The 61,437-nt window shown below is 41.7% G+C and overlaps 1 protein-coding gene across 1 annotated transcript; it reads left to right on the forward strand.

Moving 5' to 3' along the window:
* Positions 1 to 35,422: 35,422 nt before the first annotated feature.
* LOC311053569 (uncharacterized protein) lies at positions 35,423 to 56,977 on the forward strand. Its single transcript, XM_084069179.1, has 2 exons — positions 35,423 to 35,705; positions 55,350 to 56,977. The coding sequence occupies exons 1-2, from the start codon at positions 35,441 to 35,443 to the stop codon at positions 56,426 to 56,428; spliced, it is 1,344 nt and encodes a 447-aa protein (XP_083925305.1). The 5' UTR covers positions 35,423 to 35,440; the 3' UTR covers positions 56,429 to 56,977.
* Positions 56,978 to 61,437: the final 4,460 nt, after the last annotated feature.

Below are 61,437 nucleotides of genomic sequence, written 5' to 3' on the forward strand. Positions count from 1 at the left end.
ATCTTAAAAGTAAATTCTGTGCCTCAAAAACGAAGTTTGAGAGCGTTTTAAAACGGAAAGTAAAAAGTTCACACGGACACGCACGGACGCGCACGGATGCACACATGCGTGTGTTAATTTACTCCCCGGACAAACATAAATAGTAAGGAAAATACGGATTTCAGAAAGAGGACTGTGTTTCAATACAGGAAAACACCCCAGCATCATTATATAGTGGCTGATAGAGGGGGAAAAAATGCAATATATATATATATATATTTTAAATGTAGGCTTAATGTTGCCTAGAATCCCTTTAATAAATACCCTTTGTTTTGCAGTTTTCAAAAAAGTGTTTTCACAGAATCAAACATTTTATGGTCATGATTCACCAGGACCCTGGATGGCTTGATTCTAGGCTTAAAATAATTGATATAAATATTTTTGGAAATGTCAATGGGAAAAATGCATTGACTATTTTGGAGTGGAACAAGAAAATGGCTGCCACTGCTATGCCCTATAGAGCAGGATATACCTCTAGATATATTATAACTCTATGGTTTACATACGTTCAACACAAGCTTTGCTACTAGCTAAACTTAGCAACAAGTAGCTAAGCCACGATAGCTGAACTACACCTTGAGTTGTGGTGCTGATGCTACCTCTTCTGTCCTCCTGTCTGTGTGTAAAGAGGTTTCATCTGAACATGAGGAGAAGAGGAGCCGCAGTCTGGTTCAGGAGGAACCACAACCTCCACAACCTGAGGAGAGGAGCCCCAGTCTGGTCCAGGAGGAACCACAACCTCCACAGATTAAAGAGGAACAGGAAGAGGAGGCTGATGTGTCAACATGGACATTACTACACAGGAACAACAGCTGCAACACTCTCTCAGGTAAAATAATAAATTCAAAATAATATCTTCATAAATACTAATCTAACAAGGGTAAAATCCCTACAGTCAGCCCATAGAACTCTTCCGTACAGTGTATCAGGTAAATAAACTACTTGTTGACACTTGAGTTGTGCTCACATTTTGCTGAGCCAAGTTCAACCATCTACTGACCTGGTGGCGCTCTGTTCATTCTGTCACCTCAGACTGGTGCCTGGTCTCATGTATGATCAGAGATCTCTGCCTACTAGGGATGGAATATTAACCGAAAATATATCAAAACCAAAATGTATGCTGTGTTCACACTGGAAGATACAAAGCTACAGTCCACCATTCATTTTAAATAGAAGTCAGTGACATGACGCTACAAAGCTACACCTGACGTTTGTAGGTGCTGCAAAATCTACAAAGCTACTATCCAAGTTGAGCTGGCTTCTACTGCAGATACAAAGCTACACAACGGCAAAAGTGTTGTTTAACCTCCACTCACCTTTGCTCACCACATACTATAATTCCTGCATTTAATTGGGGAAAACATTTTTTTTCTGTCCGCTAGTTCCATGTTCTTTAACCCCAGGCTTTATTTTCTTTTATATTTTTCTTGTGTGACACACTTGATGATGTGAACGAGCTCGTTGTACAACAATTAAACAGTGACTCTAAGACAGATTTGCTGCTTTGCTTTGTATTTTGTAGTTTCCAGTGTGAACGCTGCATTAGAAACAATAACCACATTGATCTTGCTCATGTAGGTTAATTGAATAATCACGTTTTTATTTGTATTTATCAACAAATCGACTCAAAATAATTCTAATAGATTTGATATAATTGATATACAGGCCCCCGTTAAAATGAACCACTTATTTACCCCCTCTACCATAGATTCGTCATTTAATAGGTGGTATGATGTTGGAATTAGGTGCTTTAAGGACTTGTACAAGGACAATATATTTCATAGCTTTACGTCTCTATGTTCTGAATTCAATCTTTCTTGTGATAACTTCTTTAGATTTTTGCAGATCCGTCCGTTTGTGAAAGATACATTTGGTTCCTTTCCACACCTTCCGAATAATCTGAAGTGGGAAAAACTGCTCCTGATTCCACCAACGGAGAGTGGATTCATTTCAGAGAGCTATACATTTATTTCATCTTTAACTGAAGTTAATACACAACGAATGAAAAATAAATGGGAGAGAGAATTGAGGATGGAGTTGACAAATAAGTGGTGGGCAGATGCTTTATACAGAGTGAACTCAACGACCTCTTGTGCACGGCTCAGCCTAATCCAACTGAAAGTAGTACATAGATCTCATCTTAGTAAAGCCAGGGTGCCTGAAATGTACCCTGATGCCGACTCAAAGTGTGACCGTTGTGCCCAGACACAAGCACACCTTACACATATGTACTGGTCCTGCCCACACCTACAACGGTTTTGGTCACTTGTGTTTGACACCCTTTCCGAGGTCTTAGAAACCGCACTGCAACCCTGTCCACTGCTAGCTATATTTGGCACACCATCAAACTCTTTACAACTCCCGAATCGATAGATATTATTGCTTTTGCAACTCTCTTGGCAAGAAGAAGAATATTACTAGCTTGGAAATCTCCAAAACCGCCATCTCACTCAATCTGGCTAAATGATGTGATGTACTTCTTAAGCCTAGAAAAAAATAAATTCTCTCTTAGAGGAAACACTGAAGGCTTCTATGAATCATGGAGACCTTTCATTGAATACTTTAATAAGCAGACCACCCCAGACTAGAACGCTCTGTGAGCAGCAATTGTAGTGGACAGTGGACTTCAGTGTCTCTCCCCTGGGTGTACAGTATATGACACAATGACAATGACTGTGACCCATGATGTGACCCTGCTTGTATTTTTTACGGGGCCAGAGATCAGCTCTGGACCTGTTTTATTATTGGCAGTATTCTGTCACTTCTTCTTCTTCTGCCACTTTTCGCAGTTCTGGCTGAACCGTGCTGTCACTTTTTACGAAACTCGGCCATATGGTAGATGGTCATGAAAAACGATAAAAAAATAATTCTCACAATCTTTCGTCCAAAGGTGGCGCTATAGCACTTTTGAAAATGCCAACTTTGAACAGGTACAACTCATGCCCTGTTTGACCTACAGCCATGAAACTTCAATACACACATGCGTCTCTTCATGCCCTACAACTTTCGTGGTTTGACTTTTGACCTCTGACCTTTAGATCTCCCACCATTTTGAATTATATGAAAAACAGTCATTGGCTCCTAACTTCTGCATTTTTTCACTTAGAAAAAATCCGCTTGCATCATTATGTCGGCAGAGGTCCAAAGTTCATGTGTAAAGAATTTGGTGCAAAGTACTCAAAAATCCCAGGAGGAGATAGATTTTAACTATTGCAGTTTTATGAAAATTATTCATCTGCCCCTAACACATACATGCAGACTCACATTTCTTTGAAACTTTGCAGAAAGGTTGAGGGTCATTCCAAATATCACTGAAACCAATCTTACTCCAATTGGCCAAAGGGGGGCGCTATAGCAATTTTTTGAAAATGCAAACTTTAAACAGGCATAAGTCATGCCTCGTTTGGCCGAAAGTCGTGAAACTTGCTTACACTTGTGCCTTGACTCATGAGGAACACATGTATCGCTTTGACCAGTAAGCTCCGCCCTTAGATTGTCCGTAATTTTGAGCAGTTTGAAAAATACTTGTTTTTGGCAGTTCTGGCTTAACCGTGCATACGCTTTTTACGAAACTCGGCAATATGGTAGATGCTCATGAAAAACTATCAAGAAATAATTCTCACACTCATTCGTCAAAGGGTGGCGCTATAGCACTCAATTGAAAGTGCCAACTTTGAACAGGTACAACTCATGCCCTGTTTGACCTACAACCATGAAACTTCGATACACACATGCGTCTCTTCATGCCCGACAACTTTTGTGGTCTGACTTTTGACCTCTGACCTTTAGATCGCCCACCATTTTGAATTATATGAAAAACAGCCATTGGCTCATAACTTCTGCATTTTTTCACTTATGGAAAATCCGCCGCTTTTGTTTTGTCGGCAAAGGTCCTAAGTTCATGTGTAAAATGTTTCGTGCAGATTACTCAAAAATCCCTGGAGGAAATAGATTTTAACTATTGCAGTTTTATGAAAATTATTCATCTGCCCCTAACACATACATGCAAGACTCACATTTCTTTGAAACGTTGCAGTAATGTAGTGAGTCATTCCAAATATCACTGAAACCAATATCACTCCAATTGGCCAAAGGGGGCGCTATAGCAAATTTTTTGAAAATGCAAACTTTAAACAGGCAAAAGTCATGCCTCGTTTGGCCGAAAGTCGTGAAACTTGCTTACACTTGTGCCTTGACTCATGAGGAACACATCTATCGCTTTGACCAGTAAGCTCCGCCCTTAGATTGTCCGCAATTTTGAGCAGTTTGAAAAACACTTAAACCCAGGATTTTGGTATTTGCGTGAAACTGTATCATCTGTGTGATCTCCTTTTTCACAGTTACTTACTTGTCTGTTGGTCCAATGGCGTCTCCCTTAAATGAATGCCTCACAATCTCAAGGTCGCCAGTTAGGGTTGCCAACATCCAGAACTGGAGAAACGGGACACATGCACGCGCGCGATTTTTTTCGGGTTTCCCGCGGGTAAAGTTACTTTTTTTGTTACTTTATTTCGGTTTTAGAGTTAGGGTTAGGGTTGGGAACAGGCTGACATGCCACACAAACAATGATGCCGTTCCCACCGGAGAAAATCTCTCACACACACACACACACACACAAGCACTCGTGCGAGCACTGTGCCTGCCCTGTCAACTGAGCGGTCCTAGCGCCCTTCGTATACAGCACACAAACACGCAGCCAGACACACTGCAGTGTGCGCAAACAGAAATATATTTTTTATTTTTCCCTTTGCACCGGAGTCCGGGACAAACAAAGTCCCGTACGGGACACGCCCCTTTTGGCTCAAATACGGGGCGTCCCGGCTAATACGGGACTGTTGGCAACCCTATCGCCAGTTCAAGCCTCACTTGATGCAGACTTAATTTAAGTTGAATTGCCAACAACATGACTGTATCAATGAATACATGTGCAAATGTTAAAGATAACCTGAAATGCATATTTGAGAGTACGTTTTTTCAATGTATGACATACTTCATTCTGAAAATAGCTGATCTACAATCTCACAACTTTTCATGGTTTGTGAGCTTGTAGATCGGCTACTTTCACTAGTTTTGGTTCTGAGGAGATGTACAATTTCTTCATTGGTAAATGGTTTGTGAACGAGTGATCTTAGTGTTAGTGAAACAGGGGCTTGGTTCATGAAAGAAGGCAAGAGTTTATGATCTTCAACAGACAGTATCAGCCTGGACAAAGCTATAGCACTATAGGTAGTGTTGCAGCCTATTAGTCTGAAGGTTGAGAGTTCGAATCCTGTTAATGGCAATAGGTTGAGATGTCCAATCAAACCATTCTGTTTCCATCTCTCTCTCTCATCAATCTATTGTTTCCATGTAACTCTCTCTCTCTCTCTCTCTCTCTCTCTCTCTCCAGTTTCCATCTCTCTCTCTCTCTCTCTCTCTCTCTCTCTCTCTCTCTCTCCAGTTTCCATGTGTCTCTCTCTCTCTCTCTCTCTCTCTCTCTCTCTCTCTCTCTCTCTCTCCAGTTTCCATGTCTCTCTCTCTCTCTCTCTCTCTCTCTCTCTCTCTCTCTCTCTCTCTCTCTCTCTCTCTCTCTCTCTCTCTCCAGTTTCCATGTCTCTCTCTCTCTCTCTCTCTCTCTCTCTCTCTCTCTCTCTCTCTCTCTCTCTCTCTCTCTCTCTCTCTCTCTCTCTCTCTCTCCAGTTTCCATGTCTGTCTCTCTCTCTCTCTCTCTCTCTCCCTCTCTCTCTCTCTCTCTCTCTCTCTCTCTCTCTCTCCAGTTTCCATGTGTCTCTCTCTCTCTCTCTCTCTCTCTCTCTCTCTCTGCCTCTCTCTCTCTGCCTCTCTCTCACTGCCCCTCTCTCTCTCTCTCTCTCTCTCTCTCTCTCTCTCTCTCTCTCTCTCTCTCTCTCTCTCTCTCTCTCGTTTCCATGTCTCTCTCTCTCTCTCTCTCGCTCTCTCTCTCCAGTTTCCATGTCTCTCTCTCTCTCTCTCTCTCTCTCTCTCTCTCCCCCTCTCTCTCTCTCTCTCTCTCTCTCCAGTTTCCATGTGTCTCTCTCTCTCTCTCTCTCTCTCTCTGCCTCTCTCTCTCTGCCCCCCTCTCTCTCTCACTGTCTCTCTCTCTCTCTCTCGCTGCTTGCAGCTATATTTCTTTTTTTTTGTGTGTATTTAATTTCAGTTACGTTGCTGTTTTGAGTTTTTCTGTCTATTTGCCGTTTTCTGTTTGGGGGGGTGACTTTATATGCAACAACTTGATATGTACTTCTGATATACTACTGAATTATCCCCAATAAAAAAGTGTTTTAAAAAAAAAGATTTGATATAATTGACTAAATCGATTAGTCTGAGTAACCAATTAACTTAAGTAATTAAATAGTGTATGGGTAAAGTAGAAGCCGATAACAAATACATAAGATACCGTAAATGAGGATAGATCTGTGGTTTGGAAAGGGAGCATTTATTTACAGCCTAAGTTACTCCCAACTACTACACCCATAAAAATAGAATATGTCATGGTTGCTTTCATTTGATCTTTTCCCCAGACATCCTGCACCTTCCTGTGTGTAAAGAGGAGGTTTCCTCTGAAGAGGAGAGGAGCTCCAGTCTGGTCCAGGAGGAACCAGAGCCTCCACACATTAAAGAGGAGCAGGAAGAGCTACTTCAAAGACCAGAAGAGGTTGATAGGCCAATGCTGACGTTACTAGCAGTGAAAAGTGAAGGTGATAATGGTGAAAACAGAGACACAGAGCCTGTAGCCAGCACCTCAACTGAACACATGAAAACGCAAGCTATTATAGAGTACTGTGGAACATCACATCCAACTAGTGATGACCAGCTCCTCTCTTCACACTGCTCTGAATCAGACATCACTGAAGACAGTGATGAGTGGGAGCCCAGTGTAGATCAGAGATTGTCTTTGAGCAAGGACCCGAAGTCATCGAAAGAAACTCACTCCATGCAGAGTCACACAGGGAAGAAAATTTTGAATTGTACAGTGTGTTGCAAAATGTATAATCGTAAGGGAAATCTGAAGAAACATATGAGGACTCATACAGGGGAAATGCCCTTGACTTGTGAAGTTTGTAGCAGAGAATTTCGAAAATTATTTTGCCTAAAGAGACACATGAGGACTCATACAGGAGAAAGGCCATTTACTTGTACAGTTTGTGGCTACGGCTGTATTCAAAAGTGTGATCTAAAAAGACACATGACGACACATACAGGGGAAAAGCCATTTACTTGTAAAGTGTGTAGCAAAGGCTTTAGTCAATTGGCTAGTGTAAAAACACACATGAGGACTCATACAGGGGGAAAGTCCTTTACTTGTAAAGTGTGTAGCAGAGGCTTTAGTATATTGGGTAATCTAAAAACACACATGAGGACTCATACAGGGGAAAAGTCCTTTACTTGTAAAGTGTGTAGCAGAGACTTTAGTATATTGGGTAATCTAAAAACACACATGAAGACCCATACAGGGGAAAAGTCCTTTATTTGTACTGTTTGTGGCCACGGCTTTATTCAAAAGGGTGATCTAAAAAGACACATGAGGACTCATACAGGGGAAAAGCCATGTACTTGTAAAGTGTGTAGCAAAGGCTTTAGTCAATTGGTTAGTGTAAAAACACACATGAGGACTCATACAGGGGGAAAGTCCTTTACTTGTAAAGTGTGTAGCAGAGGCTTTAGTATATTGGGTAATCTAAAAACACACATGAAAAGCCATACAGGGGAAAAGTCCTTTACTTGTACAGTTTGTGGTTATGGCTTTAGTCAATTGGTTAGTCTAAAAACACACGTGAAGACTCATACAGGGGGGGAAACCTTTAGCTGCAGTTTGTGACAAACGCTTTGTTCCAAATGCACATAGATTCATACGCAGAGAAGCTGTTAGTTTAACGGAAACAAATAGTTTTTTCAAAGGAGCCATCAATCTGTGTTGATAAATGATATCAGACAAACAATGTCACCATTATGAATAGTGGTTGCCCTAATTACAATTAATGAACGATTAATTCTAGTAGCATATCTATAAGCTCACAATTGTACAACAAAGTATAATACAGAGTTAAAGCGTTCATTTAATTTGTCCTCACTAATATTCGTGACACCATTTATGTCTATTCACTCTGCCTCAGAGGAGGGCTGTGGACAGTTCAGAAACCTGCATAACAGTGACATCAGTAGACATGTTTGGTCATTTCTAGATTGCAAACGTTATTTTATATTAATGTAATAAACTGCTTTTTACCTGATGTATGTTTTGTAGTACTGTTGTCCCAAAGATAAATAATTAAATAATAGGCCTTCTGGTCTAGGTCCATTTTGTTCAGTTTCGTTCCCATCAGGTGGACTTACATAATCTCTGCTTCTTAAATAATATCTATTGGTAGTAAGTAAGAAACCAAAATATCTTGGTCTGCTTTCGTTCCAGAATTTTATAATCAGTGTTTAAAGTCAGGACTATTTTCTTACTAGGCGGAGTAATACTACTACAAGCGTAGTAATACTTTCAAAGGGGTGGTGCGGTTTTTGGTCACATGCATGTTGTCGACCAATAGGATCGGGCGTATGAAACCAAGATGGCGACGCTCTGTCCCTTTAACTCCTACCAAAACAAAGCAAAATCATAGAAAATATACTTCCAAAATGCGCAAAAAATTATCGAAACGATGCTATATGCATCATATATCTGTCCAGAAAGAAGAGGTTCAGGAATTTACACGGACAAGATGGGATACATCTGCAACCAGCCATGGATACGCGACGGCCGTCTGTCCCGACCGAACTTCAACCTGGTGTTTGCACTGTCTCCATTTACACCCTTACATCTACATAAACGTTCATATTTCAAATATGAAGTGCTTACCGCATGGCCACTGATGTTACAATTGTGTATGGGACCGCAGAAATACCAGTATCTTCCGTATTGTTCAATAAAGAGCATTTTTATACGACCGGTGTTCATTTTCCCATAGATTTATAATGTATGCAATACACTTCGCAACCGATAGGGGTGCGTAGTTGAAAGGATATGGTGAAAATGGCCACTGATCAAATTAAAATGCTTTTTATTGAACAATACGGAAGATACGGGTACTTCTGTGGGCCCGTACATAATTGTAACATCCATGGCCATGGGGTAAGCACTTTATATTTGAAATATGAACGTTTATGTAGATGTACGGACCGTTAATGGAGAAAGTGCAAAAAACAGGTTGAATGTTCCAGGGCTACTACAGAACGTGCGTCAAACTTCATCTGCACGTTGCTTATAAACGTCAACATTTTGTGGATATTGGTTTTCAACATTCTACCTGCATTTTATTGACAAAAAGACATTAATGTGAGAGGAAAACGGCAGAAGGATCAACTCTCTCAAACAGAAGCAGGTAACACACACACGCACGCACGCACGCACGCACGCACGCACACACACACACACACACACACACACATTTTAACATGAGAGACTGAAATAAGAGACTGAAATAATTAATGATGCTATCAGATAAAAAACATATTGAAAATAGCAGATCTACAAGCTCCCAACGCATCGCGATGCAAGCTTGTAGATCTGCTATTTTCAATAGATTTATTTGGGGGGTGACAGACTCATTCTGATGTTATCACATAAAAACAAATCTATTGAAAATAGTAGATCTACATGCTTACAACACGTCGTGTTGTGAAAGTAAAACTACCTCAAAATTCTACTTGAGTACAGTAGCTTACGTAAATGTACTTACAGTAGTTACTTTACACCACTGAAAGTACAGGTTTTTAAAAAAACGTACAGTACTCAAGTAATTTTTTTCTGTCCACCACTGCATCTCACCAGTGCTGATAAAGCCCATAAGCTAATTGGCAATATGGCCAAGTAAGCAATTGTAAACAAAACATCCATGTCAATATTGGACGGTCAAATATTGACTGTCATTTTATGATTGTATGGGTGCTATTACTGTGTATACATACATACATATACATTGGACACTGGATAGTAACCATAGACTGTAACCCATGACAAGATCTATTCTGCCCTGCCAAGCTAAAGAGCAGTAACTACGAAAACAAAAAACACTGAAAAATGGGTTTAAAAGTGATCCAACTGGTCAGCCAAATGAGATATCGGCATATAAGTGATATTACAGTAATTGTACATCTGTTCTTGAGGTTATTGTTTATCCCCCAAAATCACGAAGGCTAATTTGACCTTTGGGATACACAAATAAGTCGGTGTGACCAAAAACGTAGTTACTGCACTTTGGCTTGCCAGTTTAATTCTCCCCCTATCGGTTCACAACTCGGACGGCGCTGATTCGACTAGCAGACCTTCGGCCAGTCGGCGCGGGCACTCGCGCGCCTCCTCGGCCTCAAGCTCTGCTGAGTCGGCGTGCCTCCGTCATGGACAATAACCATTATCACGTGTGCGTGTTCCCCTAGCGTAGCTGCCTGGTTGCTATGTGGGGGGAACAACAAAAGCCAAGTCAGCCTCGCATCAAAGCCCCGCCTCGCGCCTCCTCCTCCTCGCGCCACCTCGTATCAAAGCCCCGCTTTGCGCCTCCTCCTCCTCGCGCCACCTCGTATCAAATCCCCGCCTCGCGTAAAAAAAAACGCGCCTAAAAGCGAGCGCTCCTCTTTCGATTTCCCTGGAATGGCAATTTCCCTGTGACATATACATACATATATATATATATATATACATATGCATACATACATATTTCCCTGTGACATATATATATATATATGTGTAGAAAAGAGTCAACTAGTCAGCAACCCTCCCCTCCCCCTAGTCCCATGGATTGGATCCACCCCTCTCACCTGCTCTCACTCATTACCAATCACACCTGTCTTCACTTCCAACTCATTAGAGGCCTGCTATAAATACTGCTTGAGTGCCTGTCCCTCCTTTATTGTTTGTCAGCAGCAGCAGCAGCAGCAACAACTCCTCTGTCGTGGGGTCAGCAGGCCTCGGTTATGCGTCATTGAAGTGAGTTCTGTAGACAACCTTTGAATCTTATGTTGCATTATGTTACTTTGTGATAAATGGAATTAATGTTAGTTCACCTGCTTGCCTTGAAAGCTTAAGAGGGGATTGTGTGTAATGTGCAGTGGACATAATGTAATTTGCAGTAATCAAGGAAATGCAGTAAATTAACTTAGAGAATATTGTGAATATGTGTTTGGTGTTTAGTGCTCTGGTGTATTAGTGGTAGGCCTACCCACTCCTGAGTTGCCTGAGTGATACTCATCATTGTCCTAATTGTTGTTTGTTGTTTGTGTTTTTGAGTTGTATAATAATTATGTCTTTCTTTCTCTCATAGTAAAAAACCATAACCATGAAGCCGCAGCACCTCCTTGCTCAATAACTCATGTGTGTGCAACGGAAATAAATGGCTTAAATGGAAATAAGTTGTCCAACATTCTTGCCGATGTGCCGTGGCGATGTTAAATGACCTTTGAACCAGAACTCTACCTTAAAATATATATATATATATATATATATATATATATATATATATATATATATATATATATATATATATATATATATATATATATATATGTCTATATATATATATATGTCTATATATATATATATGTCTATATATATATGTCTATATATATATGTCTATATATATATATATATATATATATATATATATATATATATATATATATATATATATATATATATATATATATATATATATATAGACATAGACATAGACATAGACTATGTCACAGGGAAATTGAAAACGGGGGGATTTTTAGACGCGGGGCTTTTCGAGACAGGGTTTATTACGCGAGGCTCGGGAGGAGGAGGAGAAGGAGGAGGAGATGGAGGAGGAGACGGCGTCGCGAAGCGGGGCTTTGATGCGACGCAGACCTGGCTTTTGTTGGGTGCAATACGTTAGTCCGACAGCGCATTCCTCCGACAGCGCAGTGCCAGGGGCGGACTGGCCATTTGGCGTACCGGGCAAATGCCCGGTGGGCCGCTGGGCCAGTGGGCCACTGGGCCAAAAAAAAAAAAAAAAAAAACATTTTTTTTTTTTTGAAAAAATATTTTCGCTCCCGTTTTAGGATTATTACGGTAATTTATACGGTATATATTATTACGGCCCAATTATTAGTTACGTTAATGTTTGGGCTGGGATGCTTTCCAGTAGGGGCCTCAGTGCGGCTGCAGAGTTCATGTGCAGGGCTGGGCTGAAGCAGTGCAACCCCCCCCAAAACGGCCCGGGGGGTGGTGGACCGCTTCGGACCAAAATGCCAGGGCTGAATTTTGGTCCCAGTCCGGCCCTGCGCAGTGCTCCGACATTAAACAGTAAACCCGAACCAAACCCGCACCCTAACCCTAACCGCACGCGGATGCCACATAGTCGGAGAAAAGGTCTGTCGGATTAACGCATGCCTCCCGCTTTTGTTGCCCCCCCCCCACATAGCAACCAGGAAGCTACGCTAGGGGAACGCTGAACACGCGTTCACACTCACACGTGATAATGGTTATTGTCCATGACGGAGGCGCGCCGACTCAGCAGAGCTTGAGGCCGAGGAGGCCCGCCCTCGCGCCTCCGGGCGCGAGTGCCCGCGCCGACCGGCCTCTGCTTTGCTAGTCGAATCAGTGAGGCAAAAAGGTTATTGTATTGTGCTGTCTTTGCTATAATACTGAGTGACCTCCCGCTGGGAGGCTCCGAGGCCCGGGTTTGGATCCCGGGATCGCCAGTACCTCACGAGAGGGGGTGCAAGGGCTGGCGGTTTCCGCACAACGAGAGGAGTTGGATGTAGGTGTAACTACAACTTCATTGCCACTATCACAACTAAAGTCCCCGCAGTGGAGCCGTGTTGTGAAGGAAGGACGCAAGAAGCCGGTGTCGCTGAAAGCAGCAGCAGCAGTGAGACACAAACCTCACAACAAGCAAGCTCACGGGAGACGTGAGCAGAAGAATGAGGGAATAATAGGAACTGGCACTGAGAGCAACATCGCAGTGGTCACAACCAAACTGGTGAGTGTGTTTGCTACTCGGTTTTCCCCTAATCTGGATGCGAATACACTGCGGGATTATCTATCAGTGAAACTGGGTAATACATCTGTGACGTGTCGTAAAATCGAGTCGCCCCACAGCCGATTCGGCTAATTTCACGTTACTACTGAATGTAAAAATGTTGAGGACATGTTTGACCCCAAACTGTGGCCCGCGGGGACTTATGTACGCCGCTATTATGAGGCTCGTGGGCCCAAGGCTACTGGCAGCGGGGGGGGGGGAGTGAGCTGAAGTGTCTAGCTACACCTGTAGCTTTGCTTGTGAGCCAGTCTGAGACTGCATAGTATCTGTGAGGAACATGAACTTAACTCTCTATGAACACAAACATCTCAGTTGTATCTTACAATGCGCGAGGGCTGCGTGTTGGCCACAGTGAATCTGATAAATCACGCCGTATTGTTGTGGACAGACTGTTAGATGGATGTGACATTTTGTGTGTTCAGGAGACCTTCCTGGCTAAACAAGACCTGGAAGGCCTTAACTCCATCCATAAGGACTTTCACGGGGCGGGGGAATCCACCACCGACCTGTGTACTAAAGTGGTACGAGGGAGGATACCAGGGGGAGTTGCCACGCTGTGGAATAAAAATCACACCTGTGTGAAGGTAGCGGCGCCTTTGATACATTTTGTCATAGATATGTGTTTCAATATTAATATCTAATATATAATATCAATATTAGTTTATACCCCAGTTAATAAGAATACAGAGGACGAACATAAGGATGGACATACACCTGGACATAGACACGGACATACGTACACACAGAGAAATACTAGAGAAACAATATTAAATCTCTGTAAATTTATTTCAAGGCTTCCAGTGGCACTAAATAGTGCCATTGGAAGCGAATCACCAAATGCATTCCAAGGTAAGTGGCAAAAACTGATCTGTCATAGCTGATAGAGTGGGTACCTAAAAAATAAACTTTGTGTGTCCGTGTGTATACATGTGGTACCAGAAAGATATGTATGTGTTATGAAATAATCTATACAATTTATAAGCCGTACCCAGAGTGTTTATGTTCCGGACTTTTACAGTTTATATAAACCATCTAATTTTGTATTCATGATATAATATTGATGTCATGAATAGTTCCCTTGCCTGACCAATCAGAACGTTGACGGGCCTGACCAATCAGAACGTTGAGGGAAAAGCCAGGTATAGAGCAGGACCACCGCCGTTAAAAATATATACAAAAAAAGAAGGGGGAAAAGCATGAGAAATATATATATATTCATGACATCATAGTGATGTCATGAATAGTCCCCTTGCCTGACAAATCAGAACCTTGACGGGCCTGACCAATCAGAACCTTGACGGGCCCGACCAATCAGAACCTTGACGGGCCCGACCAATCAGAACCTTGACGGGCCCGACCAATCAGAACGTTGACGGACCTGACCAATCAGAACCTCGACGGGCCTGACCAATCAGAACGTTGACGGACCTGACCAATCAGAACCTTGACGGGCCTGACCAATCAGAACGTTGACGGACCTGACCAATCAGAACCTTGGCGGGCCTGACCAATCAGAACGTTGACGCAAAAGCCAGGTATAGAGGGCTAATATCCGCTCTATACCTAAAGGTATAGAGCGGCTAGCGCCGCTAAAAATATGACCAGTTGGTTAATGTGATTAGATTAGGCGTTGACTGGGCAATTGGAATTGAACTGTGTTGTAGTGACAAAAAGCTAATTATTTTGAATGTGTATACACCATATGAATGTTATCAGAATGAAGATGATTATCTTAGCAGAATGGCATTTATTATGTCTTTCATACAGGATAATCCTTCCACCTGCATATATGTTGTTGGTGACATGAATTCTGATGTGTCTGATGCTAACTCCTTATTTGGTAAGCATTTAATGCAATTGTGTGTAGACAGTGGTTTGATTTTGTCTAGCAAAGTACTTTTGCCTCAGAAGAGCTATACTTATATTAGCGAGGCTTGGCACACTACTTCCTGGCTTGATCATTGTCTCTGTACAATAGATGCACATGACTGTATTGATAAAATGGAGATTATCTATGATATGGCTACCTCTGACCACATACCATTTTGTGTGGTGGTAAATACAGGCAATTTACCGGTGCTGTTGCCTGTGGAGAACAGCTTAAGTGCAGGTAAAATTGACTGGGCTAAACTGACCAAGAGAGATCTTGATAAATATGTGAAAAGTTCTGATGCCTTGCTAGGTAATATTAAGGTGCCAAAAGATGCTCTATTGTGTCGCGACATGAACTGCAGGAATGTCCAACACTGTAATGAGTTATCTACCCTGTATGAGTCTATTGTGGAGTCACTCTGTATTTCTAGCAGGCCTTTCCTCAAACATAGGCCAAAAGCATGTAATGCCAAGCCAGGGTGGAATGTTCACGTCCAAGAGCTTCATGCAGAGGCTAGAATGGCTTTTAAAAGATGGGCTGAGGCTGGCAAAAGCAGACATGGCCCTCTGTTTGAGCATAAAAAAGACACTAATGCTAATTTTAAATATGCCCTTAGGTTTATTAAAAGAAATGAGAACATAATGAGGTCAGATTCACTGGCAAAGAAGCTACAAAAGCATAATGTGAATGATTTCTGGAAGGAAATTAAAATGATAAATAATTGTAAAACATCTCTTCCATCAAATATAGATGGAGTGAGTGGTTCTGATGACATTTCACAGCTATGGCAGAAACAATATTCTGAGCTGTTCAACTGTGTAAAAAGTAATCTTGTTGTAGTGGAAAATGTAGATTTTAATGATGAGGTGATTGTTACTCCTGCCGAAATTCATGAAGCAGTTTTGAAGCTAGGAGATAATAAGGCCTGTGGTCTGGATGAGATAACAGCTGAACATCTAAAACTAGCCAGTAAGAAACTGTGCCCTTTGGTTGCTATGTGTTTTACAGGTTTTTTTGTTCATGGGTTTTTACCTGTTTCCATGCTCTCTGTCGTATTAGTGCCGGTCATTAAAGACAAAGTGGGTAAACTAAACAGCTCTGATAACTATAGGCCAATAGCATTGGCCAGCGTCTTATCCAAAGTGCTAGAGACAATTCTACTGAGTAGACTTGAGAGGTTGATCCTGTCAGCGGACAATTTGGATTCAAACGAAAACACGGCACTGATTTGTGTATTTTTGCACTTAAAGAGCTTTTAGATAAATATAGTAGGCAGAATTCTACTATGTTTGTTTCTTTTATTGATGCCTCTAGGGCCTTCGACCGCATTAATCATGAAAAGTTATTCTTAAAACTGACACAGAGAGGGGTCCCTAGTTTCCTAGTCAGAATCTTGGTGTTCTGGTATGCTCACCAGACAATGAGGGTAAAATGGGGGAAGTCAATATCTGCTCCTTTTCATGTGACCAATGGTGTCCGTCAAGGAGGAATAATTTCTCCATTCCCTTTTAATGTTTATATGAATGATTTATCATTGATGTTAAATGCATGTGGGACAGGGTGTAGAGTTGGTGACTCGTTAATTAATCACCTGATGTATGCAGATGATTTGGTCATCTTTAGTCCATATAGTGCTGGGCTACAACAGCTACTGAGGATATGCTCACAGTATGGCTTTGATTTTAATATAAAATACAACGCTAAAAAGAGTAAGGTCATGATTGTCCGAAGTAGGGAAGACAGACTATCTACCTTTCCTGACTTCTACCTGGCTGGCACTGCTCTTAGTGTGTGCAGTGAGATTACTTATTTGGGACATATTATCTCCAATGACCTAACAGATGACAAAGACATTTATAGGCAGCGGTGTAAGCTGTATGCCCAAGCAAACATGCTGTGCCGCAAATTTAGCATGTGCTCAGTACCTGTGAAGATCTCACTGTTTAGATCCTTCTGTACACCACTGTATACTGCCCACCTTTGGAGTCGCTTCAGGCAAGGCAGCTTCAGGCACCTTACAGTGGCCTATAATGACTGCATGAGGCTGCTGCTGAGAGCTCCAAGAAGCTCCAGTGCAAGCCAGATGTTTGTTAGTGTTGGGGTACCCACCTGTGCTGCTGTGCTACGCAACCTTATGTATAGGTTTATGTGTAGAGCATCGGAGTCAGTAAATGACATAATCGCTGTCATAACAGACCCCACACGAAGCTCTGTCAGGTTCACCTCTAGACTGTGGAACCATTGGCGCACATGTCTGTATGTCAGAAACTGAACAATGTGAGCTATTTGCATTATTTTTATTTATTTTATTTTATTTTCTGTTTTTATTGTGTGGTGTTGTTTTCTTGTGATATGGATCCTCCTGGGTCTGAAATAAAGATTGAATTGAAAAATTGAAAATTGTATCATAAAGACATGTGCCAGGATTTTGTGAATGTAACCTTACTGAACCTATAATATGTGTGTCCCTGTATGTTTCTCCTTTATGTGGACATAAATAAATGGTTAAAATGGTGTGTGTGTGTGTGTGTGTGTGTGTGTGTGTGTGTGTGTGTGTGTGTGTGTGTGTGTGTGTGTGTGTGTGTGTGTGTGTGTGTGTGTGTGTGTGTGTGTGTGTGTGTGTGTGTTATCCGTCAAAGGCTTATAGTTGACCAATAGGTGCTGAAAATGAACCAGCGACGAAGGATGTTCATAAACACAGTGAAGAAGCATGAGGATCTTGATGCTTCAAACTACAGGTAACTCAAATACCATGTGTGTCTTTGACAGTTCTGGGAAACAAAACAAAAACCTTTATGCTGAAAAGTTTCATTTTTATAGATGTATTCTCTCACAAAAAAGGCTATGAGAGTATATTTAAACTAAATTGTGAATACATCTGTATTTATACACTTGTGCTCATCTTTCCCAAAATATATACAAATGACACATGCTGTGACACACTGTGGTATTTTAATAAATATTTTATACCATATTTTGTAATAATTTGGAGCTTTAGGGTCGGTTGCACCAAGAGGGATTAAGCTTTAACCTGGTTTAAATCAAGGTTTATCTATTAATCCAGTTGCACCAAACTTTAAACCTAGTTTCCACTAACCAGGTTTAGTTTTAAACCATCCTTTAATCTTGGTTTTTATTTTCACAGTAAACCTGGATTAATGTTAATCCTGTTGCACCACTACTTTAAACTCCAATTTAAATGTCAGTAAGGGATTAATTCTAAACTTGCAGTACAGGTGGTTTAAATGTAAACATGGCAGCATATATCAGATGGCTTCATGAAAACGAAAGAGTAGCTCAAAGAAAAATAAGGGACCGTCTAAACCCAGTCGAATGCAATTCCAAGATGGCGGACACACAACAAAGTTTAATCCATGAAATAATCACTGTTTAACGTTTTAATCACTGTTTAAAGTTTTAATCACAGGTTAAGGATTTAAATCACAGATTTGTTAAGCAATGCTTAAAATTAAGTGGTGCAACACAACTCGAATTAAAATAAATCCTAGATCAACAAATCTTTGATTAACCCTAAACTAAGCTTTATTTAATCCTGCTTGGTGCAACCGACCCCTTGTGTATTTATTTTAGTCCAGTCCATTTTTGGCATTATTACAATCTAGGGGGGTGTGGTAGCATTTTGATTGATTTTCAGCCATTTTGGGCCAAGGTGTGCTACTTTTTTCTACCTGTCATTACACAGTAGGTTGTGACATTTTTTATGTATGAAACTTAAGCTTTTAGCTAAATGTACTATATGTGTATGTTTCATTGTGCTGGGTGCCAATCACTTCAATAGAAGCGTTTTCTTTAAAGGGTCTACACCATGAGTTTTTACTTTTTCTTAATTTTTGTGTGTTTTTGGTCTCCCCCCTCTTCTGTTCCAACAAATACCCGACTTCGAGCATGCAGGCTTTCATAGGCTATCTGTGTTTTTTATGTAAATTGGTCTGAAAACAGTCCGTCAGATTTCTTCCCCCTGACTACGTCACGTCTGGGAACAATTCGTCCCGTTTTTCAGTTCTAACCAAAAAAAAAAATCCCCCCAAAAAAAAACAAGTTTTGTTTTTTTTTTATTAAAAAAAAAATGTTTTCTTATATTTTTTTTTACTTTTCCCACACAGAACCAGGACATAGCATGCATACAAACTGGCTCAATAGCGCCCCGTGCCAAACAGGACAATGTGGTATTGCAGGTGAAAGTGCTTTATAAGCCAGAGAGAAGTTAGTTGGAATGAGTATATCTGAGGCTTGATTTAGGCTCAAACCTTTTGAAAAACGTTTGAGGGACATAAACAATATGATATTAAATATTATTATTATTTTTTAAATTCATGGTGTAGCTCCTTTAACAAATGTGCTACATTTCATGATATAAAGTCAAATATGAGTATACTAAGGCACCAATACTTGTTTCTGATGTTAGGTATATGTATTTATGACACTTGAGAATTATATTATTATTATATCAAAATAACCCATTTTACAAGCAAAAACAGCAGCACACAATTTTCGTTTTTTTGGTTATTCACTTTTATATACATTTTTGGCTTGTAAAAAAAATCCAGCAGGATTTTGTGCAAAGATATTTTAACCCAAAGTCCACAAGGGTATTGTCTATGCCATGGGTTCCCAAACTTTTCAGCCCGCGACCCCAAAATAATGCGGCCCCACCGAACCCTGGAGGTAATTTATGCACATAAACTTGCTCGTTCGGTGCGCATTTGTAATGCATTAAAATGGTAAAATGCACTATTTGTATTCATTTTTAGATTGTATTTCATCCATTCTGTTGAATTAAAAAAAGTTTTTTTTTTAATGACCCAAAATAATTTTGCGACCCCTCCGTTAGTGTCCCGCGACCCCAACTTTGGGGACCCCTGGTCTATGCAAAAATGCATTGAAAAGGTAATTCCAAGACGTGGGAACGAAATTCATTATCTTTTTGGTGGGTCACCACACGGCCTAATTCCAGCCCACAGCAATGTGTCGAAGTGTCCCTGAAAGACTCTTAACCCCTAACTGCTCCCCCCTCAGTGCTCCTCTGTGGGCAGCACTCGGCTGGGTGAATATATGATAGGTATAAGAATATATATATAATATGTTTACTAAAGAGCTTGATAGACAGGGAGACGGTGACCCCTGTTGCTGAACAGACTCTTTTGTAAAACGATATTGTCATACAATTCAAATCGAAGGTTAAACCCAATTGGGTTTAACCTGTCTCATATTTTCCTGTGAGAAACTCTTTCCTCTATTCCCATCCAGTGAAGATATGAAGCCATGTTGTCAATCAAACCTTTAGCATAAACCTCCAGGTGTTGAATATAACTGCTAATCAAGTGTTAAAATGGGTTTAAAATGACTGGTGCAACTGGTGAGACATGACCTTTGACACAATCTAAACGTCTGAATAGAAGAGCAGGGAGACAAAATACAGCCACCCCAATTAAATAAGTTCTATATTAACAAACACAGATTGTATTTAATAAAAGGTTACAAGAGCTGCTTTAATTAAACCATTTAAACATTCTAACAATTCCTGTGTAACAAAACACTGGTATAAGGATGGATAAATGATAAAAGTGTTGATCCTTCTGATTGCCTTCAGAACTGTGACCTCAAACACAGTTCAAACTCATCCAAATGAGAACATAGCCTTCTTTGGTTATAAACAAATCTCTACTAGACTGGATGTGTCTTCAGGAGTGGATTTGAACCACATGACTCGATTTGATTTGATTAGCTGGTTGCCATAGCAACCAGTCTTGCTGGAGTCCACATACAACAAAACATACATGCAAATACTGTCAAAAAACATGACTTGCAAATTACTAAAAGTCAGAACTCAACATTAAGTAATAAACCAACTTACACCAGTGGTGTAAAGTAACTAAGTACATTTACTCAAGTACAATTTAGAGGTATTTTTTACTGTAGTGGAGTATTTCCAATTTTCAGTACTTTTACTTCTACTTCACTACATCTCAGAGGCAAATATTGTACTTTTACTCCACTGCAATTATTTGAAATTATTTGAGCCCTATATACATTTCGGCCATTTGAAAATAGCCGATCTACAAGCTCACAACGCGTCGCAAAGCGACGCATTGTGAACTTGTAGATCTGCTATTTTCAAAGGATTTTTTATACATTTGAAAACTTGTGAAATGGGACATTCTGCATAATGAGTATTTTCTACTTTGGTACTACATTTTGATACTGATACTTTTGTACTTTTACTCAAGTAAATTCCGGACTTTTACTTGTAACAGAGTATATACCCACATGTGAGCCTCACACCCCATTTTTCATCCATTTCCCCCCAAACTCAATAACATGTCACAATGCTTGCAGATCTGCTATATTCACAGAATGCCAGAGAAGGGTTAAAGTGATTAATGAAAATCCCTTTGCAGTCAGTCGTGACTTGCAGGCCTGCAGCACTTTGAATGTTTTGTATGAAAGATATAGGGGATTATAGGCTATTGAACAAATAATTAAGTAGGAAAATACCCAAATGAATACATGACACCAATGGTCTATACAACTTAAAGCTTAGTGCCGAGCCTGTCTACAGTCACATGAGAGGAGTACTGTAGAATGAAGACACAAGCTCTGTTGGGTGTTGTGACCATAACAGGTAAGTGCTGCTAATCTCCTATATGACTGTTAATATGAATGACTGTTGATATATCTGTTAATATGAATGTTGATCTGCTAATATTTCTGCTGTTCTATCATGAACCAAACCATATCTGCTGTGCTGGTGTTAATATATATATATATATATATATATATATATATATATATATATTACCCTTGAATTGAACTGAATTCAAAGGGACATTTTGTGCAGACAATAGGGGTGAAACAGTTAATTGTCAATTCACTGATAAATCAAAATGTTTTGGTGAATTGATAAAGTAATCGATAGAATAATTGCAAATCAAACAATGGATCATTATGGTGGTATAGCAGACAATAACATGTGTATTGTATTGTGTTCTATCCTACAGGGCTGTGGACCCTGTCCGTATGTGTCACTCATCAGTACCATGTTGTATATGACAAAATGACCTGGACAGATGCTCAGCAGTACTGCAGGGACAAGTTCACAGACCTGGCTACTGTACACACCCTGGAGGACGTCAACACACTGAACGGCATGGTGGACAAAATTGATCATGGAGCAAAGGTAGAAATACAACATTTTACATTGAGTGAAAGTCTAAAAGTATTGGCATCAAAGCAAAAGTACTCAAAATAGCAGATCTACAAGCTCACACAGCTTGTACTGTAGGTCAGCATTTTTTTGAATAGACAAGTGTAAAACACGGCTTAGTTGGTTAATGTTGAAGTATAAATGTCCAAAAATGGAAAGACTCAAGTAAAGTAAAAGTACCTCACAATTGTACATAAGTACAGTACTTGAGTAAATGTGCTTCATGGGCACTTTTTTCCTGATTACTTTTTAAGAAATTCAACTGAGTCTGACTGTATGGAATGAATCATTCAATTGTGTTTTGGGTATTGATTAGAAAATAAATACATTTCTGTTTACCTTTTAGGCTTTGTGTCCACAGGCAGATATGACAAATAACTTAATATACAAGGCCTATTATTGAAATATACAAAGCAATGACTTACAATGACAGGTACTAATGAATAATGCACTATGGCCAAAAGAGGCCCTATCCTTAAAGATGGTACAGGTCATATTATTTTGGTTAAAATGAAAAGTCTTTTTTATAAAAAACGTAAAGCTCATTCATTGCTATAGAGTGTTTGGTTCAGTAACACCGGTCTCCCCGCGTCCTCGAGCCCAGCTCTTTAGTAAATCGAAAATACATTTTGGTTTGGCAGGAGAGAAAACCCATTTATCACCAGCTTCAATTTTACAATGTTCCAGTTCTAATATTGGGTGCTAATTTTCATTATTAAGTAATATCTTATTAATTACTAAGTTTAATTTCTAATTTCAATTGTTTGTCCTGTATCCTGTATGAGTTCTCTTCTACTTGGATGAAATTGATGGGGAGAGATGGGGAGACCCCTGTTACTGAACAAACACTCTATAGTAATGTAGAGCTACTTAACAAAAACAAATCATCTTTCATATTTTTTTTACTTTCAAATTCTTAAAAAGATTGCCAATCTACAAGCCTTCACTACGCATCACAATGCTCCAAGAACGGCAGTTTTGCTCATAGCGCGGCACTCAGTGCTGCGCTATGAGCTTTTATATCTGCTATTTTTGAATAGCCAAAGAAATCTTAAAATGACAGAGATGCGATCCCCAGTCTTAATGGGTTAAAGAAGAAAATAGCCCATCACAAGGCAGGGCAAATGTATTTGTATATCAGCACATTTCAACAACAAGGCAAGTCAAAGTGCTTTACATAAAACAAGCATTAAGACATCAAGCCTCTGAGCATGATAAACAAAACAGGATATTTGAATACAAAATTAAACATTCAAAACAGTAGAAATAAATAATAAATAAATTGAAGCTGCAAGAAGCGATGACCGGGCCCTCGCACCTCTGTCCACGTGAGGGGCAAGAGCCCCTGCCTCCCTGCCTCCCTGCCAGAGTAGGCTCCCTGCCTACTCTGATGAAGGACAAGGATTTTCAACCGAGTCCAGCGAGGCGACTCACGACTCTGTACGACAAACTGTTCAAAAGTTATGGCAAAACATAGAAACTATCAAATATCGACTAATCAGAAGTAACAAGCAATTTAAAATGAGGGGTCCCCAGATGACAGTAAAGTGACAATTTAAGGTCTTTTAATACCTAAAAAAAAGACCATCACTGCATCAAAAGTAATCAACAAACTGTACAATAAAAACTGGTCAAACAACTGGTTGTAAATAGCCAATTAATAGCTCACAACGCCTCAATTGTAGATCTGCTATTTTCAAACTAAATGCCTCAACTCCTACAATTCCAAGTGCTTATCAGGGTGGGGGTCCCTAGTTCAAACATGATTATTTTGGGGTGTCGCGACCTGAAAAGGTTGAGAACCACTGCTGTAAATCGGCTATTTTCACTTCCTGTTTGGCGGTGAAACATGGAAGTTTGACGCTTCGCTACGGTGACGTCATTTTACAAAAACTCACGCTTTTTATGATGTCATACCATGACATCATAGACTGGCCTCCATGGTTACTGCACTAGTGTAGTAAGAAGGTCACCGTGACCGTGACCTTTGACCACCAAATTCTAAGTCTAAAGGTCGTGACAGACGGTAAACGGTCCACGCGCGCTTTACCGCTCGGATCAGCGGTGATCGCGCCGCGATCATTGTTGTTTTGTCCTCCTGCGCGGTGCGGGGAAACAAAAGTTCACCACAATCCAGCTCTTGCCGCCGGCACGCGTCTGCACAAATGAGCATGCGCGCGAAAGTTTCATGGGACCGCACCCGCTTGCCTCTCCGCCCCCTCTCCGCACGTCCCAAATAATCGCCCGCCTCTCACTGAAAATGAATTACATAGGCGCGTTGGGCGCTTGCCGTCTGAAAGGACCCTAAATGGACGTCTGTTCCAGATGTAAAGAAATCCCCTTAAAGGGATAGTTCACCCCCAAAATGACTTTTTTTCCTATTGATTAGTCACCCCATGGACACTTGAATTCATGGATATTTTTTAGTTTTTGTCGCATTCCTAAGTCAATAATTTGATGTTCCGTAGGAGACACATAGAGTACATTATTGGCTTAGGGATTCAACAAAAAACAAAAAATATCCATGAATTCAAGTCTCCATGGGGTGACTAATCGATAGAAAAAAATATTTGTTTTGGGGGTGAACTATACTGTTATCATACATACATACAGATTATGACCAAATGAGGTCCCACTATATAATTTACACATCAGAACATCCTGTATCATACTGTATTTACTCCTAATACTGTAGATACAATAGTGTGGTTTGAAATCTGTGAATAATTTTGAACTCACAAGTTTAATCTTAAACCCTTGAGACTTAATAAACTGGATCTGAGTTGTCTATTTACTTGGGCCGCTTTTTTCAGTCTACACACCAAATCTCTTCACCAGAAATAGCAGATCTACAATCTAACGGTCCTTCTGGTCGATCAACACGGTCACGACTTTTTTCTGTTCTGGCCCCACAGTGGTGGAATGAACTTCCCACTGATGTCAGGACAGCAGAGTCACTGCCCATCTTTCGCCGCAGGCTGAAAACCCACCTCTTCAGGAAACACTACCCTTCCTCTTTGCCTGGCCTACTTGTTGTTAACTAGTTGTACGAATGCTTGTTTTATTGTTGAATTGTTTATTGGATCTTGTTTAGTCAATACAATTATTTGTTTTTAGCTCCTGCTCATTTGACTACTTTGTCTCATCTGTTTAAGGAAATAGGTAGCTGATATATTGCACTTTTACCTTAGCGCTAGGTATGCTCTTGGTTGCTTGTTATTGCAGAAAATGCACTTATAACCTCTGGTGATTAGTAGCTTTCGTTCCCTACCTTTGTTGATTGCACTTATTGTAAGTCGCTTTGGATAAAAGCGTCTGCTAAATGACTGTAATGTAATGTAATGTAATGTACAAGCTCACGACGCGTTGCAACGTGACGGCTATTTCCGCTGAATGTTTGCCTGAGAATAGGGATGCCAGGGTTAATGATCCTTGGTGTCATTTGTTTAAATAGTAGAGGACCTGGCTAAGATATGTATGCATTTAATTTAGGAGAGATTATCTCAACTGTTCTTGGCTAATATGACCCCAGGGAACAACTTAGGAACTATGAGAAATTCTCTATCCGGGGCGAAATACTCGGAAATGACCACGCCCCTTTTAAATTGACCGCTACTTCAAACATGGCTCTATCTTCTAAACTGTTGGAGCTACAGATTTTCTGGGGTGCTCAAAATGTTCAGAATACTCATGTTTGTGGAACCCATGCCCGAGCCAGCAATCCTCCAGGTCATCATAGTGGCCAAATCCAATATGGCCGCCACCTGAAAAAGGTTTTGTCTATAACTTTTGAACCAGATGAGCTATGAATGCAAACTTGGTGTCTAAATATTTGACAATTAGAAACATGTTGGAATGCTTATCTTTATGACTGGGTGTGTTGAAATGCTTATCTTTATGACTGGGTGTGGCTGGACCTCTATTTTGCATATTTTAAAGATGGCGACTATCTGACAATTTGTTTTACTTTCCTTAATCTTTGTCATTTTTGGCAAACTTGGTGTCTATTTTATGCTTTTTGAGCATTAGAAACACACTGGAATGCTCATATTTATGATTGAATCCATCTAGAGCCCTCTTATTTGCTTATTACAAATATGGCATATATCAAAAATGTTATATAACATAAAGTTACATCCAGAGTTGTTGGAATGAGTTAAGATCCAACTGAAGAAAAGAAACAACCTGTGTATAGATGTTGAAACAATAGAATAATATGAGTAGAACACAAATTATACAGCAACAGCCAGTACATGCTCAGCATGAATTGAATACTATCATACTGGTCAAGGGTGTATAGATAGACACACACACACACACACACACACACACACACACACACACACACACACACACACACACACACACACACACACACACACACACACACACACTATATACACAATATTGTAGGCACACTATATACACAATATTGTAGGCACCACTTTTTGTTTTTTATGATGTGTGTGTGTGTGTGTGTGTGTGTGTGTGTGTGTGTGTGTGTGTGTGTGTGTGTGTGTGTGTGTGTGTGTGTGTGTGTGTGTGTGTGTGTGTGTGTGTGTGTGTGTGTGTGTGTGTGTGTGTGTGTGTAGTACTTTATGTATCAGTGCTGTTGTTAGTTCCACCAAGATAATTATGTACAATGTACAATAATACATATTGTTCAAATTCTATACACCTAGTATGATAATAATTACATTTTATGCTGAGCATTGTTGCACATACTGTACTGGCTGTAGCTGTATACTTAGGAATGAGTTCTACTCTTAAATCATTCTATTGTTTCAATAAAATTACATCTGTAAGATACATTGGTTGTTAACATAGTGGCCAAATTTGTGATATGCAAAATAGAGTCATCTAAATAGATTCAATTATAAAGATAAGCATTACAACATGCTTATAATTGTCAAAAAACATGATTTAGACACCAAGTTTGCATTTGTAGCTCATCTGGTTCAAACATAGCCAAAACCTTTTTCAGGTGGCGGCCATATTGGATTTGGCCACTATGATGATCCCGAAGGCTGCTGGCTCGGGCACCCTTGCTACATCATTAGAGCATGCCCTGGGTTACATCTGGGACAAATGTGGTGCTTTTAGATTGATTCACGCAAAAATATTCTTATGGCCCTGGACTGTAAATAAGTTGACCGTTTTAGCCGTTTGTTTAAGCTGTTTTGTAATAAAATATAAAATTTGACATTTTACACTTTTCTATTTTTCCCTAAACATGAATATTGTGTACATTTTGAGCACCTCAGAAAATCTGTAGCTCCAACGGTTTAAAAGATAGAGCCATGTTTGAAGTAGCGGTCGTTTAAAAGGGGGCGTGGTCATTTCAGAGTATTTCGCCCCGGATAGAGAATTTCTCATAGTTCCTAAATTATTCCTTGGGGTCATATTAGTCAAGAACAGTTGAGATAATCTCTCCTAAATTAAGTGCATACATATTTTAGCCAGGTCCTAGACTAAAAGGGAGTCTGGTGGTTGATTGGCCTGTACAACGATGTCAATGGGAGTCTGTACCCAGACTCCTGGAAGTGGTCCGATGGGAGCAGCTCCTCATTCAGGTACTGGAAGGAAGGGGAACCAAATGGTGGTCTGAGGGAGAAATGTGCTGCCATGAACTTTGCCCTAGGGTCCAAATGGGCAGACTTGAGATGTAACAGAAAAGCGTCCTTCATCTGCTACCGTGGTAAGTGATAACTGATAACTCGTGGTTACTTTGGCTATAATCTAAGGTTCAGAGCCCAAGGTTTGTGGGGGCCGGAATGAATATTCTACTGGACTGTATATGGGGCTGTCTGGTTCAGGCAAAAACTACTCCTAATCCCCAGCCAGCAAGATTTAGCACCAATATAAATATTTTTTATATATATCTAAATCTAAAGGTAGGTTGGTAATATTGTGTCATCTTTATTCAATTGTAATGTTCAGAATCAGTATCAGTTCTTAACATGTTGTATTGGTCAGTCTATAAAGGTCATCTATAGAATAACTCCACTACAACAACAAAGGATGAGATGAGGGCAAATGTCAACATGTGATTGTTAACTGTGGATTTGACTTTTTTTAATCCTTCAGTTCTGGCCAAGAGAAATACAAATAAAAACATTCATTTCACTTCATTATACTGTGAAGAATATTGATTTGTATGTGAAATCTAATCAATGAAAGGGACTTCTTATGTTTCTTTTCAACATAGTAGTGAATCCAGCGTTGAGAGTGAAACTGACCATAAACTCCTCCCTGGATATGAACGACCCTGCAGTAGCGGACGCCATTTTGGAGCAGGTATGATCAAACTGTATTATTAATTAAAGGAGCACTTCACCCATTTTCAATCTCATGTTCATAAAATTAGTCCTCACTAATGCTCATTATAAGATGATGGAACCATTTCTGTCTACTCACTCTGTGTGTCTCAGAGGAGTGCTCTGGACAGTTCAGAAACCTGCCTACCAGTGACATCATAATTTCTTTTTTAAATGCAAGATCGATGGCTTCTGCATGCTAACTTTCCAGGAATAGAAAGGCTGTAGTTTCTATTAGCTTGGAATCCCCATCGATGATGTCACTGGTAGGCAGGTTTCTGAACTGTCCACAGCCCACCTCTGAGACAGAGTGAGTAGACTAAAATGGTTTCATCTTTTAATGAGTATATTAAAGTGAGGACCATTTATATGAAGATAAAGTAGCACATAGGTGAAGGGCTCATTTAATTGATAATGTTTTCATGTACTCTATACCTTTGCAACTCATTATTATGCATGCATGTTGAACAATTTACATATTCTGGTTTGCTAAGCTGTTCAGTGGCGCCACCTGTTGGAGATGAGGATTCTACCGGTCTAGCCTGGAAACCAGACAAATCTGCCAGTGCAAAAAAAAAATTGCCCTTGGCAGATTTGGTCTGACCCTGCTTGGTTGTGATTGGATCTCGCTGCCCCCTAAGTTGTGGGGCATCAATCAGGGCCCAGTATGCAAATGTGGGGCGGGTTTATATTTTTTTAAATCAGCCCCTTGGAAATGCAGGTTCCAAACAGAGATTGTAAAATGCCCCACCGGCAGGTACACTGACTAACTCATTTTAGAGATTCCAGTGCCGTTTTGAACTTGCTGTTTGCATGCCCCTATAAAGTCCTATAGATAAATAGGCGAGATTAACATGCACACATTATGATGGGTTCGATCCCGGGCACCGCCAACTCGCTCGACCTCCGCAATCCATCTCCCAGAGGTCTAGCTCATTGTGAAACGAGGATAGACTCCCGCACTCTGGCTGATACCGACAATAAGCCTCCACTTACTCTATCTTGTGACATTTACAAAGTGAATGTTTAGGCTATTCCTTCAGTTTTCAGTAGGACTTTTGGGGCTCTGTTATCGATATGAATTATACGCCCTTATTTGACAAGAAATGCAAAGTTAATAACAGCGACAATTCATGCAAACTTTGCAAAGGCTCTGGCTAGGGGCCTCCTGAGCTCTTGGGCCCCCTGGGCCTAGCTGTGTGGTAATCCACCCCTGACCATGTATAAGTTAACACACGATCAAATGATGATGACCAGACACTGTTCATCATTCTGCTTTGTGTCTCAGTTGAAGCAGAACATGAAGGACGACCAGGGGGCGCCAGCAGACATCAAAGTGAGGTGGGTGGAGCAGGCTGATGGAAGGATCTTCCACAAGGAAGACAAGAAGAAGAGGGAGAAGAAGAAATGGGAGAGGAAGCCTAGGCTAACAAAGAGGGAGCTTTAAACCACTTAAAATGATCCCTGGCTAATAAGTCTTATATACTTTAATATACTAAAATTGCCCTCTATAACCAAAATTAAACATTTTTTTATTTATTTTAGAAATTGTTAATCTTTCACTCAACAGGGAAAACGCCAGTCGCAGGTTGATGATGTCATTTGTCCATGTGTGGTCCAGGCCTGTGGAATGTGTGGAATGCATGTCCTAATGTAATATTTTACATATTGTTTCGATGCTCATATTAACATTAGGAAGTATTAAGTTGGTTTTAAGTCAGCACATGCATTCCATACCATAGGTCTGGACCACACATGGACAGATGACATCATCAACTTGTGACGGGTGTTTTCCCCGTTGAGTAAAAGATGAACTATTTCTAAAATAAATACAATATTTAAGGTGTTTTTATTTTTTATTATTTAGTTATAGAGGGCAATTATAATGTATTAAGGCATATAAGGCTTATCAGCCAGGGATCCTTTTAAAGGATCACTTCACCCATTTTCAATTTTCACTTCAACATTTAGAAAGCGTTTGCTGCCCACCCATCTGGTTTTCTTTTTACACCTTTTTCTCCCCAATGTAATCGTTTCACCAATTAATTCTTCACCTCACACATTTCTGTGTTGTCACTGCTGTTGTATCCTACTGACTCACCTGCCAGTGAGGAGCCCCCACCGGGAGGACGTAGAGCCTTCGTACTTACTCCTCCCGCCCAACACTCCCTGCTGTAGGAGTACGTCCAGTGACAAATATCATTTTTTTTTCTACATGCGTAACGTCCTCCCCATCAAACTCCTGTCTGTCAGCTACAAAGAACCAGCTGATCACTCCATGTGTATCAGAGACCTCCATTTTCTAAACATTCATACAATTCCTTAGGACTTTTTTCTCTCATTCAGAATATTGAGGACACAACACCCATTGAGTTTGTTTTCACTACATATGCATATAGATACTGTATATGCACCACATATACCGGGGCAAACTCCCAGAAAACTGTCAGTCTGCTGCCACCCTTTAGCTATTTTAAATTAACCCATTCAATCCCGGAACGCATCTCTGTCACTTTAAGATTTGTTTGGCTATTCAAAAATCATGTTTGATTATTTTTACACAGACATTTGCAACTCAAATCTTTGCTTCTGAGGGGTCCCTGGAACTAAATATTTTACAAATGTTTGCTTAAAAATATATTGTATATTCCAAGATTTGCCTATTTTTTTTTAATATATATATATATATATATATATATATATATATTATATATTTTATATAAAGTATATATTTTATATATATTTAATAGCAGATCTACAAGCTCATAGCGCGGCACTCGTTGCCACGCTATTAGCTTGTAGATCTGCTATTTTTGAATAGCCAAAGAAATCTTTTTGTTTTTTTGTATAGTGGTATTTGGTTGTAGATTTGTGTATAGGCTAGACCAGCAAACATTCCAGTCTGATTACATTCACCTGTCCCTTGTCAGTCAGGGCACAGAATATGGGCAGAAGGGCTTTGAATCCAGCGTTTCATAAGTTTAGGTAATTTACTATGCTGCTTGTGTAGTAATAAACCTCTGAAATAAGTTATGTAGAAGAACAAAATTGGCTAAAGTTACACAGCACATGTTTAAACCAGTTGAATTAACGGATGGCTGGGGAGGAAAAGAGGGACAGACCGACCGACAGACCGACAGACAAAGCCTCCTGTAGGCCGACCCCCTGGGTCTGGAAAAAACGAAATAAAAACGAAATAAAAACAAAACTAAAACTGAAACTAAATATATTGACAATTTCGTCAACAAATAAAAACTAGACTAAAATGTTAGTGAGGGACTAGTGGAGAAGAGATCCAGTAGAACTAAAAGACAAGTCATTTTATGTTTGGTTGCGCTCTGAAAATAGCAGATCTACAAGCTCACAACATGTCGCGCTGCAACACGTTGTGAGCTTGTAGATTGGCTATTTTCAGCATGCAACCAAGAGTAAAATCAGCCATTATGACGCCATCAAGGCCCCGCCAAAACACATTTTAGTCAACTAAATCAACTGTAGATTTAGTCGACTATAATCTTATGATAGTCGACTAAAACTAACAGTAAAACATTTCAGATGACTAAAATATGACCAAAAGAAATGTGCTGTCAAAATCGACACCGGTGTAAAGCACATTGTCTCGTCGTTGAAATGTGCTTTACAAATAAAATTGCCTTGCCTACAATTTGTGTGAGCTTGACCCACATTGTTGGGTAGAAAGTAGAAAGTACTCATTAGATAATAATCTAAATCTGCAAAGTAAACATAAGTAACAATATTTGCCTCTGAGATGTAGTGGAGTAGAAGTAAAAGTTTTGAAAATTGGAAACACCAGTAAAGTAAAAAAAAAAAAATACCTCAAACTTGTACTTAAGTACAGTAGGCCTACTTAGGTAAATGTACTTGGTTACTTTACACCACTGGTTAGTTATAATCACTATAGGAGTGTCCTATTAACCCAGACTGAGAGTTATGTCTCTTTATTTTGTGTTTTTGCTGTCATTTATTAGCCTGGTAAACCATCCCCCTTCCGGAAATATCATTTGCATTTGATTTCAGGAATTGGTCTGGCCTGCAGACCTGTATGTTCAATTTGGCTGTGGGCTGGAGCTGGGCGGGAGTAATACCGTTGACTGACAACACCTTCAGCCAATCAGCAGTTCATTCCCCCTACCACCAGAGCAGTGTGACGCAAGGGGACATTTGAAAGGGCCATGCCGAAAATAGGTTGCTTTATTCGGATAGATGCGTGTCACTGCCCGCCTCTGCCGGTTGCCCGGTTCAGTAGCCTCTGTCATGATTAATTGACCACATATATGAAGTTTAACAACTAAATTCTATCCGAACGATATCTTAAAAGTAAATTCCATGCCTCAAAAAAGAAGTTTGAGAGTGTTTTGAAGTTTTAAAAGAGAGACAAAAACAGCGGACAGAATTTCAATGGTGGTCCGTTAGATTTTTGTCAGCTGCACTCGGCTCCATTCGGGTTCACTCGGGTTCCACCTGATTGGCCAACCTACACTGTCAATCACAGAATAATGAGCGAGGACACTGATAGGAGAGTTCATGTTATGAACGTCCAGACAGGCCTGCGGGCCAGACTCCTTCTTGAAATCAAATGCAAATTAGATTTCCGGAAGGGGGAAGGGGGGGTGTTTACCAGGCTAGTCATTTATACCCTTTTAAATTTGATCTATTTTGTGTTTTATCCTTTTCTTATGTTTTTACACTTTTTATTGTTTTACTCTGTGTTTAGTCTTATTTTAGTATTTAGGTTCAACACTGTTGTTTTAAATGAGCTCTATAAATAAGTGGATATGATTGGAGTGGGAGACTCATTCTATAATACTGCAGAGTTTGAATAGAGAACATTCTGAAAATGTATTTGAACGAACATTTATTCAGATCTTTGTTTGACTGTGATAATGTATGAACTTTACACACTTATTACAAACATGAATGAAAAGAGACGTTTTAAAACTGTGTTTCTCAACAGTTCTATTTGTATTTGAAAACAGTGTTTCATATATTACCATGTATGGGAATGAAGGTCTTGATCAGTGTAATGACTTCATTAAACATTGGCTTGAAATTGGCATATTTTTCTTTTATTTACATTCACTGTAACATACATTATATACAGCGTGTGTATTTATAAATTGTGTGTGTGTGTGTGTGTGTGTGTGTGTGCGCACGCGTGTGTGCACGCGTGCACGCAGTGGTGGAAAAGGTTGGAATAGCGTGTTCCTTCCACGCGCTACGTCCAACCGGGGAAACTCCCCCCTGTCAGGTGACAAGAAGGTCAGTTGGCTCTCATGCATTGAAGGTGGCATGAGCTCGGTTCCGGAATTCAAAATGTACTTGAGTAAAAGTACAAAAGTATTGGCATCAGTACCAAAAGTAGAAAGTACTCATTATGCAGAATGTCCCGTTTCAAGTTTTCAAATGTATAAACATTGCGATTGTGAGCTTGTATATCTGCTATTTTCAAATGGCCGAAATATATAGGCTGAAGTGGTTAAGGTATGTTTTGTAATAATAATCAAAATCTACAAAGTGACTAGTAACTAAAGTGTTCAAATAATTGTAGTGGAGTAAAAGTACAATATTTGCCTCTGAGATGTACTCGAGTAGAAGTAAAAGTACTGAAAATTGGAAATACTCCAGGAAAGTAAAAAAAACAACATTTTACTGAATGTACTAGTTACTTTACACCACTGTGTGTGTGTGTGTGTGTGTGTGTGTGTGTGTGTGTGTGTGTGTGTGTGTGTGTGTGTGTGTGTCAAAACACCATGTTTGCTAAAGAAAGAGCCGCCCCCCCCCCTTTACAAAGGTCTATTATTTTGACCAGTGGTGCAAGAAGTAGCCTACCTATTACATTTTAAAATAAAGGTACCACAATGTAGAGAATGATTCTCTTAAAAGTAAAAAAGGTCTGCATTTAAATTATTATTTACAGTAGCTACAAAATTAAAAGTATTCACATTGTCATTGACAAACCTGCAGATCTACAACCTGTAGATCGACTATTTTTGAATACATGAAGTACAGAATAAATAGGGCATAACTGTATTTGTTCTAATAATAATAATGTAATGCAACTAGCAAGAAAAGCTGTAGACACGTAGATGTTTGATAGTTATATTTGATAATATCACAATTTAACTTTTTAATTACAAACATTTCCATATCTTTGTCAAACTGTCTAAAAAATGAATAGGATACATCAACATTTGCATCAACAAAATACATCATGAAAAGTATTATTTTATATCTCGATGCCACACGTTGTGAGCTTGTAGATCTGCTACTTTTGCGTGACACTTTAGTATGAAGTAGTAAGGGGGGGGGGGGGGGGGGGGGTATACACATTTTAAATATGGAGATACAAGGTTTCTGCCCAACATATGTAAAATTAATTACATTTTTGTATAACATTTATGTTATTTAAAATAGACTGGAACGCAGTCTATAGACCCCTTAACAGACGACGTCACACTGATAAGAACCAGTATGCGTGCAACCAGTATGCGCTAAATGAAACCCATTCTATCAGGTATCGCTAGGACGCGCCTCACTAGCCAACACAGAAGAGGGGGTTGGGGTGTGCTGAAACTAGCGCACCCCGAAACAACAGGTTGGAAATTGATTGCGTGAAATAATCACCTGCGCATCCAGTCTCAATGTTAGTAAACAATTAATTGGTCTATAGGCCTATCGTTCCATACTTTATCAGATACACACCTCCTCCACCAGGCGGCGAAAGGCAACAGTACCTTTGCTGCTCATACTTGCAACACATTGACCCGGAAGTAAATGCGTGTTGTTTATTATCAGCGCCGAATGGTGGAATTGGGATTCTCAATGTAGGAACAGAGAGCTTTACACATTATATACGTATATAACAGTAAGAACAGAGACACACATATTACAGTTAGGGAAAATGTCTCATAGAGGAGGTAAAATGAGTCAAATGGAGTCTGTACGGCTGTCGATACATGAACACATGATGTCGGTGGGAGAGGCGATATTGTGTGTTTTGGAAAAACAGCGTGGTGTTGATGTTTGTTGTGTGAAGCTTAATGTCAGAGTGTTTGTGTTGGAGCGCCTCAGTGCGGCTGCAGAGTTCATGTGCAACCTCTTCCAGAGAGAGATCGAGACTCTGCTGGAGAGACCAAACAAACTGCTGGACGTGATGCTACAGCCACACATCAAACTACATAGAACAGGTTGGTTCATGTTGTATGTCAAACATGTTTATAGTCAGGGAATATTATCAGAATAATGTCAAATCTTTGAATAAATTCCTTACCAAGAAATGTCTTCACAAATGTGTTGTAAAGGTGTAACACATCTCACAAAGATTGAATTTCAATTTCCCTAGGGCAGGGGTCTTCAACGTTTTCAGCCCAAGGACCCCCTAGCTGAGAGAGAGATGAGGCAGGGACCCCCTCTATATTGTATAAAATGGTGTTTAAGATTTGTTCCCCCTCTTTTTTCCCTCTACACCTCTATACCTCTTTGCCAAAAATAGCCGATGTGTTGTGAGCTTGTAGATCTGCTATTTTTGGCTAATGTTCCCCTCAGAATAGGGATGCTAGGGTTCAAGTGTTTAATGTGAAAAAAAATCCTCTCACACAAAGATTTGGTGGAACCCCTATAGTAGCTCTGAGGACGGGTCCCGGACCCCCTGTTGAAGACCCCTGCCCTAGGGGAATTTGTGACAGCTGCTGAAAGTTAGGGTACCCTTAACCTTATGCGGGAAAATAAAAATAAAGAATTCTACTCTAAGTAGCATGTGAGGGGTCAAACTAGGGTTTTTTCATGATTCTGAATCCATTGTAAGGTTGGGCGATTGGACGATTATATCGTTATTCAACGATTGGATGAGTCCAATCGTAGAATATTTTTATTAGGCGATTTTCCCCGCGATATATATATATATTTTTGCACATTTAATAGTCAGCCATATCGAAAATCTAACTCTTCAATTGTAGCCCAATCAGCACAGCGCAATAAAGTGTGCTCATAATGCGAATCAATTTGGGCCAGCAAGCTGCTACTGTGAGCAGCAGGGCGGCACGCACGCAGGCCAGTGTTGCCAGATAATGACAGATTGCGATAGAAATAAGCAGCCAGGTCTATGAAAAGTAAAACAATACCAAAATAAGCGACTAATAGGCCACATGACCGACCTATCTATCTATATACATATATATATATTTATTGAAAATAGCCGACCTACAATCTCACAACGCGCCGTCTTCATAGAAATAATTCTTAGAAAAACAAGCCCAAAGTCGCTTATAATAAGCAGACATGGCAACAATGATCCAGGTCCGACCATTTAATAGAATTAGTGACAGTGACTGCAGTGAAAGCTTGTTACACAATTTAGTCGTAGGTCGTAGGCTACTGAATTTAGCGGAGGTTTAACCAGCTTTACCAGCGGTTGAGGGTAAATAATGTTTTTAAAAAGACAAACCATTAAAAAACAACCTCTGGTCCTGTAGCCTATATATTAGTACATAAGTTCATTCATTGCCGTGATCATAACCTTACCGACAAGAGACGAGAGGTGCCGTGCGGAACAAGAAAAAGTGACTGACACATCAGAATTAAATGTGATACCTGATCTTTTTCACCCATGAATTCTGTAGACATAGCCTGCCCTATACCTCAATTCAACTGTCCAAGGACACTCCGGTTCAAGCATCACTGCTTTGAATTGAATAAATGCATTTGACTTTGAAACGGTTATCTTGAGTTCTTATCCTCTCGGGGCTTTTGTATTAATGCATGTTAAATCAATTCATTTCGGCAATCACACACGGAGCAAATTGTCCCAAATATTCCTATTTCATATTATGGCCATGACACACATTACGCATGGATTGGAAACAGTCAGTAAAATAGTGGAATCAAAACACCATTATATCGCCCGCTGCTCTCCCTCATCATCTTCTCCCACTCGAACACGCAACAGGCAACAGGCTATTTTTTTGGGGACGAGAACGCCACCATCTCAGTCTGGAGATGAGTTTTGATTAGATCCAAGTGAGCGGGTGTTAAATGGTCTCCCTTGTACCGCGGATCGAGCAAAGTGGCTGTGCGCAGGAGTTGTATGGTTTTGGCATTGTCGTATTTGTTGTCCAGCTGTGATAAAACCTCCTGTTTGATGCTCTTTGTCATTGCGACATAATCTTCTCCTATTTTAAGAGCGATGTCAGTGAGATGGTGGAGCATTGGTATCAGGGAGGAGGATACGTCACATCATTTTACCGCAGACAAAATGTCTGTTAATGTCTTGCCAGTTTAAAGTTGGGAGAGGAGTGCGTCTACCCTTATCAGCAGCAAATACCCTTTTTATGGCATCTTCTTGTTCGATAACTCTCTCCACCATTTTTTGTTTTGTTCCCCAGCGAGTTGCACACTCCTTAAAACAAACACATACAATAAATGTGTTAATTGGGCTAATATTTTAATTTGATAACAGCCTAATAAATAATAGGCTATCGTACGTAACGTTGTAAAAATACGTACGACAAATATGCATATTTTGTTTGTGTGTGTGAGAGAGAGAGAAGGGGGGGGGGGGGGGGGTAGGCAACTGGAGAGAGGGGAGGGGGAGAGAAAGAGAGTTGCAACAGCTTTCTTTATTCTCATTTAATTGTAGGCTACATACATTGTTTTGATTGTATTGTTCCACTTTTGCTTTGGCAATTTCTTAACTCTAGTCATGTCATGGGCTTTACTTACCGCTATCATAGAATGGTTTGGCAGATCAAGGTCCTCTTGGGCTGCACAAAGTTCCCGTCGCCTCTGCCAACTGTGAGCAAAAGCACCATTCACAGCTCTGCACGTCCCAAAGGCATGGTCTGTGCCTTTCTTCTCCTTTTTGATGGCGTTATTCATGGCCACATTGAGATTATGGCAAAACGATTAAGCCATGGCGATCCCAATTTGTTCATGGCACTAACAATGTTGGAGCCATTATCCGTGGTGACACATGAGACTTTCTCCTTCGTGATCCCCCACGCTTTACAGCATTCTTCCAGTTCTTCTGTTAAGACATCCGCCGTGTGGTCATCAGGGACTTATGTCGTCTCAAGACATTTGGCCTCCAATCCCCAACTTGGCGTCATGTAGTGGGCTGTGAGGCCCATGCAAGGGACCATGTTGAGAGCTGACCACATATCTGTGGTCAGCGTGACAGAGTCCGCTGCCTCCAGTTCTTTATTTATTTCAGCCCTGACTCGGTTATTTGAATCGGGTATAGCGGTTTTGGTCAAATATTTCCTCGCAGGTAGCTCATACTGCTTGTCAAATGTGGCCAGTAGCTCCTTGAATGACTCCTTCTCAACAGTATGGAAAGACCTCATGTCCTTGGCGATATATCTCGATACAGCCACTGTGCATTTTATCCATCTCCAGCTCTCCTTTTAGTCCATGAGCCAGACAAGATTTCATTATCGAAAGAGTGGGCAAAACCATACCTATATTAAATTGTTTATAGGGTCAAATAAATATATGATAACCAGAATCAGAATCAGAATCAATCTTTATTGTCACATCACAGGGTCAAATAAATATATGATAACCAGAATCAGAATCAGAATCAATCTTTATTGTCACATCACATTACAAGTAAGTGGGTGAAATTCTTGGTTGTGCAGGCTCATCATTGCAGTTAAGGATAGTCATCTCATAGGGAGAGAGGAGAAGCATACAGTGCATAAATGACTAAACTACATATATAAATCTATAATAAAGTGAGTGAGTGCATACAAGTGTTTACAAGAAATGTCCCTTTTAAAGCACATTTCACAGTTCTGTGCAGTGTCACCAGACTTTAATTTCTGTTCAGCAGCCGGATTGCTGCGGAGTAGAAACTGTTCAATAATGTGGTGGTACTGCTCGCCAGGCTCCTGTACCGTTTGCCTGGCCGTGGGTGCGGCAGTGGCTCGAACAGATTATGGCTTGGATGGTAAAGGTCCTTGATGATGTTTTCGGCCTTAGCCACACAGCGCTTCTCGTGTATTTCCTGGAGGGGGGGAAGCTCCCCTCCCACGATGCGCTGCGCTGTTCGCACCACTCTCTGCAGTGTTTTCCGTTCCGCTGCGGTGCAGTTCCCAAACCAGGCTGTGGTGCCACTCGTCAGAACGCTCTCAATGGTGCTGTTATAGAACGCTCTGAGGATACGGGGTCTCACTCTGAACTTCTTCAGGCGTCTGAGGCAATATAGTCTTTGTTGGGCTTTTTTCACCACTTGTGTGGTGTGTGTGGCCCACTTCAGGTCCCTTGAGATGTTTATGCCAAGGAACTTGAAGTCGCAGACCTGCTCCACTGCAACACCGTTGATGTAAACGGGTGCGTGCACCCTCTCAGTCCTCCTAAAGTCCACTATCAGTTCCTTGGTCTTACTGACATTCAGAACGAGGCTGTTCTCCTGGCACCACTGTGTCAGTGCAACAACCTCAGCTCTGTAGGCCGTCTCGTCATCGCCGTCGATCAGGCCCACCAACCTTTCCACAGGAGCAGCTTTTTCATATTTATCACACATTTTGTTATTTTCCCCATACATACATGACAGGTGAAAAAAATGACAAAATTAAAAAAATAGTTATAATGAAACTTCCCCAGTTGATTACTTACATGAAGACAATGATCTATCGTATTACAATATTTCTGAAATTGTATATTTTAATATGCAAATTATGCATTAGGAAAATGTGCCCGAATTTGCATAACTTTCCAGAATCAACATTGGAACATTGGACAAAGCCAGAGTGAACATTCTTATTTCATTTTGTTAACATGTTGGAGTCAAAGGTTTTTAACAAGGGAATATTCAATATCTGGCGCTGGGGCTCTGACTCCTGTACTAAATGCCTAAATTGTCATTTCTTTCACCTGTCATGTACGTATGGGGAAAATAACAAAATGTGTGATAAATATGAAAAAGATGCTCCTTTGGAAAGGTTATCATATATTTATTTACCTATATTGACCCTATAAACAATTTAATATAGGTATGGTATTGCCCACTCTTTAGATAATCATTGCTCAATTTTGGGGCTCTGGCTCATGGACTATTTTTGTATTTAATACTTTTGGCAAAGGCTCCAAGGATTTGGGGCTGGTGAAACGGAGATGTTGCAGTTGCACGGGGCCGTTTCTTTCGGTGTAAGTTTTGCATACTCCGCATTTGTTTTGCACCAAAACCAGTCCTTGGCAGAACATCGTCCAAGCCCACCTTTCCAGCTCATTGCATAGGCTATGCAGGTTTTTTTTGTGGGTTTTTCTTTAAAAACAAGAATAAATGACTGGCAGTCATATTATTACCAGCTGCATGCTGTATTTCTTTCTGTGTGTGTGTGTGTGTGTGTGGCTGAGACACATCACGTAGCTCCAGCAGCCCCTAAAGTTTCCCCCGTGTGTGTGTGTATGTTGTGGCGGTCCGCCCCCTGAGTTTTATTTTCACGTCACGTTCATTCACTAGTTCCACTCCCCATTCACAAAACCGGCCAGCCTATCACCTCCCTTCTCTCTCCGCACGCTCTCCACCCCGCTCCCTTTGAAGTGCACACCAGGAACTCACCCCGCTGTCTCCGTCACTGTCTGTGTTTGTTTGTGTTAGCGTCTGTCTCACAACTGAAGAGGCTGCGTCCTTTCGGCTTTGTGTTGGTCTATGCTAAAAAGGGTTTTAGCGTCCGAGCGTCGCGAGTACAGTCCGCGTCGGGAGGACCGTTGGATTCCGTTGGAACCGAGACAAACAAGCAAAGTGGACGTCGGCGAGGCGAAAACAACGGCGGATCGGGACCGGCCATTAATCCAGGATTCCACGCCACGGTACCAAAGGTAAAGGGGAGCCTGGTTGCTGCTGGAGTTAAAGTGTTCTTTGGAGCCTATTAACAGGCGGAGCGCGGAGGTCGGGAGGAGTTTGGAAGGGCGTTATTTTTGTTTATTTTGAGCGTGAAACTGTTTTCTAAGCAGCATTTATTTTTGGATCTTTTGGATTAACTGTGCTATTAACTGTGGGTATTTTTGTGCGTGGAGGTGGAACTGAACTGAGAATAAAATCCTACAAGGTACTTTTGAGTTTGAACAAGGACTGCACTGCGTGTTATTTTCTTTAATGTGAATTGTATTGAAATTAAGTGTTGAATGTGGTCTTTTCCTCTTTGTGACGGTGTTGGTGTGTAAGTTAAGGGTTCATGTTGTACATGCAGGTTGCATGACTGAGATAATATGTATCCTTGTGGTTGGTATTCACTCTAAACAATTTGTCGGTTGAAAAGCCGGCTGGCACCCCAAGCAAGCATGTGAATTTAAAGAGTAAACCGCTACAGAAAAATGGCACCCCAGATTTTAAAAGGAAAAAATCAAACACACCAATCTCTTATGTGGAGATAAGGAAAAAACGGACACCACAACCCTGGAAAGCTGGAAAATGTATTGAACTGGGAAAAAGTCAAAAAGAAAAAAAAAGAAAGTCACACAAAAAGGTCAACTGGAAGTGGACACAAAACACATTCATTTCTATTACTCCAACAACGAAAAAAAAAGAAAACTAGAGGTTACGATTGTAACCCCAGTTTCTTTCCCTTCGAAAACAACTTGCTTAATTTCATTTATTTCATGCAGTCATGTCAAACAAAATGGAGGATATCATGGAGCGTTTTCGGCGTTTGCGGTCCTCTGTTGCCCCTAGAGGCCAGGAGGTCCACAGGCTCTCACAGACAAGGAGCATTCCTCGGCTAATAACTCCGTCTGGAGGTATTCAAGGGAGCATATCAAATACTACAGTCTCTGTACCACAGGTGCCTGCTGTCAGACAGGTACGAATACAGAGTGATTTGTCGCACCCCACACAACAGGCGACCCCTGTTGAAAACCAGGGAATAATACAGGATGTTTCATCTTCACCAGGACAACAGGAGCCCCCTGTTGTCTTGCAGGGAGGTATACAGGTGGAGTCACTTTCTGCTGCACCTCTGGCGCCCCCTGTGGACGATCTGGGAGGTGTACAGGCTGATTTACTGTCCATTGCACCACTGGCGCCCCCTGTGAGTGGTCAGGGAAGTGTACAGTTTGAGACACCTTCCACAACATCACCAGCAGCCCCTGCTGAAAGTCAGGAGGTCACACTGGGTGATGCAGCACCCTTTGGACATTCAGAGCCCCCTGGGAGTAGTCAGGGGGACAGGAGGAGTTATTCAATGCAAACGGATAGGTGTCCAATTGACATGGACCTGTGGGAGCCCACTCTGCCACTTGAGGTTACAGGTCCAGTGGAGAACGATCTGTTCATGCAATCAGTGCAAGGTATACAAACTCTGGAACGGTCAATGGTCAACCTGAATTTGAAAATGAAGGAGATGCAAACGGAGCAGCGACTTAACACAAGGACAAGTTTGACTCAGGCTCAGACTCTAAGAGAAATCAAACAGGCCATCGATAATAAGCCAGAATGTGGATGTCAAAACTTTAAGGAGTTGTTGAATCAACACACACAATACCTAAGAGTGCAGATAACTGATACTGTAAAATGGCGAATGAATAAATTGCATGTTGATGTCCTGAAAGACCTACAAGAGGTTATGTCCCCTATGGCGGAGGCGGTCAATCTGCTGCAAGAGGAAACGATGGCATGCAGCCGGGACTTGCACAGCGTAGTTGAGGAGGTTACACTAATAAAACAGAACACCCTCCCTCTACTTTCAACGTTTTCACATACTGCAATGCAGACTGCCCAGTTGGACAACTCACCTGTGCTGCCACCTATGGTGAAAACGCGCCCACAGCTGCAATCCACCATGCAAATGGGTGGTTTGCCAGAACGAACGTCCTCACCAGTTGAGCCCTCTGAGCCAAGAGGAAGGTTCATGGGGAAAAGTCCAATCAAGTTGCAGTTCCCATGCTTTGGGAGGATGGAGGACTGCAGTGATCCCTTAATTTATTTGGAACAGTGTCATGACTATTTGTCCCTAAATCCACTCACTGAGGATCCTTGCCACTATGAGGAGTGTCCTTCATGGAACGGCAAGAGATTGGTGGGATGTCATGAGGCTGGAAACGCATACCTGGAAGGAATTTGAGGAAAAGTTCCTTTTTGCCTTCCTGTCGGAAGACTATATGGATGAACTGGAGGAGAGAATACGGACACAGATTCAAGGAGAGAATGAGAGCATAAGGGATTTTGCTTACAGATACCGTTCACTTTGTCGCCGCTGGAAGACAGACATCACAGAGGCTAAGGTGATACAGCTCCTACTAAAAAACATCCGCCCTCAATTGGCTTGTCAGTTGAGGAGCAGCCGGGTGAACTCTGTCGATGAGCTGGTTAGGCTGGGACAGCAGCTGGAAAAGGATTGGGGAAAACAACTACAACAGCAAAGGTACACTACTGCTCCCAACCAGGCCCAGTCTGTTGTCGCGCCTAGACAGACAGCTCAGCAACCGCCTTCGAACCAAGGAGCATCAGATTCAAACCAGGCAGCAGCCAAATCAACGTACTGTTGGCGGTGTAAGGGCTCCCATGCACCTTATTCCTGTCCCCAGTACAAAAGCAAGAACAAATCTGCTAATTACAACCAGCAACCATCAAGCAATCCTACTTTGAGTACCATGTCCCACCTACCTCCGTCCCAACTTCTCCCATCATCAACTTCTCCTTTCTTGTCTCCCAGGCCTTATCCACAACAGTTGTTTGTGACGCTGACCATCGGTCGGGAGAAGGGGAAAGCTATGATCGACACTGGCTCATCTTACACTCTTCTAAATGAGGAAATGTGGCATGCTGTCAAGCCTGAACATGCAAATCTGATTCCTTGGTCAGGAAATCCCCTATACTTGGCAGATGGGGGAGGGAGATGGCCTTTAGGGTGGCAGCAGTTGGCACTCACCTTACAGGGTCATACTTGCACCTTACCTGTGGTGGTGTTGTCCTCAGAAGCCCTAGCTTGCCCTATTGTCTTGGGTTTGGATTTCATGTGCATCATCGGCTTGCAGCTTGAGATAAGGACAAACCAGTACTGGTTCACTTCCCACACGGACAGTAAGAAGTACTGCTTTGAGAAAGACACAGACGCTCCTGCGGAGTGGGGATGGAAGGGCCAACTCTGCTTCTTCTCTGCCATCAACCCTCGAAGTTCAGCTACATCTACTGAGGCTATTCTGGATGCAGAGCTCTTAAAGAAGGCCATTGAGGGAGCCCAGATGGATGCCGTAGGAAAGAGCTGTCTCTTTGATCAGCTACAGGAGAACGCTGATGTGTGTACTTCTCGCTTGGGTTGTACTGGTGTGCTCACACACAAAATCCTTGTCACACAAGGTGTGCCAATAAAGCAGAGACCCTATCGGTTATCCCCAGCAAAACTCCAGGTGATGAAGGAGCTAATTGAGGAAATGTTGGAGATGGATATCATTGAGCCCTCGTCCTCAGCATGGTCTTCCCCAGTAGTCCTCATCCCTAGGAAGGACAGAAAACCAAGGTTCTGTGTCAACTACATCAAACTCAATGCCGTAACCTACACAGATGCTTATCCATTACCCACAATTCAAGAAATCCTGGACTCCCTAGCCGGATCAGCGATCTTTTCAAGCATCGACTTGAATAATGGCTACTGGCAATGCAGGATGGACCAGGAGAGTATTGACAAGACCGCTTTTGCCTCTCCCCTGGGACTCTTCCAATTCAAAGTCATGCCATTTGGACTCAAGAACGCTCCAGCTACATTCCAACGACTAATGGAGATGACCTTGGGAAAACTCAGGGGAAGCATTTGTTTCGTCTATTTAGACGACATCATCATTTACTCTGCTTCATGGGAACAGCATTACTCGGACATCCAGGCTGTTCTGGATAAATTAAGATCTGCCAACCTCACGGTGAACATGAAGAAAAGCAAGTTCTTCCAAACATTTCTGCGTTTCTTGGGCCACATGGTCTCAGCAGCTGGAATCCAAGTGGACTCTGAGAAGGTGAAGGCTGTGGAGGACTTCCCTGTGCCAACAAACCTGAAGGCCGTACAACGGTTTCTTGGTATGTCCGGTTGGTACCACCGTTTTGTGCAGAACTATTCTGAGGTTGCGGATCCCTTAAACAACCTTAAACGGAAAGGAGTCAAATTCCGGTGGACCCCTGAATGCCAACGTTCCTTTGACACCCTGAAGAACCACCTGGTTTCCCCACCCATCCTGGGACATCCCAACTTCAATCTGCCCTTTGTGGTGTATACGGATGCCAGTGATGTGGGCCTCGGGGCTGTGCTGGTCCAACAAACTGGATTAGGTTCTGAAGAGGTCTTGGCTTATGGGAGCAGAAGCCTGAATAAGGCTGAAAGGAATTACTCTGCCACGGAAAAAGAGTGCTTGGCTGTGGTATGGGCATTGGAAAAATGGCGGTACTATCTGGAATGTAGATCCTTTACAGTAGTGACCGATCACTCTTCTTTGGTCTGGATGTTCAAGTCACAGAAGCCCAGTACACGCCTCACTCGGTGGGTTCTTCGCCTACAGGAGTTCACCTTTACCGTGGAGTATCGGAAGGGGAAGTATAATACGGTACCCGATGCCTTGTCCAGAGCCCCCAGTGACACCTCTTCTGATGAACCAACAGAGTATGCCACTATGATGTCAGTGAAGGGAGAACCTCGCAAGGAACTTCCCATATCTGATGAGGAGATCTGGAAAGCTCAACAAGGGGACCCGGAGATACAGAAGATCTACAATTCCATCATGGAGGAGGGGGAGCTCACTATGAATGACTCCATCAAGTTCACCATCCTGGAGGATAAAGTCTACAGGGTCGTGCAGCTCCCCCATAAAACGGTCTATCAGGTATATATACCGGGCTGTTTTCGACAACCTCTCCTTCAGATGTTCCATGATGATTCCATCTCAGGTCATTTGGGAAGGTACAAGACCTACAAGCGGATGCATACATTGGTATACTGGCCGGGATTGAGTTTGGAGGTGAAAACCTATGTGCAGAACTGTGAGACTTGTCAGAAGTACAAACCTGAAAGTCGCAAGGTAGCAGGGAAACTGCAGCAGACGGTGGTTGAGAGTCCGTGGGAGATGATTGGAGTGGATTTCATGGGCCCGTTTCCGCGGAGTACTAGAGGCTATGTCTACCTCGTAGTTTTTGTGGACTACTTCACTCGTTGGGTGGAGCTATACCCACTGAGAAAGGCCACAGCGGAAACAGTCTCCAAAGTCCTCACAGAGGAAATCCTCACAAGGTGGGGGGTCCCCCATTATATCCTTTCTGACCAGGGGTCCCAGTTTGTCTCTGCAGTCTTCAAGGAAACCTGTGCCAAATGGAACCTGCGGCAGAAGATGACAACAGCATCATATCATCCCCAGACCAATCTCACAGAAAGAGTTAACCGCACCCTTAAACCAATGATTGCATCCTATGTCAAAAACAACCATAAACAGTGGGACAAGCATCTTCCTGACGTTTTGCCTTGAATTCGGCAGTTCATGAAACCACTGGGGTCACCCCAGCTGAATTGAACCTGGGCAGGACCCTCAGAAGCCCTCTGGATGTGATGCTGCAACCCTGGACTCCTTCTCCAGACAGTCCGGCCTACAAGAATGTGACCGAACTGAAAGAGCTCCAGGTATTTGTACAGGAACACATACAGAAAGGTCGCATCCGGCAGAAACGGAATTATGATAAGAAGCGACGGGACCTGCTTGTGAAGGACAATGACAGAATTTGGCTACGCTCTCATCCGTACTCCAAAGCAGAGAAATCATTCAGAACTATTCTGAGGTTGCGGATCCCTTAAACAACCTTAAACGGAAAGGAGTCAAATTCCGGTGGACCCCTGAATGCCAACGTTCCTTTGACACCCTGAAGAACCACCTGGTTTCCCCACCCATCCTGGGACATCCCAACTTCAATCTGCCCTTTGTGGTGTATACGGATGCCAGTGATGTGGGCCTCGGGGCTGTGCTGGTCCAACAAACTGGATTAGGTTCTGAAGAGGTCTTGGCTTATGGGAGCAGAAGCCTGAATAAGGCTGAAAGGAATTACTCTGCCACGGAAAAAGAGTGCTTGGCTGTGGTATGGGCATTGGAAAAATGGCGGTACTATCTGGAATGTAGATCCTTTACAGTAGTGACCGATCACTCTTCTTTGGTCTGGATGTTCAAGTCACAGAAGCCCAGTACACGCCTCACTCGGTGGGTTCTTCGCCTACAGGAGTTCACCTTTACCGTGGAGTATCGGAAGGGGAAGTATAATACGGTACCCGATGCCTTGTCCAGAGCCCCCAGTGACACCTCTTCTGATGAACCAACAGAGTATGCCACTATGATGTCAGTGAAGGGAGAACCTCGCAAGGAACTTCCCATATCTGATGAGGAGATCTGGAAAGCTCAACAAGGGGACCCGGAGATACAGAAGATCTACAATTCCATCATGGAGGAGGGGGAGCTCACTATGAATGACTCCATCAAGTTCACCATCCTGGAGGATAAAGTCTACAGGGTCGTGCAGCTCCCCCATAAAACGGTCTATCAGGTATATATACCGGGCTGTTTTCGACAACCTCTCCTTCAGATGTTCCATGATGATTCCATCTCAGGTCATTTGGGAAGGTACAAGACCTACAAGCGGATGCATACATTGGTATACTGGCCGGGATTGAGTTTGGAGGTGAAAACCTATGTGCAGAACTGTGAGACTTGTCAGAAGTACAAACCTGAAAGTCGCAAGGTAGCAGGGAAACTGCAGCAGACGGTGGTTGAGAGTCCGTGGGAGATGATTGGAGTGGATTTCATGGGCCCGTTTCCGCGGAGTACTAGAGGCTATGTCTACCTCGTAGTTTTTGTGGACTACTTCACTCGTTGGGTGGAGCTATACCCACTGAGAAAGGCCACAGCGGAAACAGTCTCCAAAGTCCTCACAGAGGAAATCCTCACAAGGTGGGGGGTCCCCCATTATATCCTTTCTGACCAGGGGTCCCAGTTTGTCTCTGCAGTCTTCAAGGAAACCTGTGCCAAATGGAACCTGCGGCAGAAGATGACAACAGCATCATATCATCCCCAGACCAATCTCACAGAAAGAGTTAACCGCACCCTTAAACCAATGATTGCATCCTATGTCAAAAACAACCATAAACAGTGGGACAAGCATCTTCCTGACGTTTTGCCTTGAATTCGGCAGTTCATGAAACCACTGGGGTCACCCCAGCTGAATTGAACCTGGGCAGGACCCTCAGAAGCCCTCTGGATGTGATGCTGCAACCCTGGACTCCTTCTCCAGACAGTCCGGCCTACAAGAATGTGACCGAACTGAAAGAGCTCCAGGTATTTGTACAGGAACACATACAGAAAGGTCGCATCCGGCAGAAACGGAATTATGATAAGAAGCGACGGGACCTGCTTGTGAAGGACAATGACAGAATTTGGCTACGCTCTCATCCGTACTCCAAAGCAGAGAAATCATTCACGGCAAAGTTGGCACCCAAATGGCTAGGACCATATAGAGTGATCTCTCAGGTGGGGCCGGTTAATGTTGACGTGGTACTGGAGGAGACGGGTGAGGATCGGAAGGTAGTCCACGTCTCAAGACTTAAACCTTGTTACCCATCAGCACAGGAGTTGGACGAACTGGAACGCCAGCGTGTGTTGGATATCTTCAATGAGGAGAGTGACGAGGAAGAGTTCTTGGGTTTCTCCAGCCCCGTACCAGAGAGTGGGGTTAAAAAGAAGAGATCTCTAAAGAAGAGATGAACCTAGGACATTTCCCTGCATACGTGCAGTTTTTCTAAGGGGGGGGGGATGTGGCGGTCCGCCCCCTGAGTTTTATTTTCACGTCACGTTCATTCACTAGTTCCACTCCCCATTCACAAAACCGGCCAGCCTATCACCTCCCTTCTCTCTCCGCACGCTCTCCACCCCGCTCCCTTTGAAGTGCACACCAGGAACTCACCCCGCTGTCTCCGTCACTGTCTGTGTTTGTTTGTGTTAGCGTCTGTCTCACAACTGAAGAGGCTGCGTTCTTTCGGCTTTGTGTTGGTCTATGCTAAAAAGGGTTTTAGCGTCCGAGCGTCGCGAGTACAGTCCGCGTCGGGAGGACCGTTGGATTCCGTTGGAACCGAGACAAACAAACAAAGTGGACGTCGGCGAGGCGAAAACAACGGCGGATCGGGACCGGCCATTAATCCAGGATTCCACGCCACGGTACCAAAGGTAAAGGGGAGCCTGGTTGCTGCTGGAGTTAAAGTGTTCTTTGGAGCCTATTAACAGGCGGAGCGCGGAGGTCGGGAGGAGTTTGGAAGGGCGTTATTTTTGTTTATTTTGAGCGTGAAACTGTTTTCTAAGCAGCATTTATTTTTGGATCTTTTGGATTAACTGTGCTATTAACTGTGGGTATTTTTGTGCGTGGAGGTGGAACTGAACTGAGAATAAAATCCTACAAGGTACTTTTGAGTTTGAACAAGGACTGCACTGCGTGTTATTTTCTTTAATGTGAATTGTATTGAAATTAAGTGTTGAATGTGGTCTTTTCCTCTTTGTGACGGTGTTGGTGTGTAAGTTAAGGGTTCATGTTGTACATGCAGGTTGCATGACTGAGATAATATGTATCCTTGTGGTTGGTATTCACTCTAAACAATTTGTCGGTTGAAAAGCCGGCTGGCACCCCAAACAAGCATGTGAATTTAAAGAGTAAACCGCTACTGTGTGTGTGTGTGTGTGTGTGTGTGTGTGTGTGTGTGTGTGTGTGTGTGTGTGTGTGTGTGTGTGTGTGTGTGTGTGTGTGTGTGTGTGTGTGGCTGAGACACACAATGTAGCTCCAGCAGCCCCTAAAGTTTCCCCCCATAAACTTCACTTGAAAGTTACATTTAAGAAACTTTAATAATTATAATCACAACAACTAAAGTTGTTAAGTAACATCGTCTGTCTTGTAGAGGAGCTCCTGTCATTACTACTCTCTGTTCCTGTGCGACATGCATGTATTAACGGAGTGGAGCTGTTAGCCACGCCACATTCGATCTGCAAGACCACAACGCGTCGCCGATGCAAGCGGTGTGGGCTTGTAGGTGAGCTCAGCTGTGTTTCCTGCGCTAGACAGGGAGGGGGCGTATGATCCCATAGAATGGGAGGACGGCCCGTCTCCCCATTGGCTTAAAGGACAGGCAAAGGGGGAAGTGACCCCTTTGGCTTAAAGGAGTGAAGGACAGCCAGGACAGCCAATGATTGAAAACATGTCAAACATGATGCAAATATGTCGAGGATGACGAGTAGGTCAGACTGTTCATAGACCACCGCTCGCTTTGCAAGCAGCTGGTAAAAAATCCAATATGTCAAATCAACAAGTCATATCTATAATTCTTGCACATTTTAGGAAACATTTCACCATTATAGAGTAGCTATCTTGTTGTAGCCCAGGTCTCCCTTCTAGAGAGATTATTAATCTCAATGGGCAAGGCCACGAGTTTTGAAGGGGGTTTAACTGTTCTACTATGGGGTGGACAAGAGGAGAAATGGGATAGGTATAATCCTAAAGGAAGAGTATATCAACAGGTTGAGTGGAAGAGAAGGTCAGACTAACCTCGCATCACCAGTCTTTCCACCTCGGAGGAAAGCCTGGTATTCGTTATTAAATTACCTGTGTGATCCGGTCTAGGCCACACCTACTGGAAAAAAAAAAAAAAAAAAAAATTCTGCTTCCAGGTGTGGGTTCCGGTTTTGCGGAGCCGCTTTGTTTTGGTTCCCCCTGTTTGTTTCCCCAATTCCTATTTAAATGGAATAGAATTTCGTAGGGATGCACCGAATATTCGGCCACCGAAACATATCGGCCGAAAATGGCTAAAAAATGCATTTTCGGCTTTCGGCCGAAAGGGTTTTAGCGCCGAAAGAATATCACCGAAAGACACCGAAACATATCGGCCGAAAGACACCGAAACATATCGGCCGAAAGACACAGAAAGACACCGAAATAATGCTATTTAAAGCCGCCTTAAAAGAAGGAAGAAGTGTTTGTTATGATCTCGCTGCACTGCTCCTCTGCTGCACGCATGCAGGTTAAAAAAGGTCCGGTGTGGAACTTCTTTACAGTGTGTGAGACCGATGCGACACACGCTATGAAAAAAACATTCAGTCTCTGTGTGTGTGTGCGTGTGTGCGTGTGTGTGTGCGCGCACACGCAGCCAGGGCTGGCTGTGTGTGTGTGTGTGTGTGTGTGTGTGTGTGTGTGTGTGTGTGTGTGTGTGTGCCTCGTTAAAAGAAAAGAATCCAGCAAACAGCCCAAATAAAGTAGTCCATTGAAGTAGATAGGGACAACACTTATTGTCGAGTTAAAGTTAAGCACAACATTTTAGACCCCTTTAGAGAGTTTAAAACTATAAATTCCAGCGGAGTTTGGTGTTAGCAGCTAGCACACAGCAATGACATATGGTACTTTTTTTGCCTTGAATATTCATGAAAGGCAGAGTGACATGGTTTGTTTTTTTGCCTTGAAAACAATGAAAGGCATACAATGTTGCTATACTCAGTATGCCAAAATGGTATGGCTTTCATTCAGACAGTATGGCATACTCCTGGGTCTTGGCACCCACTAACTACATTGAAAACCTAACATCACTGTTACTGCTTAGATCAGGAGTTCTTTTGTTGCATTGGAATTGCTGAGGTTTTAGACATATTTTAGTTTGTTCAAGACAGTATATTTAAATGTAATATTTTGTGGATTTAGTTTACTCGTTTTGAACCAATGCTGCACTCATTTGACTTGTGATTTAAAAAAGCCTTATAAAAAAATAGAAATGTACTTTTACTTGTACTTAAGTATTTTTAAAAGCATGTACTCTTGAATACTTAAGTACATTTAAAAGCAAGTACTTTTTTACTCTTACTTGAGTAACATTTTGACTGAGCTACTTTTAGTTGTAGTGGAGTAAATGTAACCAGGAGTACTCTGTACTCTTACTCAAGTACTGGGGTCGAGTACTCTGTCCACCTCTGGGCCTGGACGACCAGCCAATACATGCATGAGTGAATGAATTAATAAATAAAAAAGTTAAATAAAAATACAAAAAGTTTAAAAATATAAAAAATAATATTGCGCCACATGATCGGATGGGTGATCGGGATGATCAGACTTGATCGTGATCGGATCGGTGATCGGTTTCAAAAAACCTGATCGGACCATGACCATCTCTATTATATATATGTATATATATTTATCATATTATTCGGCCTTTCGGTATTCGGTTTTCGGCCAACTGTTTTCTATTTTCGGTTTTCGGTTTCGGCCAAGAATTTCCCATTCGGTGCATCCCTAGAATTTCGCTGTGGGATAACCGGAAAGTATACTCACATTTATATTTATTTTGTATTTAAAAAATAAGCTAAACTACGCCGTATCAAGGATTTTATTAGGTAGGCCCTATTACAATGCCCTTGATCGCGGCCAGAGTTATTTTGGGGTGTGGCTTGCCGGTTCCAGGTGCCTGATGACGCGGATGACGTGCATGGTGACGTAGGGTTGCTTCCGCTCCCGGCCGGATCATAAACCCAAACAAGGTATTGATCCCAGGCTAGGTCAGACAGAGTGATGAGCATGAGCATATGAGTCCGGGTAGCTCAGTTGGTAAAGCTCTCGCCTTTAGACCATAAGGTCATAGGTTGAATCCCGGGCACCGCCAACTCAGTGTATGAGTAGCACGGCTTGGGTCCTGTGTTAAGTACTGAGATTTGAGGTTGGGTGTGAAGACAGAGAAAAAGATGAAATGGTGGAAGATAAAGAATGAATAATGCTGTGTGGAGCTCAGGGGCTCAGAGGAGATGGAGATGAAGAAAGGAGTCAGGAGTCAAAAGTATAGGCAAAGATATGTTGAAATGCAAAATCATTCTAATTTTGCCGGCCATCTTGAAATAAATGGCCGCCATCTTTGATTTACGAGTGGCCCGGTTTCTTAAATCGAAGAATGACCTCCAAAAATGATTTGTAGCAAATTTCACACTTGTGTCACCATTTGAACGATTCTCGTCTTTTTACACAAAACAATTACCTGTAAAAGTGGCTATAGACCCCTTAACAGACGACGTCACACTGATAAGAACCAGTATGCGCGCAACCAGTATGTGCGTAATGAAACCCATTCTGGCAGGTCTCGCTAGGACGCGCCTCACTAGCCAACACACAAGAGGGGGTTGAGAAAACCCCCTCCAAAACAGGTTGAGAATTGATTGTGTCAAACAATCACCTGTGCATCCAGTCTCAATGTTGGCAAACAAATAATTGGTCTATATGGCTGTTTTTAGCCCAAGGAGTGGTTTTGGTGCAACACAAATGCTTGCAATGGATTCAGAATCATAAAAAAACAAAAAAATAAAAAAATAGTTTGACCCCTCACAACATGCAACTTAAAGGAGAATGCTGGTCATTTTAGGTTGTGTGTTTGATGTGTCGCTAATCACTCACCAACATACAAAGGAACGTTGAATTTTTCCAGATCTGCCCCTGTTGTCCATTCTGCAGACCCCTTACAGCGGCATAATGGGAGACGTGTGTAAGAGTGAAAATCGTCTATTATAACCGATGCAAAGTTATTTTTTTCTCTACTACTGCTCATCGTGGAGTCTCATGATACTCAAACATGTGCTGAATGTCGCGCACAAGCTACCGTTCGTGCAGAACGAGATGACGCTGGTTGCTTGTTTCTCTCACAGAACCTGGCGTCTGTGAGACCTGCATAAGGTTAAGGGTACCCCAACTTTCAGCAGCTGTCACAAATTCCCCTAGGGAAATTGAATTTCAATCTTTGTGAGATGTGTTAATAGACACCTTTATAAACACATTTGTGAAGAAATATCTTGGTAAGGAATCTCGTCCAAGATTGTATTAATATCCCCTGACTAATACATCAGGCCCCCAGAGCGGCTGGGAAACAGTTAAGCTGCCCCACCCTACTGGCCAAAGCTGGAACTGCAGGTGGGGTGAAATACATGCACGAGCAAAACTCAACCAATAATTTATTCTTAAGACTTGGAGTCAGATATTGTCCTCTAGTGTCATATCCATTTGAAAGTTCTGGCAGAAAACGTGTGTTCAGTAAGATATCTCCACTTTTCCAAAAGATTCACACGGACAGCATTCTCTGTCAGCGATGAGGTTGGACCTGAAATGACTGTTGGACTGAACATATGAAAACTTCCTTTGGGAACTGTGTTTGGGAAGCACAAACGTATGGGGCACACAGTTGACAGGTGCGTTGCGATTGGTGTGGGGTAATTAATCACACCACCTGCCAATTGTGTGCCCCATACGTTTGTGCTTCCTAAAGGAAGTTTTGATATATTCAGTCCTGCACTCATTCCGGGCCCCTCGCCCAGAGACAATGTTGTCCGCGTGAAGCTTGTGGAAAAGTTAGGAACCTCTCGAAGTGCTCGTACTCGACAGGACGGCACGTTCGTGGCTAGACCTATGGGCTCGTTCATGGAAGTAGTTTGTGACGTAGGACGTAGCAAAAGAACACTAGTACACCTGCTCATAACTCTATGGCCTGTACTATTGGCTCAGATATTGGCTCCGATATTGGTACTGTCGGCAGACTTCCGGGTCCTTCAAACGCCACTGAGACACTTTCATTGAAATGAATAGCTGGGGGCGGGGTTGTCTGCCCTCTAGATATATTATAACTGTATGGTTTACATACGTTCACTTTGAGTTTTGCTGCTGATGCTACCTCTTCTGTCCTCCTTCTGTCTGTCTGTGTAAAGAGGTTTCATCGGAACAACTTAAGTTACTCCAACTACCACACCTATGACACAGAGGTAACACTCACATGAAAAAAGAGAGGAAAATAAAATATTTGATGGTTACTTTCATTTAATCTTTTCCCTAGACGTCCTGCACCTCCCTGTGTGTAAAGAGGAGGTTTCCCCTGAAGAGGAGAGGAGCCCCAGTCTGGTCCAGGAGGAACCAGAGCCTCCACACATTAAAGAGGAGCAGGAAGAGCTACTTCAAAGACCAGAAGAGGTTGATAAGCCAATGCTGACGTTACTAGCAGTGAAAAGTGAAGATGATGATGGTGAAAACAGAGAGACAGAGCCTGTAGCCAGCACCTCAACTGAACACATGAAAACACAGGCTGATGTAGAGGACTGTGGAACATCACATCCAACTAGTGATGACCAGCTCCTCTCTTCACACTGTTCTGAATCAGACATCACTGAAGACAGTGATGAGTGGGAGCCCAGTGTAGATCAGTCACCTTTAAACACACTGAAGTCACACAAGACACAACATGTGGAAGGACAGAGATTGTCTTTGAGCAACAAGATGTCCCAGGACCTGAAATCATCGAAAGAAACTCACTCCATGCAGAGTCACACAGGGAAGAAAAGTTATAAATGTACAGTGTGTTGCAAAATGTTTAATCATAATCGAAACCTGAAGACACACATGAGGACTCATACAGACGAAAGGCCCTTTACTTGTGAATTTTGTAGAAAAGGCTTTAATCACTTGAGTAATCTAAAAAGACACATGAAGACCCATACAGGGGAAAAGGACTTTACTTGTACAGTTTGTGGCTACGGCTGTATTCAAAAGGTTGATCTTAAAAACCACATGAGGACTCACACAGGAGAAAGGCCATTTACTTGTATAATTTGTGGCTACAGCTGTATTCAAAAGGGTGATCTAAAAAGACACATGAGGACTCACACAGGAGAAAGGCCATATACTTGTATAATTTGTAGCACAGAATTTGGTCAAATGCGTAGTCTAAAAAGACACATGAGGACTCATACAGGGGAAAGGTCCTTCACTTGTAAAGTGTGCAGCAAAGGCTTTAGTCAATTTTGGAATCTAAAAACACACATGAAGACCCATACAGGGGAAAAGCCGTTCACATGCACAATGTGTAGCAAAGGCTTTAGTCGATTGGCTAATCTAAAAAGACACATGAGGACTCATTAGGGGCGGAAAAACCTTTTAGCTGAAGTTTGTGACAAACGCTTTGGTCCAAATGCACATAGATTCATACACAGAGAAGCTGTTAATAGAACGAAAACAAATGCTATTTTCAAAGTAGCATCTGAGTTGATTGATCAGACACACACGATTATGATCCAGGGCTGGGCCATATGATTTCAAATCAATATCACCATTTATTATAACTGATTACGATTAATGAACGACTACCTAAAAAGCTAAACTAAATAATGAGAGTAGCAGATCTATAAGTTCACAATCCACCGCACTGCGTTTGTGTACACCACCTTTGTACAACAAAGTATAATACAGAGTTAAGGGGTTCATATAATTGGTACTCACTAATGTTCGTTATAAGATGACACCATTTATGTCTACTCACTCTGTGTCTCAGAGGAGGGCTTTGGACAGTTCAGAAACCTGGCTGAATAACTGACATCATCGGTAGACATGTTTGGTCATTTCTAACAACATTTCAACCTCTATTTCATTTTGTATTAATGCAAGAAACTGCTTTTACCTGATGTACTGTTGTCCCAAAGGTAAATAAACAAATAGAAAATACAAATGGTAACAGGAATCACATCTGTTGTGGCTCTTTCATATGTGAAATGAAATGGATAAATGGCAACTGGAGCAGTTGAATGTAATCAGTTCCTTCAGGCTCAATAAAATATCGATGTTTCATGTAGAACCATGTGTTGTGGTTCTTTAAAAGGTTCCATATAGACCCCTTAACAGACGACGTCATACTGGCTGCGTGCAGCCAGTATGCGCGCAACGAAACCCATTATATCAGGTCTCGTTAGGACGCGTCTCACTAGCCAACACACACAAGAGGGGGTTGGGGTGTGCTGAAACCAGTGCACCCCGAAACAGGTTGGGAATTGATTGCGTGAAACAATCACCTGTGCGTCCAGGCTCAATGTTAGTAAACAAATAATTGGTCTATAGAACATCTGCTGTGGTTCTTTTTAAATGGAAACGTTTTTGGGACATTTACATTACAGTAAGTAGCTGGCCACTAAGAATTATCCTTTCTGACAGACAGACACACACACACACACACACACACACACACACACACACACACACACACAGTCAGTCTGGGGGAGGAGTGCCGCAGACTACATAATTAGGCAAAGCAAACTAATAAAAAATGACTGACTCTGTTCATTGATGGAATACTTTATTAAAATATTATATAAAATAATTACTATTAATTAAAATAATTACTATAGTACAGAGGTTCAATTATACAATAATACTAAAAGAATCATAACAAGTCCTAAGGGCTTGTTTCCATTGTGGTCCTATCTATTCAACAACAGTCCTAACCCAGTCCAGGAATGCTTCAACTCTAATCAGCCAGGAAGGATGTTTGGAAACACATTCCACACAAAGTTCAAATACTATACAGATGCACTGAAGCTTAAAAAACTAAAAGACGGAATCATGTCAAAATGAATGGTGTGGGTGGAAATCTTGTATGTCCCAAACTGTTACTTTTCAGAAAATGGAAACCTGTGTTCCAATGGATCCAATGTAGTTATTTAGTCACAAGCTCTTGTTAATACGTACTATAATATCTCACAATGAAAAAAAAAATGGGGCGCTATAAAAGGCAAATGCATGAATCGGTGCCACCATGAACCATGAAGCTGATTTTTTTTTTTACAAAACAGTTGAACATACAGTACAACCTTTTAAACAAAACAGTTGAACATACATAAAAATAGTCAACAAGATGACTATTTGGCCGAAAAGGTATGGGCTGAAGCCGAAGCTTATTTTGCCCACCTTATTACCATTAAAATAAATTATCATAGTAGCATCGAGAAAACATAAGAGCAAACAAAGTGGCATTTCTTCCTCGGCCTAGTGGGAATATACGTGCAAAGTTTTCGACAGATTTCAAACGTACTATATTCACATATACTCTCAGTTAATCAGTTTTTAGAACATATTATAGTTAAAATCTAATATAATAATAAAATAATATCCACTGCAAAATACTCAATGCATTTTTCCCATTGACTTTTCCAAAAATATTGATATCAATTAATTTAAGCCTAGAATCAAGCCATCCAGGATCCTGGTGAATCATGACCATTAAACCATTTTTTCTGTGATTTTTTATTTATTTTATATTTAATGATATGATATACTATATTTAATAAATACCCTTTGTTTTGCCGTTTTCAAAAACGTTTTTTCCACAGAATCAAACGTTGTATGGTCGTGATTCACCAGGATCCTGGATAGCTTGATTCTAGGCTTAAATTAATTGATATAAATATTTTTGGAAAAGTCAATGGGAAAAATGCATTGAGTATTTTGCAGTGGAACCAGGAAGTGGGCGGGAACTGCGATGCCCTATAGACGCGAACGGCCTTCTTACCCCCCGTTTTTCAGTAGCAGGGGGCGGGGGGCGCCCCTAGTCCTACGTCACGTCCTAGACGGATAGCTCCGCCCACACTGGGCGAGCGCTGTCAAAGCGCAGACGGCTTTGTTGTTGAAGCCCGACTGACGCTCATGAGAAACAGCAGAAATGAAATCTGGCGAAAACAGTTGCGTGCATTAAAGGAAACATGCAGTCTAAATATATAATACATATCCATTTGTCTAATTCACCACTACTTTTGCGACTGTGTCTCAACGTGTTTTTACTGGTTAAATAAAGGTTAAATAAAAAATAGAATTTGCGTTTGAAACTTAGAATTTCTCTAAATATTACACTTTCACGACAGCCTAAGTATAAACTGTTATATTAGATGAGTGAAACAGCTGAGTGAAATATAAAAAAGTTACTCCTAAGGCTATCATCATATAATGATTTACTTATATTGACTGTATATATACTGTCCCAAAAATATAAAAAAGTTACTCCTAAGGCTATCATCATATAATGATTTACTTATATTGACTGACAGCTGTTTCACTCATGATACAATGTCTCTTTTTTTATAATATTTTATAATATAACAGTTTATACTTAGGCTGTCTGAAAGTGTAATATTTAGAGAAATTCTAAGTTTCAAACGCAAATTCTATTTTTTATTTAACCTTTATTTAACCAACCAGTAAAAACACGTTGAGACACAGTCGCAAAAGTAGTGGTGAATTAGACAAATGGATATGTATTATATATTTAGACTGCATGTTTCCTTTAAAGTTTAATGCACGCAACTGTTTTCGCCAGATTTAACTTCTGCTGTTCCTCATGAGCGTGCGTCAGTAAAAACACGTTGAGACACAGTCGCAAAAGTAGTGGTGAATTAGACAAATGGATATTTATTATATATTTAGACTGCATGTTTCCTTTAAAGTTTAATGCACGCAACTGTTTTCGCCAGATTTCATTTCTGCTGTTTCTCATGAGCGTCAGTCGGGCTTCAACAACAAAGCCGTCTGCGCTTTGACAGCGCTCGCCCAGTGTGGGCGGAGCTATCCGTCTAGGACGTGACGTAGGACTAGGGGCGCCCCCCGCTCCCCGCCCCCCGCCCCCTGCTACTGAAAAACGGGGGGTAAGAAGGCCGTTCGCCCTATAGACTCCAAGCTGCTTCCTGTCTGCTAAAAAGGCGTCCACCTACGTTACGCAGAAACGGGAAGTAAACCGGAGAATGCGACTCTTTCTATTTCCCTATTGGGTATAATGCAAATGGTGGAATCTGGATTCTCAATGTAGGAACAGAAAGCTTTACTCATTACATAAGTATATTACAGTAGGAACAGAGAGCTTTACACATTCTGTAAGTATATTACAGTACTAGAGTAGGTCGGGAGCTTGGTGAAAATGTCTCATAAAGGAGGTAAAATGAGTCAAATGGAGTCTGTACAACTGGCGATAAATGTACATATAACCTCGGTGGGAGAGGAGATATTGTGTGTTTTGGAAAAACAGCGTGGTGTTGATGTTTGTAGTGTGAAGCATAATGTCAGAGTGTTTGTGTTGGAGCGCCTCAGTGCGGCTGCAGAGTTCATGTGCAACCTCTTCCAGAGAGAGATGGAGACACTAGAAACTCTGCTGGAGAGACAAAACAAACTGCTGGACATGATGCTACAGCCACACATCAAACTACACAGAGCAGGTTGGTTCATGCTTCATGTCAAACACATGTTTACATTCGTTCAACACAAGCAATGCAAGTAGCTAAGCTGCTAGTTTAACTACACTTGATTGATTGATTGAATACTTTACTAGCACTTTGCAAAAAAACAGCTTATGGCTTGTTTCTATTGGGGTCTTTTGTACTCAATTCATCAAAACATTTAATTGCAGACAAATATACACTTCGATGCAAAACATTATATAAAAAGTGTGAAATGAAAAAGAAAAGTACAGTACTAGAAACATATGTACAGTAAACAGTTCAGGGAGGGGGGGGGGGGGCGTAAGGGGGTAGTTTCGTATTGAAGCCACCTGTAAGTGCTCTTTTAGAGGGTTTTGAAGGAGAGTAGGGATTTGCACTCCCTTATGACTGTTGGTAGGACGTTCCACATTTTTGTGGAATAGTGGGAGAACAAATTTAACCCCTTGTTTGAGCTAAATCTGTGTTGAATGTGATTAGTGGAGCTCCCTCTGGTGTTGTGATAGTGGACGTCATTGATGTTTGTGAAGTCGTTTTACAGGTACATTGGTGTCTTTGTGGTGTAGTGTATCTTGTAGACCAGGCTCATTGCAAATTACTGTACTCTGTCCTCTACCCTGAGCCATCCCACCCTAGCAAAATGAGAAGTGGTTAAATGAGTTGTAGATGTGAGGCCAAGAAGTAGCCTTACCAGTTTGTTTCGGGATGTCTGGAGCCTTGTTTTTAAGGTCTTTGTGGTGCTTTGGTACCATGAGGTGCATGCATAGTCGAAGTGACTTTGGATGAGTGCTCCTGTTAAGAGTCCTCAATGTATTCTTACTGACCCGAGAGGAGATCCTGTACAAAAGTCTTGTTCTTTGGTTGACTTTTTTGATTACTTTAGTTGCCATTTTATCACTGGAA

The sequence above is a fragment of the Gymnoscopelus microlampas genome (genome assembly GCF_963454915.1).
Source record: "Gymnoscopelus microlampas genome assembly, chromosome: 10".
In the NCBI taxonomy this organism is placed as follows: domain Eukaryota; kingdom Metazoa; phylum Chordata; class Actinopteri; order Myctophiformes; family Myctophidae; genus Gymnoscopelus; species Gymnoscopelus microlampas.

Excerpts from the sequence above, each read along its gene's own strand:
- LOC311053569 (XM_084069179.1), top strand. The coding sequence starts at position 35,441 with ATGAGTCAAATGGAGTCTGTACGGCTGTCGATACATGAACACATGATG. Across the intron at positions 35,706-55,349 it reads CATCAAACTACATAGAACAG|ACGTCCTGCACCTCCCTGTG; the intron begins GTTGGTTCATGT and ends TCTTTTCCCTAG.